At 43.8% G+C, this 72,089-nt stretch overlaps 3 protein-coding genes across 6 annotated transcripts; all 3 read right to left on the bottom strand.

The window, feature by feature from the left end:
* Window positions 1–5,519: 5,519 nt before the first annotated feature.
* coro1cb (coronin, actin binding protein, 1Cb) lies at window positions 5,520–28,967 on the bottom strand. Of its 4 annotated transcripts, XM_080848024.1 has the most exons (12): window positions 26,094–26,226; window positions 21,406–21,454; window positions 21,101–21,300; window positions 16,072–16,194; window positions 13,220–13,349; window positions 12,171–12,352; window positions 11,839–11,958; window positions 11,228–11,332; window positions 10,840–10,985; window positions 9,628–9,685; window positions 9,000–9,245; window positions 5,520–7,405 (listed from the first exon to the last, which is right to left on the bottom strand). In XM_080848024.1, the coding sequence occupies exons 3-12, from the start codon at window positions 21,296–21,298 to the stop codon at window positions 7,286–7,288; spliced, it is 1,428 nt and encodes a 475-aa protein (XP_080704150.1). In that variant the 5' UTR covers window positions 21,299–21,300; window positions 21,406–21,454; window positions 26,094–26,226; the 3' UTR covers window positions 5,520–7,285. The 4 variants fall into 4 exon arrangements, with proteins under 4 accessions (XP_080704150.1, XP_080704147.1, XP_080704149.1 ...); XM_080848021.1 differs by lacking the exons at window positions 21,406–21,454; window positions 26,094–26,226 and adding an exon at window positions 27,421–28,967; XM_080848023.1 differs by lacking the exon at window positions 21,406–21,454 and having other exon boundaries at window positions 26,094–26,232.
* Window positions 28,968–38,224: 9,257 nt separating this feature from the next.
* ssh1b (slingshot protein phosphatase 1b) lies at window positions 38,225–52,769 on the bottom strand (the record flags this gene model as incomplete). The annotated part of the gene is made up of 15 exons (XM_080848072.1): window positions 38,225–39,517; window positions 40,027–40,672; window positions 41,167–41,367; window positions 41,627–41,773; window positions 42,054–42,100; window positions 42,271–42,399; window positions 42,724–42,817; window positions 43,251–43,445; window positions 44,335–44,400; window positions 44,816–44,884; window positions 45,314–45,435; window positions 45,759–45,823; window positions 47,964–48,070; window positions 50,856–50,893; window positions 52,689–52,769. The coding sequence occupies 15 exons, from the start codon at window positions 52,767–52,769 to the stop codon at window positions 38,225–38,227; spliced, it is 3,300 nt and encodes a 1,099-aa protein (XP_080704198.1).
* Window positions 52,770–54,340: 1,571 nt separating this feature from the next.
* Window positions 54,341–71,289, bottom strand: svopb (SV2 related protein b; the record flags this gene model as incomplete). Its single annotated transcript, XM_080847510.1, has 16 exons — window positions 54,341–54,574; window positions 54,683–54,772; window positions 55,172–55,253; window positions 55,669–55,780; window positions 55,865–55,972; window positions 61,064–61,140; window positions 61,260–61,333; window positions 62,089–62,217; window positions 62,468–62,593; window positions 63,002–63,065; window positions 63,356–63,480; window positions 63,805–63,876; window positions 64,638–64,736; window positions 66,952–67,037; window positions 70,275–70,435; window positions 71,231–71,289. 16 exons carry the CDS (start codon window positions 71,287–71,289, stop codon window positions 54,341–54,343), a joined length of 1,698 nt encoding a protein of 565 aa, XP_080703636.1.
* Window positions 71,290–72,089: the final 800 nt, after the last annotated feature.

Raw genomic sequence — 72,089 nt, 5'->3', positions numbered from 1 at the left:
ATCTCCTCTGTCTGTCACCGTGACTGGAGGGGATTGGCTGGCCAGAGTGCAGGGGCAGTGAGCAGTAGCAGTCTGCTACTTTCATTCCAAGGCTTATAAATCAGAGGTGAATCCCTTTGAGAGACCTCCGAGTGCTGTCTGCACAGCGCTCACAGTGTCCTGTTGCAAAGTCAAATCACCCGAGGATCTTGTTTGAATAGAACGTTTTTTGCAGTGCAAGATTAAATAGAGGACTGTCAAGGACATTTTCATCTGAGGTTAAATTAAATACAGTTTAAAATCCCACAATTATTTACAGAAAATAAATAAAACTGCTATTTGTTCTGATAGACAGCTGGGGCACCACATCTGAGCATAACACGGGAAGTGACGTGTGAATGTGGAAATAAAATATGCAGAAACAACTATGTATCCCCAACAAGTTACAAATATTACAGACGACTTTGTACACCACATAACATATACAACACCACAATACAACCAACATGCATTTCAAAGAACAAAATAGCAAACACTGCTTCTTGACACTGACGCACAATTTGGTTCATTGGTTCCATTTTGGTTCAGCATCTTGGAGTTGTGACACTATTTCACCTAAATGAAAGAGGAAGTGTACATTTAAAGTTCCAACTGCTTCCTTTTTTGTATTATCAGGTACAAGGGTTGCATGTCACAACAAATCTCAGATCCCCTGATAGCTTACACGCATGTTTAGATGCAGTAAAGGCTGGCTGCAAAGTAGAGAGGTTGATGTAAAATGTGTAGAAAGCATCAAATACTTCTGAGGCCGGCATCAAAAGACAACAGTTGTCTCCATCATTGCCCCTTCTTTTACTGAATCACATTACACAACTAAAGCCAAAAAGCATGTAACACTCAGGCTGCAAAATGCCTTAAAGGAAATCTTTGGGATATTTAAACCTATTTTTAGATCTTTTTGGGTCCAAATATTTTCTAGGGAAAAAAAACAGCATGGCCTTACAATGGAATCCTATGGAGCAAGCATGCACGTCAAAGTCCGCTTGTTTGAGCCACTGACAGCCTCGTCAATGTAATCTTAGGGTCTGGAAAGGATCCTTACAGAGATACAAAATGTCTGTTTACCTCTCGCCTTCTTAACGGATAAGAAACTGTAAAAATTATAGACAGTCATTGTTTTCTCATCTTCCACTCTCTAACTTCACACCTCACTCAGTGCCCTAAATGTAGGGCCCAGGTTGAAAAATCCTGAAGTTTCCCTTTAAGACGGAGAGTTGTTCTTTATCTGGTAGGAAACTGCTTGGATGAGGCTACCCACATCCCACATGTGCTCACTATGTGGCCTTAAACACGGTTGTCACCATCTGGCAGGAAACTGTTGAGAGTGAGGTTGTCCCCGTAGTCGCTGTCCGTATCTGTGAATGGGATGAGGGCCCCATTGCTTTTTGGGGTCTTGGGTCTCATGGGAGGACCGTCACCATCTGGGAGCAGTGCAGAGATACACACCATCTCCGTCCCCTCCCCGCCCATTCTCACCCGGTACCGGTGCTTGGCAGCGGCGAGCTTGGTGCAGAGGATGATGGAGCACACCATAAAGAATGTTGCCAAACCCGCCAGGGACGCTATAGCTATCAGGCAGGCACCCACCAAATTCGTCTTCTTACTCGGAGACTGTGTGAACAAAGGACAGTCGCTCTTCCTCGGGGTCAGAGGTGGTGACTTGGAGGTGGTTGTTGCTGCAGCTGTTGTGACTTTGGGATGCGGCCTTGGGTGGAGGCCATTGGCTGAAGAGGTGGACGCGCCGCTGGTTGGCCTGTGCTCAGTTGTCGTCACCCTCTCAGAGTCACCGGATGCTCCAGAGACAGTGGTATGCCCTGGAACTGAACCATTAGATGAGGCTGTAGATGCATTGGTAAAGACAGTGTGGGTTGTGAGGAAAGGGTGAGACTTGTCTGGCGTTGAGTTGTTGACTGGGAGTGTTGGCTGAGTGGTTGAGGTGGGCGGTTCAACGTGGGATGACTGAGACGTATCTGTTGGAGTTGAAGTTGAGTCAGAGGAAGCTTTATCTAAATCAGAGGTGTGAAGTGTCACTGAGGGAGAGGAGGCATTGCTGGGATGTGATGTGACATTCGTCTCCAGCAAAGATGAAGCTCTGCCCACAGAGGTGGAAAGTGGTTTGATGGTAGTCTTGGAGGTGGTTTTAGGAAGCCCCCCAGAAGACTGGGTACTGTCAGTATTTGGTCTAGGATAAGTGCGGGCTGCTATGTTGGTGGTCATGTAAGAATGCGCCTCTATGTTGGCTTGTGTGGTCGGAAGGTCTTGGGTGACACTGGCAATTTTAGTAGCATTTGAGGCCTGTGTGACAAAGAGCTCTGCAGATGTCTGTGGAACCTGAGTGGTACCACTGCCTCCTGGGGTAAAGCCGTTTGTAACATTGTGAGGAACGTCCACGTCAGAAAGTGTGGCCGAGCGCCGGATTCTAGATCCTCCTTTTTTGATGTACTTGGGCGAGTGAGCACTGGAGAATTCTGGCGTCATCAAGACCAACAGCAACATGACAGACAGCATGACAGAAGATGAGTGACACAACCCTGCCATGGTGACCATTCTAAAAGGAAAACATCAGAAAAATGTTAGTCATCAGACGAAATAGATGCAGAAATATAAGAGAAATTGGCTTCTTGGTACTGTTTAGGGTATAACTCACACTGGGTGTTAATATCCTCTTGCACGCTGCATACCAAATAAGGAACCCTAAAACAGGGCCCTGTTTCAATTGTTGACCCCCAAATCTTGCAATCAATCAATCCACCACCTTGCTATGCTGATTTACATGAAGTTCTGAAGGTGTAGGTATTACAGGACAACATTATCTAACCCCAACGAACAAAAACACACCCTCAACAACACTCAACTACAACAAACCACCGGTTAGGGTGGAGAGACCTTCCCTATACCACAGAGCAACCGAAAGAGGATGTTTAGCAGACAGACGGATTGCATTTCGAGAAATACCCAGAGTGTTTCTGCCAGGAGATAGTTCACTATTTAAATAAAACCTCCACTGACTGTGTTTCTTTGCACACTAAAAAAAGAACATATCGAGCTCTCCATCATGTCATGAAAACAGGAAATGGTAAAAAGTAGTGTATTGTTCCCCCAGTATCACTCAGTTTGAAATCTGATATATAGAATTTTACATTCAAAATCTATTTTTGCGGGAGAAGTATACTATGCCACACGAATTGACAGTGTGTTGTGTTTGGTTAGGTAAAGGACTAAAATTGTTGAAAACAAGGCAATTCAAATCCAAACAGATGCAATAACCATTGTGAGTATAAAAACGATGGCTGAAACATACTTCTTGACAAATAGTTTGGCACCACACTTGACAGTCATTGTATTTAATAGATAATAGGGATATGATTTAAAACATTCAAAGCAATAAAAAGACAACACCTATTCACATTGGTAGATGATTCGAAGTCAGTTGTATGTTATGTCATCATATGAATTGCTCTAAAAGTCCTCGTCATGAACAAACAAACTTTGACAAAAACCTACAAAACGGGTTCACTAATCAGATACAACGATTTCAGAAACACTATCAAAAACAGCAAACCATATTTTTCAAAAGCATACAGTACGACACAAAACACATGGAAAGTTAAACTGTGCGCTAGATGTGACAAAAAAAAGAGGATCCACATCAAACCCAAGCAGCATCATACATATGCGAACATACAACACTTTATTCTAACAGAGCCTTACCTCAGTGCAGGTGAAAGGAGAGACATGGTCTTAACACGAGCAGCAGCAGATCACACTGGCACTTTTTGTGCAGAAACACATGTCTGAAGGTGGCACACGACTGTGTGTTGTTGGACGCAGGGCCCCACCTGAACTGAGGAAGCAGGAAGTGTTTCTGCGTCAAACGCAGAGTCAGAATGTGACTGAATACTGACAAAACTGTCATAGTCTTGGGCAAGAAGCTGCTTGATGGTTCTTGCTGGATTAAAACATTTCCGCTTGTGTTGTGTTTGTATGTGTGTGTGTGTGTGTGTGTGTGTGTGTGTGTGTGTGTGTGTGTGTATGTACTTCAGACTGAAACTGAAAGATGTGACCTTGTTTATTTTTGCTGCATTAAGCACTCACAGGTCACACTGTAGGGTTGATCATATTAACTGCCATGTAGTCCATAAAACCTCAAACCCACTTCCTTTTATCTGATATAAGTGCTATAGCTGATATAAGTGCTATATAAAGCCATCAGCTAAGGAAAGTGATTACCAATGACATTACATGAAGTTCTTGTGAGGAAGCTGACATTCAGCATTACATATCTTTATGTACGAATGTGCACCTTTCACAAGCACATATCTGAACAGCTGCAACACTGGTTAGACAGACATTGACATTGTCTCAATTGTGTGACTTTGAAGTCCTGATTTGGAGAAGAATGGTGTTGGCTGGTTGAAGGGTCTGTGTGTGTGAAATAGTGGAAATAGCAGCCTAGACAATGCATAGCCTACTTTTTTTGCAGTCATATGATTTAAAAACTCACTCTACAAGGCCTGGGAAAACCATAAGAATAATGTTATGTGCTCTTGAGAGATCTAGAGATCCTGTCTAGTGTAACAACTTCCCCTACTAGACTTAATTTCTGAGCTATGAGCAAATGGAAATGTGGCTGTGATGTGGCAAGCACAGAGGCCCATCTCCATGGAAACCACCACTTCCTGTTGCACTGAGTCACTGGTGAGCAAGCTACTTTTCTTGGGGCCACAGAGCGCATGTCTATTCTTGCCTATTCAGCGCCTTCCTGGTGAATTATAAACAGCACAACATTTCTCACAAACAAGACACAGGCCTTAAACTCAGAGCGCATTGGACAAAAACAAGAGACAAAAGAATAAGAAAACAAAAAACTAACAAAGCTGTTCTGTGAGAGCTAAATAGATCCATATAGTGAAAGATGAACGTAATGCTAAGTTTAGCCCCATTCTCTAGCCCTGGCTTAAGGTTGGATACACTGAGCTGCTTCTATTTAGTTCAGTAAAGCGGCTGGCTTCAACTTTGTGAAACGCATCAATGCCACCAGCCCAGATATCTTCACAATGAACCATGGCAATATTAAATGGCTTCTAAAAGGAGTATTGATTCAGGCTTCCTGGTGAGCTATTCTACTGTGTGGTCAGCCTGGAGAAAGGTGGACTAATAACCTCACTAACCACATCCAGTTTATGTATTTGTGGAAATAGCACAGATCTAAAATATCTTGGCAAAGAACATCCCCACACTGGTAATGACTCTTGTCCCATCAGAAAACAATAAATTGTTCGCCCAGACAGCCAAATAATTAATATTAAAGTATTTTTTTCCAGACTTACAGCAAAAATGATTGCTATGAAGTGTTGTGATGACATTATGAATATTTATGGAGGTCAGGAGTGACAAAACACTAACAACCATATCGAAAAGGTTTAAAGGGTATAAAGGAACACACACACACGGAAGATTTGTAAGAATGAGGGGGTTTATTGTGTTTCTCATTTATTTTCACCTTTTCTGCAGGATTGATAGACCTTAGAATGCATGCACAGAACAGTTTCTTCTCTTGTTTTTCTATGTTCTCAGCTCAGGGTGGAGGTATTATAGGGGGGTTGGGTTGGGGTTGGGTGGTGTTAAGTGAGGGGTAGATGCCAAGAGGACAGCAGGTCCTGCTCAGGTGCTGAGGCACTATGGGATGGTGGTGGTTATGGTGGTTGGTTGGGGGTGAGGGTTCAGGGTGGAGCGGTCGTTGCACTGATCAATCACACACACGCATACACGAGAGTCACCACTACATTTACAGAACATGTACACCGAGGCCACAGGGGTCGCCACCACCTGGCCTCTGTCGTGCCTCTCCCGACATCCCACTGGTCAAATCTAGTACATCCAGAGAGCCTACAGCCTACCAGGGTGGGGTGGGGTGGTCTCCTTCACATTCAGAGGGGGTACATTCAAAAGAGGGCAGGGAAAAAGAAAGGAAGAAAGAGAATTAAAGAAAAGAAAGAAAGAAACAAACAGAAAACCTGGCTTTGAAAGAGACCACACACAATACCATAGGATTTTGTGTTAATCAGTGTGTTAATCGGGTATTTACTGAACACGTTGCCGAAGTGGAGCCCAAAACAAAATGCACCAAAGCACTTTTCTTTTCTTTTCATTTTTTTTCCCCTCGACAGAAACGGTGTGGGAGAACAGGAGGCGCTCGTAATAAAACACAACTGGAATAGTTGTTGGGGTGAAACTCTGACTACATCTCCCCACCTTGTCACTGCATGAGTGCAATGACCGTGGCAAAATCGTCACAACGCGACCCACTCTAGAAGACAAATAACACTGAATGCCTTCCTTCAGCAAGAGGTGGCAATAGATTTGATTGATGGGCCTGATTATTGAAAAGGGGTATCTGCAATACTAGATGACCTGCTGCTCCTCTCTACTCATTAAAAAAACACCCTCCCCACCCTGTTTACTATTGTTGGGGCCAATTAATGGGTATTGAGACTGTAAAAAAACAAAAACAAAACAAACACAATCTGAGAAAACTTCAATTTAGAGTAAAACCATTCTATTGCATCACCCCTGGTTACGCCTGGAATACATAGAAAGAGAAAAAAAAATATACAAGTGGAAAGAATATAAAACGACCACAAGGTGGATTTAGCGATTCACCTTTCAAATTTGGCAACTCCAAAACAAGTTGAGGAACTATGGCAATACTGATGCTCCCGTTAACAAAAGAAATCTAAATGCATCGAAGCAATATCTTGGATACGTCTCATTCTTAGTCAACATCAGAATGTTCACAAATTTTACAGTAATGAAAAAAAGTAAGACAACTTCCAATAATTCAACAACCATAATAACAACAGAAAAAAACGTTTATTCATTAATTCATATTCATGTTCTGGAGGCAAGATTTAAATCCTGCGCCATGAATTCTTAAAAACATTGAGGGGGGATTGGCATGAAAAATAAAAGTTCATTTTGGAATGTTGTCGGGGACTGTCTCTAGAGGACTATGGAGATCAGGTGTCATTGCACGTGTGTGTGTGTACGTATATGGATATATTTGTGTATGTGTTTGTGTGTGTGTGTGTGGATAACTGGACTGAAACGGGGGAGTACTGGGGCGTATTTTTTGGCAGTGACAGGCCCCCGGGCCTGTTGGAATCTCTCTCTCCAGAGTGGATGGTGGTTCTGAGCGGTCCTGATGGCAGTCTCTCCGTACTCTCGCTCGCTCGTTGGTTCTCCGTTAGATGCCAACCTTGGCGACCTGGTCCTCAAGCTTGGCGATTCGGCGGTCCTGAAGAGTAACCATGTCCCTGAGAGACTTCACCTCCCGCAGGAGCTCCTCCAGTTTTGCCTCATTTTGCTGAGAGAGAGATTGAGAGAAAGAGAAAGAGAGAGAGTGAGAGAGAGACAGAGAGAATACATAAATTACAGAAGAATTCCTAAACCCAGCAGTAAGTTAAACGACATACATACATAGAACATTTACATTTAATCATATAGCAGACGCTTTTGCCCAAAGCGACATACTGTCTAAAAGAGGAATGTCAAGCTACAAGCAATAAAGACCTAGTGTAACAATACATACTATTTCACAGAAGAGAAAAAGAAGAAATAGAAAAAAGAAATAGAAAAAAAGAAGTGCAGGAATGTTACTGCTGTAAGTGCAAGTTAAGCACTAGTTGAAGTGCAAGTAAGGAAGGGAGGTGCTCTCTGAGGAGTTGGGTCTTCAAGAGCTTTTTAAAGGTAGAGAGGGACGCCCCTGCTCTGGTAGTGCTAGGTAGTTTGTTCCACCATAGAAACTAAAATAAAACTTAGTCAAAACTTATTCCCTTGAAACATAAGGTTTACAACGTAAACTGTCAAACTCCGAGCCGCTATGTGATTTAGTGGCCTGTGCAGTTAAGATGGCTGAACATGGTTGGTCTGGAGCCAACAGCAACACCGGTCATAAACAGACACTGAAGGGAGGCAGAAACATTCAGTCCTCATGTCCTTCTCCTCTCCTCACGTCACATCAGAGGCGGTCAAGCTGGAGAGACGTGAGAACAGGGTTGACCCAGAGTGGAACCAGATACGTTAGAAGGGAGGGGACGAACCACTGATGGCAAAATAAATGAGGAACCAGAACGTTCTGTTTATTTCCACCTTTTTCATAGCATTAGCTGTGTCGCAAAATTTGGTGCATGCACAGTGAGCAAGTCAACACAAAGAGTTAAGTATTAACCTAATTTGAGCAGTTGTGGAAAAACATTTCACACCATTTATGTCAGATTTAAACACGGATTTACATGATGTACTTTAAATGTCTGACCCCCCCATTCATCTAGATAAGAGCCTGATCTTGTTTGCACAATATAGCTGCCTGGAAGCATCGCCAAAAAGGTTTGCTTAATGGCGAAACCTGCCTACAAGGACTTTGGTGGATCTCTGGTGGAAATCCCAGGAGTTAACAGCCAGTCCAGGTGACAAACATGAGTGAGTAGCTTGGCGCATGACTGTGTTTAACAGGGTACAGCTGTGTGTTCATCATGTGTTGTGGCTGAATGCGGGGTTTCTAGGTTTGCCAGCTTTTTAGAGAACTGAAAAATGCCATGTAGGACAACTAGAAATAGTCTACTGACTCTTCGTACTTTAAGGGTTGGGGGTTGGCAATCTTAAATCAAAGTCCTTCATATCCATATTTGTTGGAAGTATAACACATATGGATCAATCTAATTGTATTTGGATATTTTTTTTCTAACAAAAATAAACTAAAAATTTACATCCAATATGTAATACAATTCAATCAAGTTAAAACCAGTAAGTCTGGCAGGGTAACGAATGATCAGCAAAACCGCAAACCACACACACACACACTTCACATTGCTGGTGCATGTTAAGAACATGTGATGCCTAAAGTCACATATATACAAACCAACCAACAAACAAACAGACCAACAAAACCCAGAACTCACTACGGTGGGTTTGGGAGATCCTGGTTTGGCGGTTTCGGTGACAGTGCCCTCAGGCTTCTTGGCCACCTTGGCCTCCAGGATGTTCCTCTTCACCACCTTCAGGTCGCGGTTCTTGCCGGGGACGTAGCCGTCCTTGAGGGAGATGAGGATGGGGTCGCCGTTTTTGCCCTCGAACCAGTCATCTGCCTCCACAGCAGGTTCCGGCCCTGCTGTGTCTGGGTAGAGGTCATCCTGGAACAGGTCCGACTGCGGAGGGGAAGGGAGCAGAAAAACATATGAAAGGAGGCCATTAGCAGTACTGGAATGACATGAGGGTTGAACTGTCAATACAAACTGAATCTCCATGCGGTTCAAGCAAGGTAACATGATGGTGGCCTACATGAATAGATTTCTATGATGTGAAGTAATTCTGAAAGAATAGAGAAAAGGACATTCCATATTGTTGCTGAGGATTCTGATCATTTATGGAATGTTGCCGATACCATAAAACAAAAACATTACAAATTGAGAAACTCTGATTTAATCATGTACAATGAGAGAAAAATCATGTCCAGAAGCATTTTTGTGACCGCAAAAGCAGAGGAATGCACATTTAAATCAGCCCTGATAGGAAAGAACTGCAAGTTACCTTTCGAGGGACTGTCATAATGATGGGCTCACATTTTCTTTCATGCAGTTTGTAAAACCTATGAGAAGTGGAAAAAAAACCATCACTTTTTTATTTAACACGCATTACTATGTACAAATCCATAAGTAACAGACATTTAATGGACTAATGTGGACACAGAACAATCAAATCAAGGCTTTACTGTAAAATAACAGAACATTTTTTTTTAAACTTCTACAAGCTCTCCTTCCTGTCAAAACTGCATAAGAAATCAGTACTGCAACATCCCACGAATTCTGGACTGGAATCTTTTCAAGTTTAGACTGGACACTTGCATCAGCCACTGCCAGTTCCCACAGTGATATAGCTCCCTCTAGTGTTTGTTAACATACCTCATATTGGTGAGTTGCCACAAACACAGTGCATTATGACTGCAACCAGATTATAGAGGGTTTAATACTCCACTCTGATTTGTGTCAGATGCTCACTCTCTGCACTGCCCATAGTTGTGTCTGTAACCCATACAGGTTATTACTGTGAAAGGAACAGCGTCTTAAAATGACACATGTTTGCGTTTAAATCACAGTCATAATCCACTGATTATGAAAAATAAAAACAAATAAACAATTCTGCCCCTGCTGACCTGCTTAAGAGAGCGGATAATAATAATGATGAGTGTGTGTGTGTGTGTGCTTGCGTGGGTGATGAAGTGTGTTGTAGAAAATGACAAATAAAACACCATCTGTTCCAGGCTACAGGCTACAGTCCACAGGCTATTGACTGAATTCGAATCCAAATCTGATCTGGGACCACATCAAAATCTCACTCAACACATCAGGATATGGTGTCCACAAAATAGGCAAAGGAAAATGCAGAACTATATGTAACATGCAAGCAAAAAACCTGACAGAAATCAGGAAAACACTGTCCCTACAACCTACAGGAGCCTGAGGTTTCTTTTCAGCACAATATATTGTCTTTCCTAGGATAAAGTCCTGTTTCACTGTTTGTTTTTCACAGAGAACACGCCATATTCTACAGCACAACTCACACCAGCATTTCTGACCTACTTGTATGTGGCCACTGGTAAGAATGCCAGCACGCACCAGCTGGCCATCACCTTTCCCAGTTAACGGCGTGACTGGCTTCACAGACAAGCCTATAGAGGAGTTGTGAGGAGCCCCTATGCACCCATCTGATGCCTATTACAGTTGGCAGAGAGTGGCCACCCACCGGGCGATCTCGCATTTGTTGACGTCCAGGCCGCGCTTGGGCATGTAGCCCATCCCCCGCTGGGGCTCTTTGCTGGAGAATGTGTTGAGGTAGTGCACGTACGGGGCCTCCTCCGTGATCTCAAAGTAGCGGATGCTACTGTCCCCCTGGTAGATGTGGCACAAACGGGAAAAAAATTGCATGCATGCATACACACACAAGCACACACACACACACAAGCACACACACACACACACACACACACACACACACACACACAAGACAGCCAGCCAGCCAGCCAGACACACAGACAAAATGTGTTGAATGAGTAAACTGCATTTCACACAAAAATCTGCATTTGTAGAGCTTGTTGTCATAGTGTAGTCAAAACTTTGAGCAGGTCATGTACCTTTCCGCACAGGTACACTACGCTAGTGTCAGCGTCATAGAAGGGGAGCAGGACCCCATTGCTAGTGTCCATCTCGTGCACTGTGATGGGCTCGTCCATGGCTTTCTGTGAAAAGAAAATGTAGGTACATCACACACAGCCAAACAACAGCCTTCCACTCCCTGTCTGATGTCTGCAGACAATATTTCATCCAGACAAAACCCAAGAGTCAACTGGTGCTAAGAGTCCTATGCAAATCTGTTCAGTCACAATTATCTGTCAACCAAGAACAGTTGAAGACGGTCCTGAACATTAACGGGCTTGGCTACTTATAAATAATACATCTGCAGAACCTTATTCTAAAGTTTGCAGCATAAGTCACAGATTCCCAAATCGTGTACTACTTTATAACTTAAGCACTTCATCACTTTTATTTACTTATAACATCGTACGTGATGAGTCTGGGACTGAGACGGTCTTGTCTGTTTTCGTTTCATCCATTTTCTACACGTCATAAAACTTCACCTTAGGGATTAATAAGGTTGTATTGTACAGAGGGGCTTGGTACGGCTCAGGTGGTGGGAAATAGTGAGCGACTGGTGGAATGCAGGCGTTTTGGCGACAGGGCTTACCGGGTTCCAGAGTGCCAGCTGCCTCTCACTCATGCGACTGAATCCCGTGGTGAAGACGTTCCCGTCCGCCAGGAAGATAGCCCTCATAGGCCGTGCCCCTTCGTGGGCCTTGTCTTTCTCCTGTAGATATCAGATATTAGACCAGCAAGTGGTTCCGATTACCTAAATCCACTTATTAGACCTCCTTAGTTACATGGATTGAACTTCTTTTATGTACTAAAATCGAAATAATTGTTTATGTGTGCATCAGCACTAATGTGAACATATTTCTTCAGATTAATCAGTGTTTCTGTGTTTATGTGTGTGTGTGTGTGTGTGTGTTGAGTACTTACCGCAACAATCTGCTCCTTGCGGGGGTCGATGACGCGCACCTTCTTGTCCTTGCAGGCGGTGCAGATGAGGGTGCCGCTGCGGCTCCAGCTCACGCTGAAGATGACGTCGGGGTGCATGTCGTCCAGCGTGATCATCGCCTCACCTGTCCCCACGTTCCAGACGATGACCACATTGTCGCCACCTGACCACGTCCACAAAACAAACAAACAATAAATAAAAGATCTGCCATTCACTCATCTCTCTATTTGTGCTGATCAGCAAAGTTCTTAAACCAAGGGGGCAACGCCACCCATTAAGATAGCCTATAAGGAGTATAATAGACACATTTAACATTGCTCCATCTTGGTTAGTGTGGTAAAATCTCTTTGTACACTACAATTTGAGGGCATGCATGGGAACTTTATATTGCACTAAACAGTGAATTACATTTACAGTGGAGAATTTAAACAGCACTACAAAATGGCTGATACACTATATAGTGGACTATAGAGTGAGGGAATGGATGTCCCGAACTGTAGAGTGAGCGCTATCAAAAACATGAGTTTTGATGTTCTAAGTCAAAATAGTCCGTTTTGTCCCTTTGCAAGGTACTTATTATATCAACGGCATGGAAATACGAAAATTGCATGGTAACACCAATGATTTTTTGCTCATTACAGCACATGCCAAGTAATATGTGGGCATTAGTACCAAATGTGCTCCAAATGAGTCGACCTTCAATAAATCAGAACCAAAGTAAGGCACACCTAATGCTATAATGAAGGCAGGGAGAGATTTCATGCTTTAAAAACTTTACACATAAAACTTTCGAAAGTGTACAAGTGCCCTGTAGAAGGCCAGCACTCCCATTCATGCACCAAACGCAATCTCTTTCCTGTACAGGGTAGAGCGAGAAACTAGAATCATGGTTTCCATATTCTGTGAGCACAAACACACGTCGTCATGTTTAAAACATTTTTTTTTAATGTATCTCAAGTTGGTAGGAGTGTCTGCTTTGCTATAAAAGGGACATGAATAAATGGGATTGTAGATGAGCTTGCTCACGTACCGGCGCTCAGTAGGACATTACGGGCGGTCGGGTGCCACGCCACGATGCCCACCCTCTTGGAGTGGCCCTCCAGCACCACCACGGGTTCCGCCATTGGAAGGGTGAGGCCGTTCTCGGGGATCTGCCACACCTGAAACACACAAACACACACTCAGTCTACGTGATGTCTGCACAGACACTGGGGGAATGTAAAAATAATTATTGTTTTACTGAAATATTTGTATCCATTATTACAAACCACATTGTGAAAGTGCACATTTTACAAACACAAAGTCCTCACCAAAGTCAAACAGCTGTGCTGCCTTCTTTGTGAGTAACAGAAACACTGCAATGTATTGAAGGTCGCAGTTTGTTCATGACTAAGGAATAAGATGCTACACAGTTTTAGAATCAAACCATAATATCCTTCAAGTTAAAGCGTCCTGAGTAAGGGGCCGAGCACACCAGACGCTTTTCTAAAAACGCGACGCTAGCAGAACCATTGTTTCCTATGGTACGGCACGCCTTTTATGTGTTTTTTAGGCGCGCAGAAAAGTTAAAATATTCTCAACTTTTCAGTGCAAGGTGCACAGCTCATCAATGTCACACTCGGCCCAGGCAGGTTGCGCACGCAGCCCGGCTCCACAGGCGCACCTGGCTGTTTAGCCTGGCGCGCTTTGACAAGCCGTTTGTGCGTCTGCGCCTGTAGGAACGTGTCTCGGTGTGTTCGCCCCCTAAGAAGTGAAGTGTCTGGAGTCATGGGAAGCCGTAGTTGCAATATTAAGCCCGTTGGTGGCAGCAAAAACCTACAGCTGCTTCTTAGCTGACTGTGGGATGACCACATTGCTTGGGTGTGAGCAGACCCACATCAGCCAATTACACAGAGGTTCAGAGAAGAGTCAGAAGGAATCTGGTTAGTCTAGTTGGTATTCCTTGTTTTTCATGTAAGTAGTGAATGGACAGAATCAATAGCCCGCGATTTTTGTGTGGATTTCAATGTTTGTAAATGTGGACACAACATGCCCTCAGTGTGATCGTGAGATCACATTATACAGTATACATTATACATGTATTTGCACGTCTTCTTAATGTGCTTACATTCTGTGTGCATATCGTTACCAAATCTGATACACACAACATGCGAGAACACATTATACAGAATGTATTCACGCTCAGAGTGATCCAGACTAGCTTTCCTACTCAGTTGGTCTGACTGATCAGGTAAAATTCTGATCACCACGTGGAACGTGTGCATTTAAACTAAACAGGTTTATTTTTACGACATTCTTTCCAAACAGCTCACTTAACCTTTCAAATGTCTGATTGTCAAAGCAAGCCTCTTGGCCAAATAAGGAGAGGAAGGGGTCGGTGAAGTCCATGATCCTGAGGCCATGAATCATTCTCAGAAGGGTCTTGCCCACTATGGCGAGCCCATGCAGCTACAAGTCTGTACAATGTCTGAGTGATGGACTGATGAGGCTAGATTATGTGACAATAGTAGTTAACTGAAAATCATTTCTTAATGAGACCTTTCACCAGGTAATGAGACCAGTAAATTGCATGTTAAAGAATGTCTTTAAGCCCAGGAAATAATTGACAGGGTACAAAATGACTACACAACCTAATCACCATCCCTGTTTGCATAGTCTATACTAATTATGGACATAAATGAATAAAGTTCTGAACAAGATTTCAGCTGGAACCTGAACATTCCAGAGATGACCCGCCCATGATTGCGAAGTCAAAGTCCTCGCCTGTGCTTTACATCAGACATGTCATTAACACATTTCCTAATAAGCACAACAGCACTCAAATCAGGAGGGAGAATGACTGTATCAAATCAGGAAAAGCAGTAGTAAAGACTTTTGTTAACTTTAATCTTTCAAAAGTAAGTTTAACACTTGTGTTTTTGTTTTGTTTTGCTACTGGCTGTGACTTGGACTTGAAATTCCTCTGTGACTATCTTTCTTACTTACAGTTAGCATCTTACATTAGCTTGCAGTATTATTCAGTAATGGAGATTATAATGTGCATGTCAAGGCTGAAAGGCACTCCAACAGGCCAGCAGAGGGCGTCAGGAATCAGTTTAGCTTAGTTTCATCCTTGACTAACAGTGTTTTGGTGATGCCAATGATGGCAGCATTTAACAACAAAGCACAAACCGGCCATGGGCGATGCCTATTGATGTTTCTATTAACAAACACACAGAATCACAGTCATATAAGTGTGTGTGTGTGTGCGTGTGTGTGTGTGTGTGTGTGCGTGCGTGTGTGTGTGTGCCCAAATATGCCACTGCATTTGTGTACAATTGTGCAAACAAAATCCAGTTTTAAAATCTGTAATAAGGGAAGCATGACATTCTCTCTGCCTAACCAGCAAATGCATTTCATTTAAGTGTTTTTGATGACTGACTGACTTCCGAACATCCTGCACACCTCACATCACGCATGAATAAAAAGCTAAAAAGTTAACGCCCCAATAAATGCCCCTGAAAATGGAAATGGGGCAAAACTAGCGCTTGATAATAAAAATAAGTTCATTTCAGACAGGTGTGCAGCCATGGGTCTGTCTCATTGAAGATGCAAACCATGACTGTCCTGTGAGGCTAGGGTACAGAATTACCACTTGATAATAATAATAAGCTCATTAGATAGGTGTGTAGTTAAGTTGCTTTCTATGCTGGAGCAGAGAGGAGTACGAGGGCAATTACTGAGATTACTGCTTGACTGCTAATTTCAGGTGCAGAGTGATGTTGCTTACCATGACAGCACAGTCCTCTAAATAGTCATCAGATTAAAGGGAGCGAGATTAGCGCTTGTTAATGAAAGGAAATTAATTTCTTTCAGGTGAGTGGTAAAGTTTAAGTTGCTTACCATGACTGTGCAGTCGTCTGAGCCGCTGGCGATGACGTGGTCATTGTGTGGGCACCAGTCGATGTCAAGCACGGGGCCTGTATGCCCGCATACGGTGGGGTAGGCCTTATCAATGCGTCCAGACTGAGGAAAGAGAGGGCACAGAGGTGTCAGGATTACACACTAAAACATGCCGCTGGAGACTCGTGAGGAGTCTGTTAAAAAAAAAATGTTTTTGTGACATGACAAAACATTTTAATAGGATCTTTCATTGGAAACAAGCCACAAGTTTGAAGCTCTAACAGATAACAGACAACTTCCCTTAACAAGAAAATGCTTTACTTTGACAGGGTAAAAAGGAATGGCAAAATTCTGAATGAACACCATGTTCTACCTGAACAGCTCAGACACGAAGCAGTATGACCTCAAGCTCTAAAAGAAATGCACAGCCAATCACGGTGCGGCTAGCTGAGAAATCTTTATCCAATCATGGTGCTTCCTGATGACATGAGCAGCCTAGAGGTTTGTGTGCTTCACTGAGCATTTTCAGACGAGCCAGCGCAGGAAACGGATGCGCAGACGCTCCATTCCATTCCCTTTTACCCACGTAATCTATTCATTACGCTCGAGATCGCCACCTGACTCAAAAAAAAACACACAATGGGCTCCAAGTGTTTTCAATTAGCCCAACGACAGTGATCTGTGGCGCTCGGAATCCGGAACATTCAGAGGCATCGGAAGCCAAAACCAACCGCATTCTTTATGCAAATGAACGTGACCTCACCCAGACAGTGCTGCCCCGAGGCTGTCACTCTGGCTGTCGTCAAGGTAACAATATGTCAAAGAGGCTGGGTTGGGGTGGGGAGAAGAGGAAAAACGTGATGCTACCAGGTACTCTGGCGGGGGCCGAGCTCCTGTCCTTCCCATGTGGAAAACGGGCAAGACACCCTGGGATGCTGCTCAAGGGGGCACGTAATGTCTTTCCTGCTGCCACACATCTGAAGGATAGAGCCCCGCACACTCAGCCCATAAAACCCCAATAGCAATCTCATGCTCATCTGGACCAATGGACTACTTTACTTCACTGGATGCAGAAAGATCAAAAAATATAAAAGGAACCATTTGACATCCGCTTTTACCTTTAAAAAAAAGGAAGAAAGAAACAAAAATTCTCAAACTTCCCCCTGGACTCGTCAGGGGCGCGTGAGTGAGTGAGCGTTAGCTGAAAGAGGAAGTAGCGGATCTGGACAGGACACAGACGTGTGGGGACGGTGCAGTGGGGTAGACCAGACAAGCACACACACAGACACACAGACTCACAGACACACTTCCTGAATCCGGGTGAAGCGTTGGCGGGGGGGGGATGGGATGGGCATAGAAAGATGAGGAATTCTGGATAAGGAATTCTGTTGTGCTGGATAAGTGGAAACAGGATGAGACTCGGAGAGTGTGGGTGGTGCTGAGTGCTGCACAGTGTGTAGAGGATGGTGGAGGAGGTGTTGGCGCTGGAGCTTAGGGGCACAGTCAAATTCATGACCACAACAGGCATAACCTGGACAAGAGCCGGCAACATGGAGGACCACGCCAAAGCTGAGAAAAAGTACAGCATACGGCTTGAAGAGATCTACTAGTAGGGCATGGCGAAGAATTATACCGAAGAAGTTTTCATCTGCTCTGCTGTGGTCTGCTTTGGAGTCCTATTACTAAATAGGGCAAGGCTCCAGATACCTGGAGCAATAATCTGCAAAAAACCTGGAGAAATAATCTGTGGAATTAGGAGGCTATAAGGTCAACCGCGTGGGAACAAAAGGGAAAACACAAGAAGTCACCGCAGCACTGAAGCAGTGACTGATCAGTCAGAGAACTGACCCCCCCACACGCACGCACACACACACAGACAGAAGCACATGATGAGGGCCAGAGGGGCTCTGATATTCACACAAAACCTAGGCATGCAGAAAGGCCACACACACACTCACTCCCTTTCTCTTTGACACACAGGCTCGATCACTCACTCTCATACACACACACACACACACACACACACACACAGACAGAACTTCCCTCTCACCACGTCACTGCTTACCACATAGCGAGCCACTCTGAAATTCCCACCCTGGCCGGAGGAGGGACACACAAACACACACACGCACAAACACACTACACACACACACACACACACACACACACAATCCTCATCAAGCCGGAGAGGTGCAGCAGGCAGAAGAGAACACTCAGGGTAACGAGTGATTTCATGCTCGACTGGACATTAGGAGGGACATAAGCGCTTATGGCACAGACCCTAATGTATATTAATGACCTTTGGAGGAGCGAGGAGGGTGGTGAGCGGCCTCAGTCTGATTAATGCTGTCAGTGATTGGTTTGGACCAGTCGAATGGTGCTATCGGATCATGAGCAGCATGACATCTGGAAATCTGAAAATGGGAATGGGACTCGGAATGGGAGTCAATTCCATAGATATGCCAGCAGGAATGTCCACATTCTTTTTGAGGAATTGCATCACAAGATCTCCACCAACTAGGTAGCTCCAGTGCATCTTCCAGCCAAAACCGGCTTTTCTGGAATGGAGAGCTTACTCATAGCCTGGCATAAACTTAGTTGAGCTCGACCCCGCCTCTGTGTACATAATACCCTCTGCGACACAGTGGAGGGTAAAGCTGAGTGTCTGGTTTGTTGCCAACACAAAAAAACAAGTTGTCACCTAACCTCACACATGCCTGCTGCTTACTGTATAACTGTCTCCAGTCAAGTCTAACAGCTTGTCTGCCAACCAGACACAAACACACAAACATAAAAGCGTTTACAGACATAAGTGACCCCAACAGCTGTGCGATCGCTTGCCAAGGAATTCACGGGGACCAGCTGAGGTCACGGAATCAACACTATTGCCCCCCACCCCCCTTTCCCCCAAAACAAAGGTCACATCCTGTCACTAATGAAACATGGCCCTATTGCTGCAGCCTACTGTCGCCACGGAGATCTTTATACCTGATAGCCAGATTATCTAAACAAACTGTTGTCATAGCGGCCGGGCTGTTGTTTTTATTATTATTGGGCGCGCTGATGGGCCGTGAGTGAAGTGGGGCTGGGTCTGGAGAAATAAGAATCCCCTGATGTGCTGACCGCTGCAGAAAGGCCTCTATGCCTCCATGGGGCCCTGGAAAGGGGAGAAGGCTTCCAACTTGTGGGGTCACAATCACAATGCTTTAAACAGACTTTTATACAGTGCACAGTCAACACAAAGACTTTATTCCACCACTTTTTAAAGGCAATGCTTCTGAAGGACTACGTGGGGGGGGGGGGGGGGGGGGGGAAACCCACATTCAAATAGATATTCTTGCAAGGCCGTAAGGTTCTTGGCTTTGTGCTTTAAAACACTTAAAACGTTATTACTGTGTTTGCAACAATGATTAACTCTTAATAGTGTTTTAGGTGGCCTGAAATGCCAGTGACTCATGTAACCGTCTTATCTTATTGATTGCCCACTGTATAGTTGTGAAGGATTTACTGCCAACTTTAAACCCCCTCAGACCCCCCCCCCCCCCCCCAAAAAAAACTAGACGTAAAACCAGCCCACAAATGCTTAAGACAACACTTTATTTAAAAGCAAAGCCAAACAGCTGGTTCAATTCCGAGATCAATTATCCTAATCTCCGCCTCAGGCTGCTGCTGCTGTGTGTATGATAACTGTCAGCTGAGGGTGTGTACTGCCACACCGTTCCAAAAACAAGACTAAACTGGACAAAACAAGACTTAACGGCTCCGGCCGAGCTTATTTTCCATTTGACTTTTCACTTAGAATACACTGAGCAAAATACCTCAGCCTTGTAGTTCAGAGGGAAAGAAAGACTATATTATTTTCCTACAGGAGAGCACACCAGGAAATAATGCAGGAAGTATGTCAGAGACAACTCTGAGTGATAAAAAAGCCACTCCTCCCTCCCACCATCCCTCTCTCTCTTTCCCTCCCTCCCTCTCTCTGTCTGTCTCCCTCTCTCCATCTCCCTATGCAATCTGGAATACCTCTCAGCAGCATTTTCAAACCCTTCCCCCTTGGTAGCTCACACCCCTATCCCACAATCCACTGGGCAAACAGACGGCCTTCTGGCCAATGGAGCGGCAGCGGGGAGGTGGCCCTGCAAGGCTGATATGCAAAAGCACTAGAGCACCAAATATGGTCAAATGTGCTGACAGCACTGGCATGCCTGAGGAGGGCCGAACACAAGGGGATGTTCACGGGACTCTGGAGCCCGCCCACTCACACTCACACACACACACACACACACACACACACACACACAGACACAGACACGCACACGCGCACACACGCACACACATACGGAGTGAGAGAGATACACCTGGCCTTACAGTCTTTTAAACGAATCTAATGTGGGTTTGGTTTGTTGTGGCTTCTTGAGTCTATATATGTGTGTGTGTGTGTGTGTGTGTGTGTGTTTCCCAACAAAACCTTGGAAACACAGAAAACAATGATCGGGAAAAGAATTTAAGGGAAGGCGTCAATCCATGTTAGAAATATCCCACCCCTAGGCCCTTTTTAAATAGAAATGATGTCAGACCTGCTCTAATGCTTGCATTTCTCTCCCTTGAAGTCAGTGTTTCTTCGCCTTCAACAGCAAGCATCATACATCAGTACAGTTGTTCAAACTTTGCTGAACTAATCCATTTGTGGTTGAGAATGACTTCAGTGACCTCAACTGTGGATGAGTACCACAACCTAGTCCCGTGTGGAGCAGAGGAAATCAGAAAAAATAAACTTCAAATAAAATAATATAAGTAAGTTCCGCAAGTAGAGCACTCTCAAAAAGCAAACACATAGACAAAACTAAAAACACAAATTAACTTCACATTCTGGAGGTTAAAAACATTTGAGCTTTTAACCCTGCATGCAGATGGCTTTGGACTGCATTTCCCAAAAGCGTTGTTGAACTACAATACGATCTCTCACTTAGTCAACACGCTTTGAGGAAACGCACCCCAAAACAGAAGAATTTAGTTCACTCTGACTCACCTTAGACAGGGGGAGAACAAGGAAGGCTCCGCCTCCACTGGCCTCTACGATGATGGCGACAAACTTGGGGTTGACAGCGCAGAAGGAGCTGTCCCAGGTGACACGCGAGACCCTGATGTCATCGTAGCACTGGTCATTCTTAAGCGCCTGGCCAAAGACGTGACGGAACTTGCTTGCCCGCACCACTCGCCTGATCATGTCTGTAATCGTTCCCAGAAAAGAGAAAGAAAAATATGTGATAAGGGGAAAGAGGAAGAAGCCATATTTAAGAACTTAAAAAAAAAAAAAAAAAAAATCAATATAACCTTCTATGTCAGCAATCTGGCCTGGTCACAGGGCTTGGTTTTTGGAAATCTGAACACGGAATGTGCAACGTTAAACCACTGGTCATAGAAACCCTGCAGCTCCTCCACAGGCCTTCATTGTATCACATTTCATCATGATTCCAGAGTTGGAGTCTGTTCATACAGATTTAATTCTGCTTATGACACGAACAAGATGATACCAAAAGGCAGCGGCGTGATCTGACATATCTGCTATAGTAGAGATTTCCACAATAGACCAGATGAGAAAAATCTGGTGCTAACACTCAGCCAGCAAACACCATTTGCGAGAGGTGGGCCATCTCTGTCAGGAGGCTTTCATTTTCACCATTCCGCCGTTTCCATAACAACCACTGAAAGACTCTACTCATGGCCACCTCATTGGTAAAGCTTGGTTTTCAGGACCCCAGAGAAAAGGGAGAGACCTTCACTGGGAGGCTGTGGAGGAGGAGAGGGGATCATCAAAGGGGGGGTTGTTTTCAGTGACACACAAATCAGAGAAGAGGAGACCTCTGGAAGGATGAAATCAGGAAGGACAAAGTTCTGGGTATGAGCCATCAGTGAGGCTCATGGAAAAAGTGGCCAAACTTTTCAAAGTCCTCCAGTCCTTCTCTGGCAGGAATGGGTGTGCCAGGCCGATATCAGTCTAGCCCTAAATGCACACAGCAACACCAACACGAATCAATAAAACGTCTCAGCATTCCTGAGGCCTTTATTGTACAATGGGCACGCCTGCAGCTACAGCAGTGGATTAGTCAATGTCTTCAGACAAGTAGAGTCATGACACTATAAATCAGGCCTGTTGCCTCACTCAAGAAGACTCGGTGACAGGACTCATCAAGAGTGATGTACCGGAGAAGGTCTGGAACTGCTCAGCCTTGTCCTGCCATCCTTAAGGCCAAAGTAGAGCAGTGAAGTATTTGAATTTATGCGAACGCCGGGCTACTTCCATGTCGTTTGTGTGGAGACCCTGAGGCATTCACATGTTGTTTCATGACCTGGGAGTTAGCAGCCGGTTATGTAACCGACACTGTGTACTATCAACTGGTTTTACGATTGGAGTGAGCCACATGGAGAGTGGTGTCATAGCCAGCCTGGTGGTTGGTCACACCTAAAGCATTTCCTGCCTTATCAGTAAAACGATTCAGTTGTGTCTTCATGTGATATAACCTCAAGGCAATATCCCAATACTAACAGTGAAAACCTTCAGAGGGGTAAAAAAAAAAAAAAAGGAGACCTTAACAATGGTGACAGTGTAGTCTCAAAGAGAAAAGGAATTAGGATCTTGCGAGATGAGGAGTTCCTGATCATCTCATAATTTGTTTCTCGCTCATCTGGATAATGCATGTCTAAACCCATTTTTTCTTTTTTGTCTACTGAAGAGCAGGAAAGCATGCCATGGCTCTCTACATACAACTCTATGCCAGACAGAAGATTCACATCGCAGTTTAGAATCCTCTTGCCAAATTTTACACCGGCTGAGCAAGGTCTCTCTCTGTGTGTGGTGGCAAAGATCCCACAGAGGCTAGCTAATCATTCCCCATGGATGCTTTTACTACAGCCTGATGTGCACAGGAGCAGGGCGGACAACCCGAGTGTCATAATACAGCCGTCTTTAACCCTACCCAAGTCTCCCTCCACATATGCAACACATGCACTTCTTCCACCCCCACTCACTGAGGTGTGAAGCTTGTGACCCAGTGAGAAATGTCTTTGACATCAAGTGGTCCTTATTCCTCAGCAGTGTGTTATATCTAAACTCACATATGCAGTCACCATTTGCAAGGCATACTTCCAGTCAAATGTCATACAAGTCACTGTAATTCGTTAGTGGATATAATTGGGTTTAAAGAAAGCAGAGTATTTGACGTCTCCTATGCAATGCGGTAAGAAACAAAACATGCAAGACAGGAGTCTGAACAGGCACGCTAAGCAGAATGCGGTTTTAGCAAGCTTCTGTCTTTATATGTAAGGAAAGGTTAACACACAATGATGACCTTACAGTATTTCTCCATTTCAGTTTCGCTTCCTTTCCGTACTGTGTTTTGACTAAAAGAAGGCAACAGTTTTCTACTGGGTTCCCAAACCCTCTCTTTAGAGTAACGGCCATGGCTCTTGTTCCAGCCTCAGAGCCCTGCTTAGTGCGTATTGTGCTTAATTTCAGTTCAAGCAGCATCCTCCTGACCTACTTCCTCAAAAAGCAGAGGGAAGGTGGACTGGCAACGGTTATGTCCCTGCTGTGCAGCATAACATTTACATTTATTCATTTAGAAGGGGTTTTATTCAAGCAAGCTCATACACATTACCGGCAGACAACATGAACACAGTTGCACTGATCTAAGAGGGCAGACACACCCAAGAGGCATATGCCATCATGGGACGATGAGTAAAAATACAACAATGGCAGCACACAGAGATAGTGGTCGAACATGGTTGATCAACCCAACAACCTTGGAGTTTATCTCTAAAAAGACATCCATAAATGCATAGTTTTTTTTAATAATCGGTCATCACGTTTTTGAATGCTTACAAAAGGTCAACGCTAGTTTAAACTCTAGAGTCTGGCTCGCCTCCCTCGGTGGCAAGGAATTCCCTCACTCACAGTTTGCTCTTCCCACACCTACCCACAAGCTTGTGCCACGCTGTGAAAATAAATCCTTTAGTCTAAATCTGTCCCAAAAAAGGGATTTTAGGCTAATACAATAGTGTTCAGGAAAGCTTTTGGGCACAATATCGAGTAAACAGTGAAACGTGCTGAAGTGAAGAGCCTTGGTCTGTTGTAATTTAGTGAGGGATACTTCCCATAGCCAATCTGACACGGAGTGGTTCCAATTAGGCCACTGACATGTCAGCGGAGTAGACAGATGAAGGATGAAGGTTCAACCAGAACCAAGACCGCAGTTTTGAGTGATCTCACCACCAACAACCACAGCACCACTAATTGGAGTCATCTCAATCTGTCCGAGACAGCTATGATCATTAAGCTGTTTACTGGGCGTTTGTTTTGATCGGGTGATCCACAGATCGGCAACTTCCTTTACCATAAACATCTAGACACACTACTGCGGGCTTCGTAATGTTAGAGAAGTAATCAGAAGGAGGGCTGGTTGAAGGTGTGTCTCTTTGCGGTTTCTGATAGCAGCCGGATGACCACACTATAACGTTTGGAGGTACAGCAAATCCATGTATCAACACAGTGCAGAGCATTAACGTGTAGGACTGCTCGAATCTGGAAAGTTTTAACCAGGCAGCCTGTCGCAATGGCTTTAAGGTTATCCTCATTCGGGACGAATCGGTGCACCTCGTTCTTCCCTTGTAACATCTTATGGACACTACTAGTTAAACAGAGTTTTAAAATGTCATTAAAGAAATGCATTCATTTTGAAGCACATAATAATGCAATATATACAAGCATCAATTCACAAAACACTAACCCATCATGAAAACAGAAAACAAAAGCACAATAAAGCAGTATCAACGCAGATATGTGAATGAACTATTTTTGCCCAGCCAGCTAGCCAATTTATCAATGGCTAGGATAATGTGAGCTAGCTGTTGAGTAATGCCTGTCCACCTCACCCGGGTCCGATATAAAATGGTGTAAGAGGACGTGCGTATGTAAACCTCAAAATAGAGCAGAATCCAAGCATTGTGCGTTTGGATAGACATCCACGCGTATACAATACATTATTTTTGAGTTAGATGTGGTGGCCATTCATTTTTGAAAATACGACCAATATTCCCACCCCAAGTCGCCGGCTCTGCATTATCATGGGCTAACTAGGTTCATTGTGTTCAGAGACAAGTGCTAACTAGACCAAGAAAGCATCAATGAACGTAGCCATTTACAAACTACATATTCAATCAAAGCTGACAGAGAAAATACGAGCACGCAAACCAGAACGATCAGGACTGGCCTTTAATTCTGGTTCAAATCAGAATATGCCTGAGTGCAACTTCATGATTTGGAAGACAACATTCCCAACCCAGCTATCCTAGCCTGACCGATTCAACGCTAGTAGGCTAATGCTACAATGGCTGAAAACCACTGGATATGGAGAAATGCACATCCATATAAGGGTGAAACAAGACTGCTGGCAACCGGAATATGAAGCCAGATTCTGCCCACTACCTATGTAGACCTAGTTTAAACGAATATGCACCTCTCTGCATAATGCCCTGTTTCGGTTAAAATGCTGCTCACTGACGTTACCGTTAGGAGCTAACCGGGCGTTTTTTCTGACGTGGGGAAATATTGAGTTATAATAGCTAGCTAGCTGCCTAGCTTACATTAAGCAACGATATTCCACCGGATACCAGGAAGTAGGAAAAATGCTAACCTATGGCGGTTTTTAAAAACGAGATGGGAATCATGAATCTTTATCAATACAACAGCTGCGATAAACTGAAACTATTCACCCAAAAGAAGATGTAACTTGAATTGTATTTCGTGACAGTGCACTGACGGTGAGAGTATATGGCTTACTGCTAGGAAATCGAAAATCTGGACTCAACCCGCACAACAGAATTAGCTAGCGCCTGGCGGATGTGTGGCTGTTCCACCACTGATGCTAGCTAGCCCGCAGATCATCCAGCTCTCATTAAAACCACCACCGCACCGAACAGTCAGGAGAAATGTTGCGTTTTTTCGTTGGGAGCGTATTCCTTACCTCCGTTGATAATATAAAATGTTCCAAGTCAACAAAAGGAATAATTTCGAAACATGAAAATGTTGGCAGTATTCAAAATAAGTCCGTATGGTGTTTGAATTGTCCTGTTGGTACCCGCCCAAGCTCTCGCTTGCTACACTGTTCCTTTCTCCAAGTCAATGAAATGGGGAGAGACGCCCTTTCTCCTCCCATTCCCCCAGCATCTGTACTGCCCCTCCCTCACTCAAAATGATATGTAGGCCCAGGGTTACTCGTAGGCTATGCTCCCAGCATCTTAAGGAGAGAAATCTCTTTTAAAATCTCCCTAGCAAGTTTAAATGGCAATTACATTATCTTTTAGTCTTCAGAGTTCAGATCACTGCACGGTAAGGACCCGAAATCCGTGCCATTTGCAGTGTTATTCTCAGGAAACTTCGAATGTTCACATCATAAAGTAGTGTAAAATATTAGTGAGCAATGCATCTGTTAAACTGATCAACAAACCCAGCTAGCAAATATCTACAATTTTATAGATAATTCCCCAATTTCTCATTCCCATTGCCTGACTGACTTATGTAACCTATTGTATTTTTAAGCCTCAGATTGTCAGCCTTCATAAACCGGACTGTGTTGCAGCTTTACTGAAACACTGCCAGATACAGGATATCAGTTTTCACATGCAAACATTTCAACCTCCACAGCTGACCCTTTGAAACGTAGAGCATCACTCTGGAAACTTTTATGTCATAGTTTAAAATGTTTATTGAAAGCCTTTTATTATATAACCGCCCTGAAATAGCTCATTTTCTCATCAGTTTATGATAAAGTGTATTTTCTTTATAGTATCTCATACAGTTGAATGAAATTGGAGAGCGAAATGAATGGATTTAACACTGTTTCTGTCCTAAAAAAAAAAAAAAAAAACAGGTGCATTTCTAATTTCAGACCAATATGTTTTCACTACTCATATTGCTCTATTTGCAACATAGGCTACTACATGTTTTTGAAAAAGACCATTTTTGCTGCCGAATGACCGCATACATATGTTGCACAACAATCACTGCTGCTGAGTAGGTTAGAGAAAGAGGGCCCTCTACTGGAAATGTGTGAGTACTACCAGTGACAACATGATGCAGGATGCCAGTCACAGAATTCAGGCAGTTCAAGTTCCGTTCAGATTGATCTAAACAAAATTCACATAAACATGCTTCAACAGGTACTTAACCAGTACAGCATCTAGCACAGTATTATAGTCCTATATGTATATACAAAACATACAATGTACACCTACACTAGGCAAATATTAAAGTATTCATACATATAGCAGTAGAAAACAAACTTCCCTTACCTTTCTTAGGTGATGGCTTCCTCTCCACACAGGGCTCTGTTGGCTTCTTGGAGACATCAAACGTCTTCTTCATCTGTGACACCTTGAGGCTCGACACCCGCTGCAAGCTCACCTCAGGCTTGGCCTCACTGTGCTGGGACTGGGAGCGATGGTGCCTGACGTTTTCATGCTTGAGGTTGGTCTCCTTAATCAGCTTATGGACGGGCTTGTATTCTGACACATCGTTGGAATCTTCAGCGCTGGGGTCAGTAGGAAGTGTGTGGCTCCTCACTCTCTCAGCAGCTCTGTGTGGTTTGGGCTCCGGGGCCCTCTCACTCAGTTCAGTCTGCATGTCAAATTCAAGATTGACTCTCTCACGGACTCCATGTCTCATCTCACTCACTTCAGCCTGCATGACAAATTCAGGGTTGACAATCTCACGGACTCTGTGTCTTGTTTCACTCTGTTCACCCTGCATGTCAAGGTCTGGTTTGACTCTCTCACGGACTCCATGTCTCATCTCACTCGACTCAGTCTGCATTTCAAAGTCTGGTTTGACCCTCTCTCTGGCTCTATGTCTCATCGCCCTCTCACTGACTCTGTGTTCTCTGGGTTCAGGTGCTGTCTTGTGCACTTCGCTGTACATGTTCATATCAGGTGTGATCTCATCACCTTGTACATGGTAATGGGTCATTTCTGCATCTCTGACGTCTAAAATGGAGGTTGGGGGTGATGAGCTCTCTCTGTCTGTCTGGGCAAATGGATTCTTTGGTTTCTTTGGCACGGGTGGTGGTGGGCCCTTTGTTGTTGCTCTTTGTTCGTACATATGGTCCATGGGGTCCACATATTCCATGTCTAAATTACGTGATCCCCCTTCAGCACAGAGACCTGCAATTTTCGCCATGACTTCGAAATCTGGTCTGATGTAGTAGATTCTGTCGTCGTTTGACTCCGCCATAATTTCATCATCCCCTGGGTCGTATTCCTCCGTCATGTGCATGTAAGGTGATGCATACTGTGCACCTGCATTGTCCATTAACAGACTGTGCATTGGATCAGTTGGACTGCAGCAGCTGTCTTCCGGATAAGTATCAAAGGAATCTTTGCGTGCCTGCTTGATGTCGTGGAGGAGATGGTCGATGTATCTGCTGTGCTCCTCAGAGGCCTTAGGGGAGGCTGTGGTGTGGGCCGCAGTGGCCTTGATAAAGGGGTTTTTGGGCTTTTTTGGAACAGGTGGAGGTGGCCCTTTGATTTTGGCTCTTCTTTCCAAAGGTGTCTCCTCCTCAGATAGGGGTGTGTGGGCTTCATGCTTAGCCTCCTCCATCACCTGTTTTGATTCTGGCATAGAGAGTAACTTCGGAGGGGCAGTGACCACAGCGGTTAAATAGAGAGGTGCCCGCTCTCTCTGCATTGTTGCAGTGAGCTGCCATCTCTCATAGTCTTCAGACGGAAACGGGACGGTTTGGGAAATGACGATGCTACCGTCCTCGGACAAGTCACGTTGGTGAGGAGAGCGAGGCGCCGAGGCCTCTGTGGTGCTGCGCTCACTCACCGCAGAAGAGCTATTGGTGTGTGTTCTTACTGCTCTGCTGCTGTGATTGGCCGGTGGATGGGCGTCTGTGTGTCTGGCATCTGTGTGCCCCCGTGTCTCCTCCGCACCGCCCCTCAGTGACACACTGGAACCTGCAGTGTGGTGCGACTCCGTAGGAGTTCCCTCCGGTGCCTGTTGGGCCTTTGGTCTGGGAATGACAGCAGCAACCCCTTGCACCGGTTTTCGACTCTGCTTAACGTGCATAGGCAGAGCACCAGACACTACCCCATCTGCCCTCTGAGCTGCAGGAGCAGCAGCAGCCATGTCTGTGGGAAGCTGCTGGGCTGCATCTATGGGTCGTCCATCAACAACAAGTGAGGACTGATCTTTCCCACTCTCCTCCATGTCAGCGCATGCTGCTGCCATTTTGGCAGAATTGTTTCTCCTCATATACGCCGCTTGTTCTCTGTCCGACTGGAATGTGCTGGAGGCTGCTGACTTAAAGTCCTCTTCAATCTCCAGATCGGGGCAATTAACATTTTTCTGATGTGGCGTGTCCTGGCTATTATCAGAGCCTTGATCACCTGCCTCAGCGGTGGTGCAGTGCACGTTGCCCGATGAAGGCCCAGCATTAGCTAACTGACTGGGGCCCCTTAAGGCATCCTTGCGCTTTGATTGGTCGCTCTGATGTGGCAGTGGTGTTATTTCACCTTTGCCATGGCTGGAGTTGAAATCCATGTCTCTGTGCTCCATTCCTAGCAGATTCTTGGCCGTCTCATTCCCCCGGTCTTTCCTTAGGCTGCCGTGAGCCCCTGAGCCTCTTTCAGCCAGACGAGCCATAGTCGTGTCACTGCCCAGCCTTAAATCCTCGTCTGGATCCGACACAGTGGAAACAGCTTGGATGTTTCTAGGTAGGCTATCCTGTTTAACCCCAGAGGGATTGACAGCGTTTTTGCACTCAGTGGAACCTGAAATATCCAGAGAACCGTCTCCGCACGGCGCAGAGGGGGGCCAGTTATGGTTTCGAGCAGACAGACAGGCGGTGGTTTTGCCCTGTGACGGCGGCAGACCCCTCAGCAGTAAATTACCAGCTTGGTTCGTCTGTTTCACAGTAGGTGGGGATGACAGGGGTCTATTATCAGTCCTTACCCTGTGACTTGCCCCGGGAGAGGTGTTTGGCTGCCCGTCATCTGTTGGCCCCTGCGCAACGCTGGAAGAGGAGGAAAGCTGCTGGGGAGCGCTGTTCTTTCTTCCTGTGGTGCCCTGTCGACCCGCATCATCTCCTATTGTTTCAGGAACCTGAGGCACACTCCCAACTCCTTCCTTTCTGCTGTCTTTCTCTCTTGAGTGGTTTGATCCAGTGTGTTTTCCTCTCCCTGAAGCAGTGGGGATTTCTCGGTGGTTCCTGCCGGTGCTCCTATTCAGACTGTCAGACTGAGATGAGGATGTGTTAGTTTCAAGCACAGCAAAGTCCTCCTCTGCAATATTGGCAAGATGGGTAGGCTCAGGAGAGTTCATGGCATCTTCACTCTTAGTAGCAGTTCTGAGAGCCATGCCCTTTGAGTCAACCAATCCACTCACCACCTCCGACCGTCCCTGATCAGAAGTCATCGAGCCGTCCGCTTGAGCTCTCGTTCTCTCCGTCTGGCCTGGGCTTTCAGTGGCAAACACGACACGTGCTTCAGACTCGGTGCTATGTGCCGCTCCCTCGAGCAGAGTGTCTGGTTTCGAAGTGCTCGGTGGAACAGCTCTGCTCTCGTCAACCCTGTCCAGCTCCCCCCCTCCTCCTCCTCCAACTCCTCTCTCAGGGGAGGGATTGTCGCTAGTGTTGAGGTCAGGTCTTACCAGCAGATCCCTGACCAGCTCTGCCATTGGGTCAGCCCCATAACGATGTCCGTCGCTCACAGGTTCGGGGGTAGGGGACACTGTCTCGCTGTCGCTGCTGTCCCACTCGGTGCTGTACTCTGACTGAGTGTCGTCTGCCCTCTGCTGTGTTTGGCCCTGTCCGTCGGGGGCGCTGATGCTGTCGCTGGCAGAGTCTCCCTCTGGGCCGGGCACCTTGTCCTGCTTCTGCCCCATATCTCCTGTGGAAAACAGACATCAGTGCATGCTCCTGGTCAACCCGTGCTGGCCTGTAGTACCTCCTGACAGTGACATGAGACTGACATGCCATTAGAGTTTATCTACATCCCCCCCCCACCCCACTCTCTTTCTCTGCCTCTCTCTCTCCCTCTCTCATTCTGCATTTCAGGAATGTAGTGGTGTCTATAATTAAAAAAGGCTCTCACTGTAGTGAGTCAGAGGGCCAAAATGGAAGCAGGACAACTGGAAGAGAAGATCTGTCACTGGGTGCGAAGGTCACATACAACCAGAAAGGGGAAAGAGAGAGAGAGAGAGAGAGAGAGAGAGAGAGAGAGAGAGAGAGAGAGAGAGAGAGAGAGAGAGAGAGAGAGAGAGAGAGAGAGAGAGAGAGAGAGAGAGAGAGAGAGAGAGAGAGAGAGAGAGAGAGTGCCAAATATACACAATTGTGGCTTACAAAGAAATGTCTAACCTTAGTATGAACCCAAAGTCTGGGCAATCTAGGAAATTACTCCACTAATGGATAACTGCATATTAGGACTGCCACTGAAATTTGTAATGAGTCTGGTTGAGCAGAAGATCATTATATAAAATAACGCTCATCTGACCTGCTGCTAAGACTCCCCCAGAAACAAGCTGGTTAGCAATTGATAACAAGGAAGCATTGAAGGCATTATGGACTAAAAAAAAAAAAATCCAGATTAAATAGTGTCTGTTTTGGAAGGCCAGCCATTGGCTATTTTTATCAGAGCATTTGATGGATTGCCCTGTCTAAGGTCAGTGAAAGATAGAACTCCACAGACCCACATATGGAGTGTCTGTGGGAAAGCCACACAGAATTCAGAGTGACACAGCATCAAAACATTAAAAAAAGTTTACTTTAATTTCTTATCTAATTTTCTCACAACTAAACAAATCTGTTAACAATCTATTTGCCCATTCATAGTCAAATGCCCCAGGATCCTGTGATACATCAGATATTCTACGAGACCAAAACCACCAGGCAGGCTGGTCAATTGAGTTTTTGTGCACTGAAAATCATTCACTGAAGTGTTGCCAAGACATAGGCGCCGGCATGTGATACAAGTGCCTGAGGACAGAGAGAGTCGCTGGGGTCCTTGACCCCGGTGGTCTAATCTAACTCATGGCCTCGTGTTCTATTCTAGATGTAAATGGTGTTGAAAGGCTGCTATGACCCATTCTGCATTTACTATTTGAACCCATGTACAAGAATTACATTTGAGACAAGGGTGAAAAAATGGGTGATACTAAACAATTTTTTTTCTGCCTGCCAAAGAAGTGATAGTAAAAGCTCTAAGTACACAATGTTAGACCATAAATCTAAGTGGTTATTTTAGGATGTGGGCCTACTGTTACCCTTAATGGCAGCAGCTGACGAAAACATCCATAACAACAATCTGATGTTATGTTCCCCACCCCACCACCCTCTCACTTCTCTCTTTTGGAATAGGGATGGTAAAAAATATTTTCCATTGGAACAGCAGATTAGATGGACTTTCACAAATGTGAAAGCCTCAAATGAAACCGTGTTTAACTTTTTGATCACATCCTGTCCCTGACTTGGGAGGACATGGTGACTCTTCATGCAGGCTGTCTTGCTGTCTTGCTGTCCCCCCCCCCCCCCCCCCCTGACACACAAACCCTGTCTTGCTCTCGTCTTTCTCATCGCCCCCCCCCCCCCCCCCCCCACACACACACACAAACACACACACACATGGCCACTCATCCTTCTTTTCTACATCATGTGAGGACAGCAATATCTATTACGCAAAGTCACGACAGGCTAAACAATCCAGGCAAACAAACGAGAAAGACTCGCCTCACAGTAATACACATGATCCCTTTCAGTGGAAAAAAGTCTAAGGTGCTCATGTATGCACTATTCTTGTAGACACATAAAACAGGCCGTAAAACAGATCCAAATATCCAAATGCCACTTTTTCTCAGCTGCTTCTTAAATAGCCCTGGGGGAGTGAAAGAGTGGGTCAGATATAGCACTGAATCACCGGTTAAATAGACAGGCAGAAAGGCTATGAGCTGAATGCCCGTCCAACTGGTTTGTTTCACCGTGTGGTTTTATGATGGTGATACAAGCAGGCAGCAATCCTGCGCATGTCATGTCAATCGCCCTGACATTTGACACAATTAGTGGTCATTTGTCTGCGCTAAAAAATCCATTACTATCACAAATTTCTTGACCTCCCTTTCATACTCATGCTATTTGACAACAACGGTAGCCGACAAAAGGGCTCTTGAAGGGTGCATGACTGACATTACATACAACTTCAACCACAGTCATTCACATGAAACTAATGTTACAATGCTACACATACATACAACACTGTTTCAACCAGCCTATACTTGAAATCTATTGTATTCCTGACTGGCAGTGTTGAGTTTTCATCCTATAAACTATGGTTTTATCCAAATTACCTCACAACAATAAAATCAAGGACACCAAAGTGTTGAAGCAAAGTTTCAGTACCTGTCTGCTGTCCTTGCAAGGTCAATTATCCCAAATAATTGCGGCCTTAGGAGTTTGTCAATGCGTGACTGACATTACATCCAACTTCAACCGCAGTCATTCACATGAAACTAATGTTACAATGCTACACATACATACAACACTGTTTCAAGCAGCCTACACTTGAAATCTATTGTATTCCTCATTGTCAGTGTTGAGTTTTCATACTTGTATAAACTATGGATTGATCCAAATTACCTCACAATACAATCAAGAACACCAAAGTGTTGAAGCAAAGTTTCAGTACCTGTCTGCTGTCCTTGCAAGGTCAATTCTCCCAAATAATTGCACTATATGATGAGGCTGTAGCAATGTCCTGTATTAGAAAGCACACTCACCCTGGCTTAGTGGATACTCCTTCCTTAGCCTCTAGCGCTTTCTGGACCACAGAGACTTCAGTGTGAGCCAAGGCTGAGCCTGATAAGCTACCAGTCTCTTCCACCCATCCCCGTGATGTGAATGACCACATTTCCCTAATTCAATAACTGTTGCCCGGTACACGCAGTGTTTAGTTCACCCAACACACACAGGCAAAGACTCAGCAACAACAGTGGACATAGAGCATGATCGTGTCTTTCCCTATCTTCTCCTATTTTATTTCCCACGCAGTATTTTATTTCAGCAAAAAATGGTGCTAATATTTTAGAGAAACTGAATGGTGAAATTAAGTTGAATGGTTTAGTCCACCATCAGCAGGTTATAAAGAGACGGATGAACAGCTGATGCATAAAGGATACTGTTTATTTCAGTCATACACAGTATAGTACATAATGTCAACAAAATGTAAAAAAAGAAATCCAACTTCAACATAGTCAATGTACAGTGTGGTAATACAAAAAAAGTCACAGCTTAAATAAAAAAGTTAATGTTAACAAAAACTGAAGTCACTTAAAGCAAGCTTATTTTGCTTTTGGATTTCTTTCACACTTGCATCCCATTTAAGAAAAAAAACAATTACTCATTTAAGCTGCGATTGCCATATGTCAACACCAAAGTGTGTCACAAACCTGCGGGGTATTCCACAAAGCAGGCCCTCAGAGTTATCCCGATATCTGCACAGATTAAAACCTAAAATGGCACTTTTCACCTCATATTTCAGGTGTGGGTGGTTTCCAGGCGTTTAAGTGGAAGATCATCAGCTAGCTCATGAAAGAAACCTCCCTTTGTGAAATACCCCCTGCACTTTTGGCATGAATGATTTGTCAGTCTCTCACCCTTCCATCTCTCTCTTTTTCGTCATATTACTCTCTCTCTCTCTCTCTCTCCCTCTCTTTCCAGCTAAGGTGCGGTTACTTGGTGTTGGATTGTCAGACCAGATGGGCCAATGACCCAGCTGTCTGGAATTTGAATCTCCAAACAATCAAACAATGATGCACACATGCGCTCCAAAATACTTAACAAAAGAAGACTTTGGTCTTAACAATGTCAAAATATAAGCAACAGTCTGTCCTGTATGTGTGTGTGCGTGCACAAGTGTGAGGGAAGAGGGGTGTCATAAATTATCTCAATTGTTGGCAGCCATGCTAAATGCTTGTTTGGGTGGGTTTACAAATCTTGTGACTTTTTTTTGTTTGTGTTTTTCCTTTTTTACTTAAAGAGAGAGAGAGAACACTGTAAGCAGGAGAACGGATAGAAGCAAATGCATAAGTAAAGGAGCATGGAGTGCTTTGGAGTGCGCAAAGCTACCACACACACAACGCAATGGCTTGATGGTCAGACATAAGGCACTTATGTAGAAATGCGACATAAGCCGTAATGGAGATAGCGACAATCCTTCAGCACATTGACAGCAATCATGGAGCAGACTCAAGAGAGGCCACACAAATGGTATAGATTCAAAAGCGGATATGCTCAAAAGCTGGCATGGCATGTGATTAGAGATTGGGTTGTGCATCATGTGATCATATGACTGCTCAGTCCCATCATATGAAAGTTGATCTTGTTCACATGGTTACGGTTTGGAGGTTGCACCAGAATTTTCTGATAAATGGCTAAAGGACTACATCATTGGAAAACAAATATCCTGATCCGAACACTACATGCAGAGAATGGCTTGGTGCATGGCCTTGTGGGAAATCCATCAATCAAAGCTTTTAGTATTAGGCGCAAAGAACGTTGACAAATGATAATTATGCAGTCATCTTCTGCTTTTTGATTTTGGCCTGTAACAAAAAGTGATCCATCCCCACATGAAAAAAGGAAGAAAAAAAATGAAATAGGGTCACGCAAAATCACCTAGACCCTCATGTCATGGATTTTCCTTTTAAAAAGCTGTTAAAATTGTCTTGTTTATTACTGTAGCTGTGAAAAACCTTGAAAATGTAGACTCAATAGTTTTTGTTTTTAAAATGTTTAAAGTTGCCTTTCTAATAAATGTTTTTAGTATTTCTTTGATCATACTGTATGTAGTACCTGCCTAAGTCCAATCGATCGTATAAATCTGGTTGTCCTTCAGTTAAAAGTTCAAGCTCCACTGTGAGACTGAAGTGCCCTCAAAGTGAAAGGTCTTATTTTCAGCGATTATTCTTTTTCAAAAGGGATTAATCCTATTTTCTTCTTTCTATTTATGCATTGTATCTATTGTATGCTTTGACAACCTACGCTATCAAACTAAAGTTGACTCTGTAGTCTGTCAAAACCAGAATTCTAGAATCCCATCAAGATTATGTCAAAGAAGATACCAAAAGTAGCTGCTTCTAAAAACATACCTCAAAAAGGGCTAAATTGTTGCATAGCGCTGCTTTACTGTGAACGCTAATGTCAAACGATGTCGCTCTGAGGATGACCTATGCAGAGAAAGCTAGTGACCTTACATGAAGGTCAAAGTTGGTGTGCCTCCTGCATGCAGAAGACTTCTGACCAACTGTGAGATCTTACCAACATCAGCTGCAAACCAAAATAAATTATATAGATGTCATCATTACATGCTTCCAAGATTGACAGTACTTACTTGTCCTTGATGTGAGGTCACTAGCTTTCAAAAATGACTCAATTTTCAACCTACTTAAAAAACTAAATATTTTTTGCACAAAACCTATTGGGTGGACAGTTTTAAGTTTTACCACTGCACCATTAATAAAATGGACAAATGTAACTGAACGTTTCATGAAAATCCATGACATGACCTGTGAGGCTCTAGGTGATTTGGTGAGGAATGACCCAATAATAAATAAAAGTAATGCTACTTTAACATGCAAAAAATATAACCAGCAACCAGTCCAACAGATCTGATTTGAAGACAATAAGTGATTCGATTTCCATCTCACAGGTATGGTCAAGGTGCATTCCTTGAGCGTCACATGTACAACGCATTGTAGCACACATTCATACGCACGCAAACACTCACACAAACTCTCCTTCTCTCACACACACACACACACAAACACACACACTATCTCTCTCTCTCTCTCTCTCTCTCACATACCCACACACACAATCACAACACCTTTCAGTCTTTAGTTTTCCATGGCTTTCCCATTTCACCTCTGCATTCACAGTACCAGTGGCATCACCCTCCTAGGCTTCTTTAAACAAACAACGAGCGTACGACTAGGTACCATACGTAAACAGGGTTAAGTTGCATACAGGTGTTCTGATACATATATTAAATAATACAATCTGTTTATCTAATAAATAAACACAAAAATAAATACAAAGCAGAAAAAATCTGGAGTAAAAAGGGATACGATAAACTTAAATCTGTGCTTTTGGAAACTTCTCAGAACTCAACATTTTCAGCCAAGACCAATGTTGCACTGACTGCAATTTTTTCACGACTAAGGTCAAAGCGCGAGTATATGGCAAGATGGACATTCATACTTTAAACAGAAACGTTTCATTTGTTCTCTAGCTTCAGTCCTTGCCACTAAAGTTTCCTTGCTTGGGTCACTCACATGCCTTGATCCTCTTGTTCTTTTTAAATGTGTGGCTTTTGCACAACACAGGCAGTATTTTGTGCCGTAAACGGCCTCAGGTAAATTACATTAAGGGTTTTTGCGGGCTCTGAGGAGACACTGTTGGAAGCCCCGGCTTGTTGTGCGGTCTGACGCATGAACTTAGGAGGAAGTACAGGGAGAATTACGTGACACACTGCACTTCCTCCCGATGCTTGACCGCATGGTAAGCATTGCTCTGGCCAATGGCGTTCGACTGTGATGCACGCAAATGGTACCACAGACCTAAAAAAAAGAGAAGAATTAGAAAAGACAAACACACGCGGAGCTTAGTGCTTCTCTGTGGGACTAGTTGAAGAGTGATCAATCAAGTGTCAATCAATCTTTTGCTAGAGTCCTCAGCTCCTGACCGCATGGGTGTCAGGAGTCACACAAAGCCAGTCAGTTTCCATGGTGTACGCTAGTGCCACACTCATCCCTGTGGTGAAGTGTAAAGGTAATTGAAGGCTGACAGCTGGATTGTCTTGGTGTGTTGTGAGAAGTGGAAGCAGGTGGCCAGGCTCTGTGTTGTGTCAGGGTCATAATATGGGGCACCAATATGGCCAAAGGGCAACATTATATACCAGTATAGTGTCAGAAGTTGGGGGTCAGTCTGCTCAGTTAAAGACGACTGAAGCCCAGAGAGGTTATCTTGATCTAGTTTATGATTGTGTCGATGAATGTTTTCAAACAGTAACTGGGACCTACTGTTTCAAAATGAGGAAGAGAGAGAGAGAGTCAGCTTTGAGGTACCCCAGACTGGGTTTTGGCCAGAATGGAGGGGAGAGCGTGATACAGGGGCATTTGTTCCCCTGCGCTGGAGTCGGACAGTTGGGAGGGTGAGAGGTCCTGGCTGGAAAAGGTGAGGTCGCCCAGCTTGGCCAAGGAGTTGGAGCGTTTGAGGGGGGAGGGGATGGTGAGCCCTGCTAGCCGCATGCGTGTCTCAATTTCCTGTGCCCGCTGCCGTACCAGACCCGGCTGCCCCCCCCGGACACTGGCCAGGCTGGCCAGGCTGTCACTGCTGGAGCTACGGGTCAGGGAGCACCCGAGCGGAGAAGAGGGAAGGAGGGCTTCGCCTGGCGAAAGAACAGTAGTCTCCAAAGCTTGAACGCTACTAATGCCACTGCCGCTCTCTATTTCCATATCCTCCATGGGGCCATGTGGCGCCTTCTCCTCCCCAGCCCTGCCTAGGTCCATCAGCTCTGGCTGGGATCCTTTGGGGAGAGTGGCCTCTAGAGGCAGGCTGGAGAGTTGCTCCAGACGCTGCCGCACCAGGCCAGTGGTCAGCGTGTTTCCTAACAAGTCTTTCTGATGCGTCTCCGCTTCTGGCCTCAATGGGATAGCCTCCTGGTGTAGCTCCACGATGGGTCTCACAGACAGGGGCTCCTGTGGTAACTCCACAACTGGCCTCATAGACAAGGGCTCCTGGTGCGGCTCTGTGACAGGCCTCTCTCCACCATCCAGACTCAGTTGGAGCAGTGTGAGCTCGCTAATGGCCCCTGTGCTAACTGCCCCTTGCCTTCCTCTTCGCTTCTCTTCCTCATCCTTTTCTTCTTCTTCTTCTTCCTCCTCCTGCAGCTCCTCCAGGTCCTCTGTCTCCAGTGGGCACTGCAGATCCCGCTGGAGCTCCTCACAATTCATGGGGGACACCAGCTGCTGACGGTAAGCCTCCAGGCTTGCCATTGGGGGAGGGGCCGGTCCGGGCAGGGCACGGTTGGCACAGCGGGGGCATCGGCCACAGCGGCAGAGGTGGCTGCAGGGGGGCTGGGCGGGATGGGGGCGGGTGCTAGCCCCTGGAATCTGGAGCATGTGGGAGGAGGAGGTGAGGCGCGTGGGGACGAAGGGGATACCTGCCCCTCGCGGGGGCTCTATGGAGATGGTGGGAAGCGTGGAGTGGCGTGGGGGATTAAGGCGGTGGGTGCGCCCTCCGGCCGAGCGCTCGCAGCGCCGACTCGATGGCAGACGCAGGCAGTCCCGGCACGACTGGTAAGAGGGCTTCACCTTGTAAGGGTTTCTGATGCTAGCACTGTCCTAAACAGAGGAAGACACACAAAGGCAAATGTATGGTCAGAGTTGTGTTTGTTCCAGTGCAGAAGACAAGTTCATGACATATGACGTACTGCAAATGACATAACAAACTTCAGTATGACTGAAATTTAATACATATAGAAACAAATAAATAAATATTTTGCATGTGAGGATCTTGCATTTTGTTCCAATGTCTGAGGTATGATCAAGTTGATCATATTTCCCCAAAATATGTTTAGCTATTGTTTGTATCGATGGGTTCCATGCATCTTCAGAAAGAGCCAATATTACTGCGCACAGAATAGCCAACGCCCAATTCCATAGTATTTCAGGCATTTAAAAAAAAGGAAAATCGAAAAAAATCTTCACCTTTAAGCTCTTCATTACTTGCCGTATGTTATTCAACAGTAAAAAGTTCAGAGGCTTTTGGTGTGTTGTTCAAGGCGATTTGTAACACAGACACACATCATTAAATAATAATGGGCTGGAATCAATCATGAGGTCACACTCACGTCAAAGGTAGGTGGGCAGCTGCGCTTGTTGGCAAGACGATTACTGTTGTTGGCATTCTCGTTGTTAAAGCGGTTCAGGTTGGCCAGCGAGGACCCGGATGACGACCGTGACACAGCGCCCCCGTCCTGGCCACCCTCTGCCCCCGCCGCTCCGCTGGCGAGCGCCGCCATCTCAGCCTCCTCCTTCTGTGCCTCCTCCTCGTCCTCTTCCTCCACTGTACTGAACTCTAGCCGCAGGCGCATGTCTTCCAGGGGCTCCAGCCTGCCGCAGGTCTGCGCCGCCGTCCCCTCTCCGAGCGGCGGGCCCAGCGTCGGCGTGGGGAAGCCGTCGTCGTCCAACAGCGCATCGCGCTCCACGTCATCGATCTCGATGAAAACGCGCTCGAGGCCGAGCAGCGGAGGGCCCCGCACCGGTGTCGAGGGCTCGCTGTCCAGTGCTGTGTCCGACAGGCGGCGGAAGTAGTAGTTGTAGTTCAGCTGGTCCAGGGGCGCCATCTCCACTACACCTCCGCAGCAGTGAGGAGACGCAGATGCACCTCCTTCCCGCATCCACTCCGGCGCGCCCTCCTCCCCTTCCCCACGCTCCCCCTCAGGCATCTCATCGCCCCCTCCCTCAGGATGCCACAGCTTATTGTGCCTTTGTTTGCTGAGGAGCAAAAAAAAGAGGAACAGGGATAAACAGACAGATGCATATAAATCTACTTTTACAATTGTTACGTGATTACCTGCTGCACAGTCCAAATTTCTAGGCCTATTTTGATACATGCCCCGTATTCATAGAAGTTTTATAGGGTTTGTGAAAATGTTTTCTAAAAGCACCTTCTTACTTATAATAACTGTCCACTACAAACATTCAACATGTGTTGGTGGATAAAATCATTCAAGCCTAGGCTGTTTGTGAAGTCATGAAACCCACTATCACCTAAAAGTGTAAAAAATATTCTGCAAATCACTTGTCTACAGCCAAAAACTCTGCAAAGATCCTGCTTGGCTAAGTAAGTCTTTATTGGGCAGATTCTTTTAAAAGTAATCCTTTGTGCAATTAAGTATGAGATACTGGAACTCGTATAGTAAGATATTGTAACTCATATGTTAAAGTACTAGAATTCTGATTCTGAATTCCTGGAACTCTGCCCTTACCTGGCGTCCAGGATGCCCTCATACTCAGCCAGTTGCCTCATGAAGCCAGAGTTGGGGCATGCGATGCTCCTCTTCTGTTTCACCAAGTTTAAGGCCTTCTCAAGGGACCAGCCATACTCCTTCATGGCATAAGCGATCACTGTGGAGGCTGATCGACTCACACCCATCTTACAGTGTACCAGACACTTGGACTGATTTTTCCTGCAAACAATACACACACACACACACACACACACACACACACACACACACACACACACACACACACACACACACACACACACACACACACACACACACACACACACACACACACACACACACACACACACACACACACACACACACACACACACACACTTTAGCAGAAGCATAACATTCTGTGCTTGTAACTTAAATCTATTTATTAAGTCTATTAAGTCTATTCTAAAATGTATAACTTGGAAGCTTGTGAACTAACTTGGCTCTGACGATGAAGTTGTAGGTGTCATTCCAATGAGCCAGCAAATCAGTGGCCTCCTCGTCGTAAACTCGTATATTATGATATGCAAATGTGCCTGGGAAGAAGTTGTCAATCTCCCTGGTGACATTAAGGATGTAACCCACCCTAAACCAACACAAGAAAAAATGCATTGAATAATAAATAAGAAAACAACAACAAAACAAAAACAGAATAACTTGAAGGCAATGTATTGTTATACATCTGTTGCCAAAACCCCAAATGTAAAACAAATAAAAAGTTTTTTATAGTTAAGTTGCATCAGGTTTTTAATGCAATATTCTTTATTATCACTCTTTTAGTGTCAGAACCCATTTTGAAAGTTTCTGAAAGTTTTAATTGTGACTCCAGAGTGTGTTTGGATTTGTAATCTGGATTTGTAATTTACCCCAAGTCTCGCAGCTCTTCAAGATTAGAGGCATTCCACTCCGAGCCCTAGAGGAAGGATATTAAAACATATGAGCACAGATAAAAACTGACCAGGCGTGCTAATAGACCACAAGAACAACTGTTTAGCTGGTAACTTGTGTCGTTTATAATGGCGAATATAGTCCAGAGTTGTAGTCTAACAGGTATCAGCTTGAAGGTCACATGAGACAACTCACCAAGTAGAGGTGGTCAAATATGAGCGTGGCTTTGTCCATCTGGCCGAGGATGAGCAACATCTCGTTGTCGATGAACTCCTTGTACTCCTTGAGGTTGCAGCTCATATGTTGTTCGAGCTCGGTGCGAATCTGAGGGGAGAATAGGCGCAAGATCACCTCACCATGTTTTGATTTTACGAGGCCTGACAGCTTTTATGGACAGTTTCACATAAATGTACTGGCAATTTGGCTTATTTGTAATTCACACAAAATACAAAGCATACACTGCAATGTAAACTTAATTATTTCTGTAGGGGATAACACAAAAAATTCACATTTTCATAACTTTAGAAAAGATTACCTCTGGTACTATTTTATAGCATTTTACACACACACACACACACACACACACACACACACACACACACACACACACACACTTTAGCATTTTATAGATCTGAAATGATCACTCACCTCCTTTGAGGTGACATTCTCCAGATCCTGGAACATCATGACACTGCGTAGTTTGGACTTGATAAGACATTCTGTTCGCTCTCTCTCTGTCGGCCTGACCAAATAACACACACACAAACACACACACACACAAACACACACACACACACGGTCATAACAAGGCCAGCATATCTTGACTGTATTTCTATTTTTACAATGCTTCTCTGTTCATCATTGTGCATGTAGGCCACTGAGGGGACACTTAGTCGAGTTTACAGAGACTTTTTCAGAGAGGATACACAAACCTTTCCACTATGTGATATAACCTTGAAGAAAGTAATTCAAGGCCTAATGGATGCTACAACACATTTAAGCCTCAAGCCCCCTTTTTTATTTTAGGCAGAGGCATCAATGGGTTCAGTCGTTTAATAGAGAGGACACTGCTGCCTACAAAACTAGGACTTTCTTGAATGAAACTTCGTTAAATAATGCTAAAATATCAGTAAACAGGTGAAGCCCACTAGGGATAAGGGGTGACGTGAGGATACCCGTCAGTGAACATAGTGGGTGAGTCAGGCCGAGAGGTCTCCAGGTCGGTCATGGCGTTCCATTCATTGATGCAGCTCTGCTCCGAGGAGATGCAGCTCTCGTAGTAGCCCGTCCAGGTGAGAGCCATCCCGCCGGGGAAGTAGTTGTACCTGCGCGACACCTCGCAGGCTTTGTGTAGGACCTGCAGGGCGGACCTGGACACACAAACAGAACAGTGGTGCTTTATAGTGAGGCCTCAATCTAAAAAAGGAACTGACGGATTTATGCATGTATCTTTAAGATAAAAAAAATGTGCACAGGTGTCCTCCTGGAGTTCAACTCTTCTGTGGAATAAAATGGCAGCCCGAATACAAAACTGCTGATTCAGCTATAATCGTGCTCTTAAAGAGTATCTGAACATTAATGCCAGGTGTGTGAGATTAGGACTACACATTAACACTGCGGAGAGGCAAAGCAGGAGGAGGATTTGGCCACTCTTTAGGCATCTGTTGTCCTCGTAAGCACACACTGATGGCAGGTTATTTATCATTCCTGCTAATTATTTGAATTAAATACATGTTTATTATCTGAATTATATTCATATATCTAATTTAAGACATTTTAGTCTACATTTTTTTCTTTCGTCAGCGATTAACACTGATTAAATACAATCAAATATGATCCAATATTTCCAACAAGGGACATTCATTTACTGAAATAACTGCTTGAACATTCCATCAACAGTCTATACAATCCTGCTGCAAAAAGTAGCCAAATATGGCCACACCCGCTCCAACAGCTTATCTTACAGCAGCATCCCCCCAGCCCTCCCCTTCCCTCCCTCCGTGGTGACAATGGACAGATCTGACTTCCTTCCTGTCACAGCATCTTTGCCTAGCAACCAGCAGAGGGTGCATTATCACAAATTTCTACTGTCTCCACTCCGGCAAACCAATCAAGTCCTGGAGTGAAATCATTCGGCATTTTTGCCTCTCCTGATTGGCCGAGGTGTTTGATATTTAAAGATTTCGGTTATTTCTGGGTCATTTCAAAATAGAACAAAGCGTACTGAAAACAAGAGCCTGGGAAAAGTGCTCTACCCACCACATGGCCTGGACTGACACCGGCTTGAATACGTGTGAGCGTCCAGCTGTGTTCACACTGAAGCCTCTGTGGGTGAGAAAAAATAAAACAGCATGACATCTAGGGTGGATCATGAATTAGCAGATAAATGGTGTCTGTCTCTAGTGTACAGATGGACAGAACATGAGCCTATATAACACACCTCTGTCCGTAAAGCGTTTTGCAGTATTAGCAGATTATTAGTCTCCCTTTTTGATTTTTACTGGCACATTAATTATCCTTTCAACAGTGCAAAGGACCAAATGTACTGCTTCCCTTTCAAACTCCTCATATTTGTGTGTATTTAGCTACATTTGACTATATTTACTTAAAATTCTGTTGTATTTCAATAATCAATACTCTCAATAATAAATGCAATATAATCAAACATGCATAACATCATACAATACGAATTTATATTCAATTCATATTGGTAAGGCAGGGTAACAGATATGACACTCACCCATCACCGTCTAAGTGTATACTGGTGTCACTCCACAAAGGCAAAACCATCCCAATGGAACAACTTTTGCTGCACAAAACAAAATATTAAATGAATAATACATGAACATCAATGCAGTGCAGATGATGGTTCAACCATAATAACTGAATCATGAAACAGAACTGGGCCTATGCACCAGCTATCATAACTCTCGTAACTTTTCACTTAGTGAATAGCTGTACAATACAGAGTATGCCTTTTTTGACCTCTGACACCAATAATAACCTTTCTTTCAATAATGTGTCTCACAGAAAGTTATTAACAGACTTTTCGGTCCTTAACAGTTTGGAGTTACCATGCCCCCCCCCCCCACACACACACACACACATGTCCTCTGGCCTTAAAATGTGTGCATATTTTGGCTACATGATCAAAGGGGAAGGTTGTCTGAATTTTGATAGTGTGTTCTTAAACAAGTGATGAGAAATAGAGATTTGGTTGAGTGGCCCCCTCCCATACCTGTCCTTGTTAGTAAAATCCATTCCCAGAAGGATGTTTTCTTCCGTATCTTGTCTCCCATTTGTGTAAACAACGACCATGTATCGCACACGATCAGACCAGACACTCTCCAATCTGACAGCCTGGGAAGAGAGAGAGAGAGACAGGCAGACAGAGAGAGAGAGAGACAGAGACAGAGAAATATTACTCAAGAGATTTCTCTCACAAGTAATTAGACACCGCTGTCCACTTTAGTACCGCAGTGTCTTCCTTAGAGTACAATAGTGATGCTTGTCATATCATAACCCAGCATTTCATTACTTACTAATTTACAACCACCGCTGTTGATGTCAGGCATCACACAGTCTACAGACTGTGGTGGACTATGTACTTATAGTTACACTTACTGTGTACTAAAAGCTATTTGTCTGGTGAGATGGGATTTGTAGTACACATAAATATTTACCAGCGTAATGCGGTCCTCAGAGCGAAGAGTGTTGATCATTACCTGCAGGTGTTGGGGTAAATCACCTGCAAATGAAAACCACATGAGTACACACTGACTGTAACATTTTATTTTTTCACTGATAGTGACATTTTATCCAAATTGACTAAACGTTACAGCTGATCAAGATGTGTATTGCCTGGGAACTGAACATATGGCCTTGTTGTCATCACCTTACTCACAAACTTGTTGAAATCATTTTAAGTAAGCTGACCAGGAGGCCACAAGTCCGTGATTCGCATGCAATGGCAGAGGTGGTGTAGACACACACACTCTGAAAACCACCTCTGCATTTAAACCAGGAGCAGTGAGCTGCTTTTGGCGGCGCCCAGGGAGTGATCGGGGTTAGGTGCCTTGATAGAGCCGGCCACCCTACGGTTTCCGGCCTGAAACCCTAACCAGTAGGCCACGGCTGCCCAAGACTCACTAAGCATCACCTTGCATCACTAAGTTTAATTCAACAATTTAAGGAATTCACTAACCTGATGGTGCCGCGATATGCAATTAGTGATCTGCTCGTTACACATTCAAAATTGCATTCTACACTATAAAACCTATTACATAACCTATTAAGTGCATGCTTTATCTATCTGCTCACAGCCTTAATAGACAGTCAGTGTGTCGTGAGCATACTGGCACATATCGATGGTGGTGTGATGAGTCCTTGGTGATACATGCACTCTGAGCTACATCTGAATTCACCAACTAGAATGCTACTCTCCAGTATGGTTCACCAAAGCTGAGAAACAGCAAGAATGTATGTTGGTGGTACAGTGATTAGCGTAACGCATTCTAAGCGCCTAACCTGGGTTTTGCATGATGCTTATGTAAGTCGTTTTAGACGAAAGCTTTTGCTACCTGCCGGAACTTTACCTTTATAAGTGAAGTGATATCTACAAAAGTGCTATGTAAGTGCTATTTGTGATTCAACTTGTCTTTTCATTCGTCTGTATATGATAAGCTTTGCACATACTAAAATAAAATAGTATGCATATGGTCTCACTAACATGGGCATTGTATCTAGGGCTGATTTTGTGGCTGATTTTGGACTAGACTAACTAGCTAACCTACCCCTACCTATCCCTGGTGAACCTGTTGCTCCAATACTTCAGTTTCATATACAGTCCCTACCATATATACCACATATATATCTATATGTCTATGGTCCCTACAGCTGTGGTGCTTTTGAAAGAGGCAGTCAAGTTGCAGCAGCCATTTCCCCTGTTTGGACAGACTCCGCCTAACACAGTTGTTTATGACCAAAGGGAGACTGGACGGTCGGACCAGTTCATTACATAATATTGTAATGGAAAAAACATACACAGTGCCTTTTGTGTCCTTTTTTTTGTTGTTCAGCCTGGTCATTTATCTCAGTGACGTATTCTTTTCTAAACTCACCAAGGAACATGACGCACTTTTTGACTGTGTTTGACTGATAAAATCATCAGCTAAAGTATGTCAACATTAACTCTAGGTAAAGATTTGAATTTCAGGAAGAGTTGTGGAATAAAGTAACGACAAAGAGAAGCAAAATCAGAATTGCAAATCAAGGACTCAAACACTTTATAGTTGTAGTGGTAAACCTGCATGCTCTGTAGAGTCTTGTACTTTGAGCTACTTTATATGAACTCACCAACTAGAATACTATTCTGCAGTCTGGTTAACCAAGATGTGTGTTAACATTGAGAATGTGGTCAAAGAACAGACTCCTCACACAGCGGCTGACACTAAAAACATGATGTATTCAACTTAAAAAACATTTACCAAAAAAGTGTAAGGACCTTATATGAAAAAAAAAAAAAAACAAGGGGACAAACGTTTTGGGCTTAGCCAATCCTCGTTATTCCCTGTTTGTCCCTTCTTTCACCACATCTACTGTGTTGGATTTTACGCACCAGGTAAAACGTCTATCTGTACCGAGAGACCTACACCACCCTCTATCTCATTTAAAACGACTGAAAATGTGCCATGTGGAATGAAGCGGCAAATACTGTGTTCAGCAAGTTTGTTCCACTAGTATAAAAATGTTCCTATAAATTCAAATATGAAACTATAATAATATATAACTATAGCAGTACAGTTTTTCAGCAACCAGCAGTAAGTAGATGCTTTGCCCTGTAGTGAGTAATAGGTTAGCTAAAACAGACACAGGCTGAGTTGACGTACCTGCGTGTTTGTGGTGAGTTGGGGTCCTGGGATCTTGTGTATTACTGTTGCCGCCCTGCTGGAGAAACAGAGCTGCCCCTTTGACCATAAAGAAGCTCTCACTGAGGCTGAAACACAATAGACAGCGAGAACAACACTCTTCAGAGACCATTACACCATTTGGGCAGTCCCCCCCACCCCCCACGAACCGAGGGACAAGGACAAATTACCCTCATTTGTAAAAAAACGTACATGAGGCCAGAATGAGGGTGAAATGGTCTGTATCGCCTGCCCTTGTGTTTAATTTGCCTCACTAATTAGAATAGCTGCATCCTCAACTGATATGTTTGTCATTGACATCAAAGTTTTTGCACCCAATCGCCACCATGCCAGATGAATCAAACAGGAACAAATCTACAGAAAAAAATATCAAATGAGATTCTGGTACCAACCAGGCAGAATCTTTGACATTGTATGTAAAGCTTCCATGTATCCAGCAAGTGTCTTTGCAAAAATCATAGCCTTATTAGACCACAAGGCAAATGACAAATTGTAAGAAAGTTAGGGATAAAACCTCTTACAGTTGATTATTTTCATTTTCTTTGGATATCATTTTAACAGATAACAAGATAGCTTAGGCTAACCTCTTTAAATGAAATGGCATGGCCCCAGGAAGATATAGCATCATGTCTTTTCATGTTTCACAGTCACGGGAAATGTACTGGGAGTTTTAACAGCACAGAGGAAATAACCACCGTCCTGTGATCTGCCAAAGGTCAAAGTGGATGGATACCGTGGCCCCCGCAGCACAAAGATGGCCCTTCCTACAAGGGTACCAGCTCTGAAGGCAGAACGCCTCACCAGAACATCGAACAGAGACTAGCTTTGTTTCCTGAGCTGATGACCGGCTGCAACCTCTGACACACACTAGCAAAGAGCATGACAAAGTGCCTTGTGTTGGCACGGAGCACATGTTCATTTTTTAATCTCTTTACATTTCTAATGCAGCTACAATGGTGGAACATTAGATGATATTTACCCATGTGCATTTTGAGAAAGGGTGATGGGTAAATAATAACGCACTGGGAAACTTTGAACAATTCTTGGAATGCCGTGTCTGATGCATGTTACGCAACAACCCCAGAGAAATGCTGACAGGACATCTGTTTAGCATATGGACACGGGGCTCAAAGAGAAATGCCTCGGCCATAATGACTGAATGCACGAAACATTTACAATGTACTGTTGAGAACTGTCCAAGGGTGCTTGCACTCCACCACAGACTACTAGCCTACTTCCCACAGCAGGTTTAATACTGAATTTTCCATATGTTATATGACAAACCTGAAGTGTTGGATGTGGCAAATCACAATGAAAATCCTGAGAGACAGACGAAAGCATTGAGAGCACCAATTGTCCATACATAACAGAGAGTGATATCTGAGATACACTGAAATTGTTTATGCTCGGAGTACGAAAACACAACATCTGCGTAAGTGGTTGGCTTGAGGAGGCCTAGTTAAAATAAGTAGCTTCCTGTTAAAATGATATTTCATTTTGTAGCTATTTTTGCATTAAGTTTGAGCATCACAGACCAAACACCACCGCTAAACCCAACAATCAATTTGCCGTTTCGGCAAACCAAGAGCAATGCACATCAATGAAACTTACAGTCTGCAGATCTCAGTCTGAGAGTGGCCAAAGTAGGGCAGCACCTTCAGCATAGCTTCATTCGGAGACTCCAGCACAAGATGCATCCTGCGTTTCTTATTTCGCCACTCTCCTACCTCTACTCAGGATCACAGAACCGCTGCTCGCTCGCTCGCTCTCTCTCTCTTTGTTTGTCTGAGTGTCTGACTGTCCGCCTGTCGGTGTGTCTATCGGTCTGTCTGTCTGTCTCTGCTTCTCTTGCTCTGTCTCTCTAATCTCCAGTGATGAAGATGAATGATTCTCTATGTTCGTTCAGCTGCTGTTCTGCCTGCTGTTCTGTGCTGTGCTGTGCTGCACCTCAGCCCACACGCAGTGTCAGTTTTATCTCTGCCTGGCATCTAAGCCACGGACAGAGCAACGATGCAGCGCACTCAATGCAACAACCGTTAGCCACCAGCCCAGATTCACACACACTGACAACTGACTGGGTTGTGTGTGTGTGTGTGTGTGTGTGTGTGTGTGTGTGTGTGTGTGTGTGTGTGTGTGTGTGTGTGTGTGTGTGTGTGTGAGTGTGCACATGCGCCTGTGTGAATATGGGTATTGGGTCAGGGTCATCTTGAATGCAATATGCGTGTGCAAGCGAGTCGGACCCGTGCAAGACCTCCCGCTGTGAGAGAACACTGATGCGGAGGGGTCATATCTCCGCACCGCATCCTGACACAGCAAACAGCAGCAGCAGCTGCCAGCCCGTTCTGATGATACTTCAAAATGAATAAAGTCTGCACACTCAGTGTTTCGTGAGAAATGGGCTAATGCACGGCATAATGCCATTTAGATCACGCTCTACACTCATCTTCATCAGTGCGTCCTGTTACACCTCACAGAAGTGCTTTCATGCTGGAAGAACCACTGCAGATTTGTTCCCCTATGTACTCTATGATCAGTTAAAGAAATGGCTTCTTCTCTTTTCAGACAAATAGCTTTTCTTTGCAAGGAAAAAGATGAAATGTACAGAGGGGCATGGCATTCTGAAGCTTCCCAGTAATATTCATGTGCTTTCAATAGCCATCAGCCACCTTTTGACCCTCGCTAAATGCAAATATTACAGAAAGGCTGAAGGAAAACCCCTTCTTGTGCTACATACACATCACACCAATCAACAAACCCACAACAACAACTACAACAAAATGTTTTGTGACAAGTCAGATATCGCATCATAACAAGGATGGGAATCCAATAATGAAAAACAAGCCTTCCATTCACCTCTGGTTGGCCTTTCGGTCGTCATCGCTCCCCAAATCCTGCAGGAGGAGGCAATACAAGATAGTCAGAAAAAAATGATGCTGTGCACTACATTCCAAGGGCAACAGTCAGGTGAGTAGGCTAACATTACGCTTACCAATGGATCTTACTTTCACATAAATAATTCTTGATACACTCATAATCAAATGTGAAGATCATCTCCAGTCTTACACAGTCACAGTTATCTTGTTCATACTAAGTTGTTGCACAGCACAGTGTTATGACAAATAATTCATAGTGACTTTACACATAGTCTGTGAGGTGATCTATGACATAACATTGAAAGTATTATTTATTTCTAATGGCAACAGGTATCATAAAGCTACATAAGACATTCTGTAACAGCTGTCACAAGGTGTACTAACATACGACCATGACAATAAAGGAAAGTGTTTCACAAAACAGCTAAGTGATTAATTTTACAAGAACGGTTTTGAAGAGGGAAATATATATATATCTGTTGTTTCTTGCATTTGTTTTGCATAGTAAAGTAAAAACAGTGCGTCACGGCTCTCTTCAGGAAAAACGAAAGAGGTTAAGCGGCCCAATTCTTGCCAAAGTCACAGAAGGAATATGAGCTCGAGTTTTGGCTAACAGCGAGGTCCCTGTAAGTATGACATCATTGCTGCAGCGAAGTCCCCTGGGTCTGATAACATGGCAGCATGCACGGTGGGCAGTAACTATTGCACTTACTGACTGTGCCGGAGTATGACCGTTTGCCTGCGTGTATGAGTTCGTCATGCTATATTTGATTTTACCATTACATGGGACATCATAAAGTAAACTATCGTTCAGCTGCCTTTTGATAATTAAGCGTCGTGTTTTTGATTTACTGAATTGATTCTCAGATAGAGATCCAGATAGCCAGTTACAACTCGTGACTTCGTTCCCAATGTAATGCCATATCACTACTCAGTTAAATCAGATATGATGTTGCCTACTTGATTGAAAACATCACAAGCAACGTTCTCGTGGCGCACCCTGTTGAACGTCTGTCGTTATTGCATGTGTGGCCACCCCCTGTATCATCATAAATAATGTAAGACAGTGATTACTGAATATTTAGCCTATTTCAGTAGCATTAAAGCAGATGCAGCCAATTTAAGGCTCAAATATGTCAGATGAGCTAAACATATACTAGTCTCAATTCATTCATCGTGAGTGCTATGGAAACAACACATATGCTATAGCCTACTTCTAAAGCTGTGTAGAACTGTGATTATAATACGACTGTCACTTTGTTTCGTTGAAATGGAAGAGATGTTTTGGATAATCCCAGCTAGTTCATGCTAAACGCAGGCTGGTTATACAAATGCAACGTCCCCAAACTGTACTCTAAGTCATTACTCTTACGTTGTTACATTGTATAGCCTATTATATTTATCAGAACACTAAAGCTGTGCAGATATGAAACATCAGTGTACCTTCACTAGGATAAGTTTAAACTACACCAGTAATGCATTGTTCTAGCTAGCTGGCATTGTGCGATTTAATCCCTGAAATCAGATTCTGCTCTAAATGCCGACAGCAGCTAGCGCTAGCCCTCTAAAAGTGCTTGTCACGGTTTTTGTTAAAGCAGGTGCTGTCATATCAATACTCTTGCTGATTTATTCTAGTTAATTTGACATGGATGTCAAACACCGCATAGGTTGGTAAAACAATCTATATCCATCAAGTCTACATCAATGTCAGGGCCTGCCGCTTGATACCGGGTCCCTACACGCATCCCCGGCGTTTCCTCCCCGGCTCTGCCCCTGTAGTTGAGTCCCTGCACGGCCCTCCGCCTCCGCTTACCTCCCCCGCGGTGCTGGCGCCGGTGCTGGCAGTGGATGCTGCACTCGGGGTGGGGGAGCGCTGCAGCGTTACCAGGGCCATGGTTGAAGTGACCTGGGGACGTGAGTCCTCGGCCAAAGGAAACCTATGTGCCCTGTGTCAAGTCAATGTCCAGTCTGTCCAGTGGAAATGATCAAGACAGCATTAAATATTTTTAGCGCCCGATTTTACCATCCCGGTAACGGTAAACCCATCATCGGCTTTGGCACTTCGTGTCGTTGTTTTTCTTAAATCCCCGTGGGCATTCGCTTGATGACGCTAAAACGGTAATATCCATTATAGGCTACTCGGGTTGAGTCGTAGCCTACACGTTTGCACTGTAACGGCTCGGCTGAGGTAAACAGCTCGTATCGTCCATCACGAACCACAGAGACTAGACTGCAGCAGCGTGTGGATGTTGGATACTGGTGTGATGCCAGTGCCATGATACATTACGTCAGTCACTTAGCAAGCTATCAGAGGCGAGTGGCCAAGCCAACGCGAGTGAAGGTGACTTTAGCCAGAGCCTTCCTATCGGTCTCTCCCCGCAATCGATTGGCTGGTGTTGGTTTTTAAGCCACCTGCAACTTCTTAAATGTCTAGCCGCGGCATCGACATAACCTTTCTGCTCAAAGTGTATCTGCGCATCATGTGGAGCGGAATAAACGCTGTCCATGAGAAAAAGCGGTTATGGTCGTTTTGTTTTACAAATAATATGAAGAAAGCACTAAGCCTTTCACGTGGTAATACCTGATGAAAACTAAAATCCTATTGATCTTAACCATGAGTTTCACAGTTTCAGCATACAGTCCCAACAATCTGTCGTGATTAGGAAAATAAAAGATAATTTATTGTTGATGATCAATATTGGTTAGAATGGCAGTAGCCTATGTTGTTTTTAGGATTTGTTGGAAAACTACTGAAGCACAAATTGTTCTTGTTCATATAGCGTTTTGGCAATTGGCCAAAGTGCCGCATGGCTAAGAAAGCAATGTCAGTTTAGAAACACATCAAAAATGTGTTTTTGGTTTTTGTTGTTGCATTACATTCATATAGATTTATTGAGCAGACACTCTCAAAGTTACTCATAGGTAGCCTACGGCATGTTCTATCAGAATGTGTAGGCCTACTCCCTGGGGATTGAGCATGGCTGTAACAGGAACAGGAACAACAACATTACTGAAAGCTGAATGCACATCCGAGTGTCAATGTTTCTAAGTTTGACTTAATTTAATACCATAACAGAACACAAATAAATAAACAGAATATTAAGAATAAGAATAACACTGAATTTTCTGCATGTTCAGTGAGTCAAGTGAAGAGTCATCGGTTAGACCAGGTAAATCAGAGGCATACCACAGTATGCTGTGCAATGTATGTGTGTCAAGTACAATATCACAGTCCAGATTCAAACTCATTCTAGAATAGATACAGCTTCAGTCTGGCAAAGATCCACACCAGTCTCTGATCACCATATGTTCGTCCTCTGATCATCTGCCTGTGACTAGCACAGCAGCAGTGTCACTAATGTTTCTAGAATTGTGTGTTCTCCAGTCCATACTGTCATCACCAACTACTTCTCCAATGCTTAACTGGACCGGGACGTAGAGGAGAGGAATAACGAGAGAGAGGAATTATAAACATGATGGCCCTTGTGATTGGCCGTTCTGGGAGCCATAGTTGGCCTGAGAGGCTTTTTGCGGACTGGATGTGTTTGTGTCCTGGTTGTTGCTGTTATTAAGCTGACTGGACTCCTGTAGGGCTCGGCCTGCTGTCTCTATGGGCAGGGCCCAAGCTGCCACTGCGGCCAGTAAAGAGCAAGCGCAGTACACGGACAGTGTCAGGTAAACAGATGACCTCAACAGCACCTGAAAAAAAGGAAAACAATAACATGAAGACAGTTAAGTAATGGGTTGTGCCTCCTCTGATAAGTTGACATTAGTTTAGTTTAGTAATTATTTTCTAGAGTCGTGTACCTGTGCCACAAACGGGGTAAGCAGAGCACCAACTCTGGCAAAGCCACTGCTGGTTCCAATGCCAACAGCTCTTATTACAGTTGGGTAAACCTGCAAAGGGGAGAACATGATTACTGTTGATTATCTTCTCGGCATGAAGTTTCAATGTTGAAAGAACAGACTCTGTAAATCTGACTTCTTTTTCATGTGCCACTGAAGCAAATATTCTCCTACAAAGAGCCACAGCTATCAACATCTATCTTGAGATGTAGAACGCAAGGAGAGAAGATTTAATTGGCTGGTGTTTTCTGTAACACGTTGAGATAGTGGATCTACAACAGTGTACGTCTCACTGTGAGATTGAATACTGCCTGAACACTAGATTACCTCAGGTGTGTAGACGTATGCTGCCTGAACACTAGATTAACTCAGGTGTGTAGACGTATGCTGCCTGAACACTAGATTACCTCAGGTGTGTAGTAGACGTATGCTGCCTGAACACTAGATTACCTCAGGTGTGTAGACGTACGCTGCCTGCCATCCGCCCGTGATAAAAGCTCTCGCAATGAAGATGAAAACTGTCAGAGCCGTCCTGTGGTTGCAGAGAGCAGGAGAAACAATTATGCATGTACTACTACTCAGCTAATGTACAAAATAAACTCAACATCCTGTATTTCAACCATCTGTAGCAGCTTGAACTGAGAAAACGAGTAAGAATAGTTGCTTGAAATGGAGATATCCTATACATACGTGCATCTGTGCAGAATTAAAGTATGTACCATAACTAAGCACTAGGTAAACACGGTTCTTATAGGCTTAGTAGGAATTACTGGCTGATAAGACAGACTTAACCGAAACCTCAGCCACCACCTGGTTATTTGAATCAATACCTTTCCTGAATGACATACTTTGTAGATGTGTGATAATATCCCTTAGTCTACATGCCCTTTACATGCAATAGTAAACATAAATTGGGGTATCTTATGTGGGCAAATGTTTGTACTGACCTCCCAATGCAGGCGTAGAGGGGCAGGACACTCAGAGAGAATGCCACGAAACACATTATCATGCTTTTCTTTCGACCAATACGGTCCATCAGCCAGAGGGTTACCAACAGGCCTGCACAGATTGATTACTTTTAATTAAGAGGGTACTTCAAATCAGGTTTAGTTTAGTTATATATGTGTGTGTAATTGGGCATACCTGGAAATTCAGCCAGGGTCGTCAACAGGAGGTCCTTATAGTCATCTAATGTGAGGGAGGAGCACTCTAAACTGCAACTTGGTTCTACTTTGGCTCTGCCTGTGGTCACTAAAAACAACAAAATATAAATTAGTCGCGGCTCCAGGTGTCCATTGACCAAACATAGACTCTGCATGAGTTTAAAAAATAAGTAAATGTACAATCGCTTCCATATACAGATATAAACCTGATGTAATGGGTGTTTACAGAACACTACGGCTGATTGATTTAGGGAAAATATCTAATTGAGATTTTTCTGAAAGATTTTGCAATTGCGATTGCAATTTGATTTGCAATATCAAGTAATGACATTTTGAGCAACTTGGCATTCTATGTAAACACTTAAAAACTGCCAATCAATGTAATCAAATACAATAGCTTAAATTGCATATGTTCCATTTCCAGCTTCACTCTTGCTTTGTCTGGGACAGTGATTTCTGCGCTTATGTAGTTAATCTTGAATCTTGGATCATGGAACGAAGTATTACCCAGAAGCTCTTGTGTGGCTGTACTTATCTTCCATGTAGCCGAGGACTCTTGACTTTATTGTCTTGGTAAGGTCTATCGTCATTTTCACGCCATTTTCAGCCACGGTTGATGCTCTCAGGAGATGCAGGACTGGCTTCAGAAATGACACATACGCTTCACCAGAAAGGGCATCTGGAAACTCCTTGATAAGATGCAGGGCGTTGATGATTGATTCACTTGGGGACCAGGTGACGTGAATCCCTGTCTTTGGACAGAACCTGACACAAGGCCTTGCTCTGCTTCAACATCTTCCCAATCATCCTTTACCTCGAGCCCCATCTTGTTGGTCCCTGTAATCAATGAGTGCTCCGGCAGATCTTCTCCACGGTGTGGTCTTCTTTTTTCAACTGTGTGAGAAAGTCCCGTTACCCTATTTACTCTTGTGTCATCTTTCATAACATTGTCTGAAAGAGAGTGAGATAGGCCTAAACTTACCAATCACAAAATGCAGCCTGTGGCCAAACCCCTGTAACCTGATCCATTTATTTAGTTCCATAGCTTTGATAACGTTTGATACCTTATCAGTGGTGATGCACATCTGGTCCTCTTCCACAGATACCAGGTGAACAACCGAGCTCTAAGTACATGGGCAATATTCCCTCCCATGTGGCCAACAGGGGAGTATGACGTTTGCATGCAGCGACTCTTCAACTGGAAGTCATCATTTATAAAGTGTACGTGAGACTTAAGGTATGGCTCGGTTGTCCTGCTTGACCACAAATTGGCAAGAACAAACAGTATGTGCAAGAACAAAATGCATATCTTTCAGCGTTTGGAGGAGTTTGTTCAAATCCATCTTTCGTCATGTTGTTAAGACACCATGGGCCCTAATTTCATTTGATGGGCAATGCGACTGGCTAAAAAGCAAAGTTTGACGCGCATGACCAAAAGCTTATTTAATCAAAATAATTTAGCTAATTGCATAATTAAGCAAGATTCTAAACGCAAACATGATTGGCCCAGCACAAGTGAGCCCTACGTCTTCACCATGTAACTTTGTGAGCTTTTTTCATATAAAGTTACAATCGCAAACGACTCTGAAGTAGTTGTTGGTTTAACAGGCTGCGCTAGAGCATCACTACTTTCACCTGACTGGCTACACTCACAGGTATCAAGCTATCCTTCACTTTATTTTTGCCCCCCAGCTATTCTTAAGTTCACGGTGCCGATTGACTTTAATTCACTCCATTTGAAGTTATCCACGCCTTTGGTACAATTCACAAACCTTTGCACTTTTACAATAAATGACCACACCTGAAAGATGTATAACAAAGAGTGAACAAAATCCACTGACGCAATTTAGAGAAATCTTTGTTTAAAACACAAGCGTGACGTTTTGCGCCCTCTCTAGAAGGGAAAGCATAATGCATACACCATTGCACTTTTATAATACACTACAACACCTGAAAGAAGAACACTGAGGACATCTCTGCATGTCTGGCTGCATTTTTTTTAAACACCACCTTTACCACCTGTAAAACGCAGACATCAACCTGGCGGAGCAACAGTCTATTTTTGCCCTCTGCCTAGGTTATCATTGCTGAGAGTTGAAATTATTGTGCCTTACTACTTAGACTATCTAAGACAGTGGTTCCCAAACTTTTCTGGCTCACGGCACCTCTAAACATATCTCTCTCCATCCACGGCACCCCTATTTTTTATGTCATATTTGTACTTTAGGCCATTTGATTTAACCTTGTGATGTGTTGAATAGGCTATAACTGCTTTTATTAAAGGCATTACATTAAGAAGGTGAGGTTTATCTCAGTTTTGTTATATTCAAATTAACCACTCTCTTTACAGTTTTTCACTATTGTTAAGAAGTAAAAAGCGAAAATTCGGCACAATCTGCACAACCTTCGCGTCATGTATCAATCGCTCGCCCCAAGTGGGAAATACTTAAGACTCCCTTATCTGCATTAGACTCTGATTTTCCTTGTGAACACACTGATGTCAATTACACATCACGTTGTTGTCAAAACATTGTACACAAAGTTCTGTTGTTGCACACAATTTTCAAGTAAAATCTCAAAGCATCAACCTGCAAGACACAAATAGTCAAATCTCGAAACTTTCAGGTCTTTTGACCAATTTGCAGTGAGGACGGCACCATAAAAGTGTCTTGAGCCTCTGTTTTGTTTGGTAAACTATTGAAACGATCGACAACCAGAGAAAGAGAGGGGTAAGAGTGAGAGGAGGAGGAAGAGGAGGACAAGAAGGAGGAGGACTTGGAGGTTGAGGAGTAGGAGGACAGAGAGAAGGAAGAGGAGGACAAGGAGGAGGAAGAGAATGAGGACAAGGTGAAGAAGGAGGAGGAGGAGAAAGAAGAAGGAGAATGGTCATCTCTAATGAGATTTGGGCCGCTGTGGTAGACCATGTTTTCATGGTTTTTCATTAGAACCTTCAGGATGGAGAACAAGTACGAAATCTGTTTGCCTTGTACTGTAATCTGCATATCAATAGAATATAGTGTGCTCACAGTATTTGTATTTTGTAGGACTGAAAGAGAACCACACTGTGGAGGAAGAAAACAAACCCGTTATATTTTTTGAAAGCAAAGTAGCATTTTCCAGGAGATATAAAGGGTTTTGCATTTTTTTGTAAGTTGTTTTGGGATTTGTGTTTAGAGTTTTGAGAAAACGAGGCATGCTTTCAAAAAATGTGTGTATGCAATTGAGAAAAACTATAAGCATTTTGTATACAATTTTATGTCAATACAATCTAGTGTTTGGTTGAACAGGAGACTGAAATTGTAAATATGGTTTGTTAGAACAACGGTATTGCTGTTTTATGTTTGACTATGAAAAATGTAGGCCTACACTGATATATTTTACAAAAGGAGAAATGGCTCAATGAGTCATTGTCATTCATATGGTGTGTTTCGATGATTGTGTTTTCAATTTTGCACTTCTGTGTGCTGTAAATGCTTGGTAGTGTGCAGCAAATGCTTAGATGTGTGTACTAAATGAATGTATGTGTGTGTGAAAATATGGCTGTGTGTACCAAATGAAAACATGAGTTCCATTTTGTGAACAGTTAAGAGATTTGATAGCAAAGAGTCATCTTGCAAAGGGATTGTCAGGTTTAGCATTTTGTGTGTGAGGTTTTCAGTTTTCTGTGTGCAGTTTTGAGAAAGCCGTTATTGTTTTGAAAAACGGGTTTTAGCAATAGTGAAAAACTGTAATTCAACTAATGTAATAGAACTTTTGAATAAATAGTGAACAGAATATGAACAGACAACGTCTGTCCCTCTCACAACTATATCACAGCCAAAACGTATGGGTAATAATCGAGAAATTAGCTGGCAGTAACAAAACATAGCAGGATGGAACAAATCTTCAGACAACTTATCAACTTAGTGGGACACATGTGCCTGTCTCTGACTGCATAGTTTATTAGTGCAAGGAGGGATTGTTGACAGTGCAACACGGAGGTCCTGTTCAACTGACAGCCTTTGCCTCAGGTGTGGCACTGTCCACAATCCCTCCTCCCATTAACAAACTCTGCCGTCAAAGACGAGCACATGTGTCCCATTAAGTTTAGCATGGTTGTCCAGTTCTTTGCAAAATAAAGTTCTCTGTAAATTTGTCCTCATCCACATACTGTATCTCACGTTAACGATCATCTGGCAAAGGCCACTAACATCAGTGGACTCGTCTATTTTAAGCGCAAATGTCCCCCTTAGCCATAGTTTCTCACTCAGTACAGATTCCATGTTCTCCGACATATCATCAATGCGACGTTTGATCGTGTTATCAGAGAGGGGGATTTTTTTTCTGAAGTGTGTGCATTTTAGATTTGGCAAGCAACTCGGCAACTAAAAAACTAGTCTTTTGTGCCTTCTCAGACACACGCACGGTAGAAAGCGTTCGCTCTGTGTGGTATTCTGCGTTTTAAGTCTTTCAAAATATTCTAGTCTTTGTTGTGGTGTGTCGGGTGCTTGGTCTCCAGGTGCCTTGCCAACTTGCTAGGCACCATGGCTGCATTAGCCAACGTCTCCCTGCAGAACTCGCAACATACTGGAGGTACGGGTCGTTATAATGGCTCACTTTTCTATTTGCTAAATTCGATTCCGATGTTTGTTACTGTGGAGATGGATGCACTCTCTTTAAAAGTGTATCCATTGCGCCTACCTTCACTGCTGTCAATACGGAATAACAAACAAAGTCAACGAGAGAGCTGTTGTTGATGTTACGCCCTGAATCAACTGTAAACTGTAGCCTATTGTTGTTTGTGCTGCAAATACATTTTTTTATTTATATAATTACAATAAAATTAATTTTGAAATTGATATATATTAAATGATCAAGCCTTGGGCCATTCCACGGCACCCCTGAGCATGTGTCACGTCACCCCAGGGTGCCGCGGCACCCACTTTGAAAACCCCTGATCTAAGACATAGTGCTTAATTATAAATAAAAGTAGGATACTCTTGCCCAGGACCAGTTGTTAGTGAAGGTGAGTCTTTATTTCAACAATACTGTGTTCTGTGGACACACAGGAAGTGCGCAAGCACTTTGCTACAAAAGTCTATGAACCACCCAGTAAAACTCCATTTAGGGGATTAATGGCAATATGTATTTTGGGAGAACCTAATTACTTACAGCAGAGACCACAGCATACTAAACTTACCTCCACATATGTCACCTGCCTGGAAGAGCTCTGTCGTTAGTAGGACCAGACCATAATAAGCAAAAGCATTGGAGAACCTGCAGGAGGCACATCATAAAACGATCAGTCTTGAATGTTGATTTATTTTGGGATACAGTTTATGCACGGAGAAACACCATGGATGGAAAATACAATGATGTAGACCAGACAAACTTACCAGATAAGCCAAAGCAGTATAGTAGTCTTGCGGTACTCAGGAGTCAGGAGGTCCTTTATCTTACCACGTTCATCCTGAATGAGTTCAACATGAAAATCAAGCACACGCAATAAGAGCCTTAATACGCAATCATAATAATCCTGTATATAGCCATTCCTCCCTGTATATATTTCTTAGAATTCTCAAATTTCTTGGGCAAACTTACTTGGCCAATAAACGTGATTCTGATAACCGTTTTACTTTGTCAGCTGATTTCATCCATAATAATATTACAGTACCCTATCCCTACAGTAGCTTAACCTTACAGTACCTTAAACCCTACAGTCCCTAACCCTCCAGTACCCTAACCTTACAGTACCCTAACCCTCCAGTCCCCTAACCCTACACAAACCCTAACCTTACAGTACCCTATCCCTCCAGTACCCTAACCTTACAGTACCCTAACCCTACAGTACCCTAACCTTACAGTACCTTAAACCCTACAGTCCCTAACCCTACAGTACCCTAACCTTACAGTACCCTAACCCTACAGTACCCTAACCTTACAGTACCCTAACCTTACAGTACCTTAAACCCTACAGTCCCTAACCCTCCAGTACCTAACCCTCCAGTACCCTAACCTTACAGTACCCTATCCTTACAGTACCCTAACCCTACAGTACTCTAACCCTTAAGTACCCTAACCCTACAGTACCCTAACCTTACAGTACCCTAACCTTACAGTACCTTAAACCCTACAGTACCCTAACCCTACACAAACCCTAATCCCTACAGTATTCTAACCCTATAGTGCCCTAACCCTGCACCCCAGTGTCAAGGTGACCCTTACCTGTCTGTCCGCTATGAGTCTCCCCTTCGGCATCTCTGTGCCGTTGTTTGCTGCTATCCTCTTTAGAGTGGCCAGAGCCTTGTCACTGTTGCCAGCCAGTACATCATACCGGGCACTCTCAGGAAGCCACTGTGACACAGACAGGCATACTTTTACATGTTGTAAGGTTAAATGCCTTTTTTCCTCCGAGACAATAAACAGCAGACTGAATGAAGACTAAAAACTACTGGACAAAAACACAGGACAAAGCACATTTTGTCAAGGCATTCACATTTATGAAGCACTTACAGAATAAACTGTTGAGGTCTTGGCTCACAATTATCTATATGATAAGGTGAGCAGTCATAAAACAACACTGATAATGGGCTCTGATACTTACAAAACACAGTGCTGTAAATAACACAACAGGTGCTGTGGAGAAAGCCAGCAGCCAGCGCCACCCTAGGGTGGGCATCACAAACATGGCCAACAGCACCTCAATCACCGCACCCAGTGCCCAGAACACCTGCAAGCAGAGAGAGAGATGAGATCACTGGGTTTTTATAAGATGTATAAATGCCTCACAAGTTTTCCCACATACATACATATAGTATATTGTTTGATAAATCTTATGAATCAGACGTTAACATGGACACAATACTCTCCAACATGCTTAATTATTCATTCATTCATCTTTTAAACTCTTTAGAAATGGAGTGGGCTTGGACGGCACTGAATGTTTTGGATTAAGTGAAAAATATACTCTTAAAGATACATTCTGTTTTTTCATTGTCTCTCATAATATTGCCACTGCGTAAAGAGTATTCCTGCTAACAGAGTAGAAATGTGTGACATTGGTGAATAGTAATAGGTGGCCTAAAGCATTTGATGACAGAGGCAGTGGAAAAGGACAGAGGCTGTTGACTTGCAATACCTCGAGCAGCATTATAGAGATGCCTCGGGACTTGGATGGAAGGAATTCTGAGTATAGGGTTACCCTTGAAGAAAGAGAATATCCTAAATTGGTAACTGCAATTATATTTCATTATGATTAACTTCAGACTCTGTGTTTACAAGATGGATTATGATTCTATTTAAAGTTAGCCCTTCAAATATCATTTTAGTAGCTGGCGAGAAGGATAAAAAAGTATGTTGTATAGAATACCCATCAGTCATGTTGAAATAGGAAAACAAATGTCAAACTATGTTTATAAACCTAAAACAGACTGGAATAAAATTACAGATAGAATTTGAATTAAAAGAGTGTCAGAGTATGAGGCAGACTCACGACTGTGGAGCTCCACCTAAACCAAAGCCCACCAAGCCTCTCAGGATCAGAATCCAGCCGTACACTGGAGCGAAGGCGCTCAGTAAACCATAGTACAGCGTCCACACCATACACATTATCAGACCCTACAGCAACGACAGCAGAAACACAAGTACCTTTAAGAAAATCCAAACACATACACATACACTCAAACACAAAACACACAAATGAAAGCATAGACACACACATTCATTCACACACACACGCATGCACGATTTCACCCACACACACACGCACACGCACACACACGCATGCGCGCACACGCACACACACACGCGCACACGCACACGCACACGCACACGCACACACACATGCACACACACACAGACCCTGCATAGTTTTTTAGATTTTGAACATTCCCTTCACATAATACTGTTCCATTTACGTCAAACATAACCAGATGAGCTCACCACTCTCCTCCCGTACTTGTCAGAGATGTTCCCCCATAAGGTTGAGCTGAGCATCATTCCTATGAAGACAACCTAAAGAAATACAGCAAAAGGAAGATCCACCTATCACCACCTATTATTTTTTACAGTAGACACATCTGTCATCTGGGACATACAGTATTAGTAAGTTTAGGTTTATTCCGTTTATCTGGCATGCTCCTTGGAAAGGATACCCATAGCTTTAAGTTACACTTTGCTCTGTCAGTTAAAACTACAGGATCGAAATAATATTCAAACTCTGATCAGAGCCATAACTGGACTTGTAGTGAGTGAACGCAGCATTTAAGCTTCAGCCCGATTAAAAACAATGTGTATTTGGGCAGAGTGATACGTTTTAATCAGAATCCAAGACACACATTCTTTTTCCAGATAGAGCTAAATATAACCCTGTTTTTAAGTCACTGCGACAAACAGACAGTGTTATGATGTTCATAGGTTTCTGGGTCCCCTGATGCATGATACGGTGTCTCATTAACACCTATTCAAACACCTGGGATACATTTTAACAACAATAACAAAAATTATTTACATTCTCAATAACAACTACAGCAACTATTTTTATGAATATTAATAATATGTTAGATATATTAGTTCATATGATGTCAAACACTTATCCAAACAGCCTAATCCAAACCCTAGGTGTGTGTGTGTGTGTGTGTGTGTGTGTGTGTGTGTGTGTGTGTGTGTGTGTGTGTGTGTGTGTGTGTGTGTGTGTGTGTGTGTGTGTGTGTGTGTGTGTGTGTGTGTGTGGGCGGGGGGATCATTATAATAATAAACAACCACACGTTACTTACGGATGTAATGAAGGCCACCTCCCAGCTGGGCAGCCTCCACTCACAGTGGAGCTGAGGAGCCAGGATACTCAGGATCATCATTTCCATGGAGTCAGCCATCTGACCGCATCATAAAAACACATCTCAGAAAATGGACACATGTTCTCTTATAAGTGTATACAAATTGTGCCACATATGAGGTCACACATTTACCATCAGGTGTGAAAGAGTATGCTGTTCTTGGCAAATTCCTTGATGAAAACGCTAAAGTTCCTTGGTTCAAGTAAGCTTGTTCAGAGTAAGAGACTTGTGGAAGTAGGCTTAACGAAAGACTACGTTTATTCCGACGGGTAGCACAGTTAACCTCGGATAACAGGGTTGTGACTAGGGTGTGACATGGGTGTGTTAGGCAGGGGGGGGGGGGGGTATTTCTGGCTTGACCAAAGGCTATCTAAATGCTCGATATGCCTGGCTCCAAACATCACATAGACAAAGGCCAAGAATCACTTCTAATGGCTCAGGATAAAGGCCAGGAACCAAGCTGGTCTGGTGTTACTCAAACTGAGAGTGGGGGTCCATTTGAGATATGGTCTGGTGTGTGGAGTTATGGTCTGATATATGATATTCACCTAAATCTAACAGGTGTTACTGAATACATAGGACTCTGTTAACTGTTAACTGTTTACTGTGTGTGTGTGTGTGTGTGTGTGTGTGTGTGTGTCATGAAACTGGAGGCCATCAGAGAAGTGGCCCTGGCAAAGATACAACACCTCTTTGCCAATGTCCACATCCCACAAAATGTCCTACAAGACATGAACAATAAAACAGTCGAAGCTGTCAGGAGATGGCTGGGTCTGAACACTCACTCCACTCGGGATATACTCTTCCTTTCACACAGAGAGGGGGGGCTCGGTGTCCCTAATGTGGAGTGGACCTACACCACTACAAGGCTGACACACTTAATCAGGATGCTTAACAATGACGATGCTGCCGTTCGAGAGCTAGCCAGAGCCTCCCTCCTACTGGACCTCAGGAGGAGAAAGGTCCCCTTGGCAGATGTTGGCCAGGATAACTTCCTGGGCTTCAGGAGGAAAGGTAATGGCAAGCTGGACACCCAAGCTGCAGGCTATGGTGTTCGGTCAGACTGGCCGGACCTCAATGACCTGTGCAACAGAGCGGCAGTTCAACTGAGATGGGAGAAAGAAAAAGTACACCCTGCACCAGACGCATCTGATGCAGTTGTCACAGACCCGGCTGTTAATGTGGAGGCTACTGTCTACCACAATGGGACACAACAAACACTCAACAACAAAACTGCAAGAAAGTCCCTCCTGAACATTAAACAGGCAGAGGCAAAACAACATTGGACTGGACTGAGAATGCAGGGGAAGTTGGCATGCCTTGACTTTGCTGACCACTCCGTCTCACATACAGTTTACAGGAATGCTGCTGTAGGAGAGGACATCCTCTGCTTTACTGTGAAAGCCAGACTACAGGTGCTGCCAACCAAGTACAACCTGGCATTGTGGTACCCGCACAACCATCATCCACACTGCATAATGCACTCCAATCCCACCCAACACTTAGAATCCATTGCTCATATTGTCAATGGATGTAATAAATACAAAGGACTTTATACTGCACGCCACGACCGCATTGTCGACCTCATTGCTAGTACTGTAAAGGGAGTATTCCCCCCAAATGTGTCACTATACAAACACTCCCGTATAATACCGGATTGGTTTGGCAGCTCTGATGATGTGTTCTGCAACATCCCTAACACCCCTGATGTCTTTTTCTTGGACAAGGTTAAAAGGGAGGTAATAATCCTGGAAGTAGCCTGTGTCTATGACCTCTACATGGACATAGCCGTCCTTGACAAACTGACCAAATACCAGCCCATTGTTGCTAAAATAAGAGACCTAGGCTATACATGCAAGCTGGTAGTTTTGATATTTGGAAGTCTGGGGCATGTCCATAAGCTTTCGGTCAGTGGGCTACGACTGGCAGGACTTAGTAAGAGGCAATCCAAACAACTAGTCAAGTTCTGCTCTGTATCAGCTGTTATAGGTAGTCTTGCTGTTTGGCGTAGGAGATGTTTCTTGTACCCATGAATCACTAAGCTGTATTTAACCTCTGAGAAATGTTTGAATCCTTTCTGTAAAGAATATGATTGGTGGATTCAAATAAATAATTTAAATGTGTGTGTGTGTGTGTGTGTGTGTGTGTGTGTGTGTGTGTGTGTGTGTGTGTGTGTGTGTGTGTGTGTGTGTGTGTGTGTGTTGTGTGTGTATGTTGTGTGTGTGATGTGTGTTTGTGTATGTGTGTGTCTTACCCACGATATTCCAGTGAGCATAGAAAGCTTCCACTGAAACCTTCCAAACCCAATGGCCTCCACAGCTTCCTCCACAGTGAATGAGTCTGTGGGGACAGATTAAGATTTAAGGAAGTGTTTTGGGATTCATTGAAACTAAGTCTCTGAACTGAAAGCCCTTTATATCTCCTTGTAAGTTTATAGATGACATTTCCAACACAAGGGGGCAGGCCATCCTTACCAAGAAGTTAAAATAAATCAAAGTTTGTAAGGCAAATATCTCTCACAGTTATATGGTAATTCAACTGAAACAGACTTAACACGTCATACGTGGGTCAAACTAAACAACTATTTGAAACTATGTAGATACATCGACTTATTTCACTAATTTAAAAGAGCCCTTTTCCAGGTGGTGAAATCTCAATACATGCCATCAACTGAATTTGATTCTATTCTATTCTATGAATTTAATATCATTATTGGCAGAGCAGAGAATAAATCATCCACTTACCCATTTCAAAATATCTGACCAAACCAACCCAAGATTAAGGGCTAATGACTAGCAGCTGTGTGAAATGCCTGATCCCATTGTCCCAGTATCTCCTTAGTGGTAGCTGGATTTTACTCATTTTAATGCACATTTCAAATGCAGGTCTAAATATTCTTAATTTTAATACAATATAAACCTGATGTTTTGAAGCGCTGGTGTCTCGGAACCATTGAGACTGCCATCTGAGGAAGTGAAATGGCCAATTTGATTGTTGACATAGGGACCTCTTCATTTTAAAAGAACATTTGTAAAGGTAAATTATTGAGGCCTTGACGGCTCCCCTGCCAGTATCAGTCTACTATGACCAACCATATAATAAATTATGAAACAAAATTTGTTAAAAAAGGTAGGCCATGACTGTCAGATAAATACGGCTGCCACCTACTGGATATTACAAAAAATGTCACCCCCTGCTTTTGTAATGTTTAACCATCACTAACAAACTATTTTATGCACTTCACCTGGGTTGCAGATTTATCGGATCCCGGAAAAGTAGAATACTGTTTTTCTAAGTGTCAGAATCAACTTGTTCTTAGGATTTTTTAGGGTTAGGGTTAGGGTTAGAGTATAAGGCTAAAAAATAGGTCTCGGTACCCCTAAAGATGCCTGAAAGTATGTTACACTTCCTGTATGACATTATATGACGCGGATATTGTACTTTTCCGAGATCCGAATAATCTGCAACCCTTGACCTGGTCTGCACAGCCGGCATTTCCATCAGCAATCTAACCAGCATCAACCTCACCATCTCTGACCACCTGACTATCACCTTGGACATTGACACCCCCACCCCCCATGTTAAGCAGAATCACACCATAACATTCCGGAACATCAAGTCCATTAACCTCCCCTCACTCTACTCCACCTTGGCTACCACCGTCTCTGCCCCTATTCTTACTGTCTCCCCTACTGCCCTGGTCAACTACTATAATGATGCACTTTCCTCCTGTTTTGACATCGTCGCCCCAATAAAGTAAAAACTCACCTCTCTCACATGCTCCGGCCCCTGGTACACTGACCAACTTCACCACCTCAAACGGCATGGCCGTCAACTTGATTGTCTGGCCAAAAAAACTGGACTCACTGTTCACCTGGACGCCTTTAAACTCCATCATCCAATCTGGCTCCCACAACCCCAGAACCCTTTTCTCGACCCATCTCCAACCTCCCCTACCTGTTCAAAGTCCTTGAGAGAGCTGTTGGCTCACAACTCATGTCCCACTTCAATCTCCATAACCTCTACGAACCCTTCCAATCTGGCTTCCGTTCCAAACACAACACAAAAACTGCCCTACTGAAAGTCACAAATGACATACTCCTCCAGCACTCCCTTGGCATAACTGGCACTGCCCTCTCCTGGTTCACCTCATATCTCTCAGACCGACATCAATTCATTTCCATAAACAACTGCAAATCCTCCACCTCCCCAGTCACCCACGGTGTCCCCCAAGGTTCCATGCTCTGTCCCCTCCTCGTCATCATTCACATCCTTCCCCTTAGCCAAATCATCCGTCGCCACGGTTTCGACTTCCACAGCTACGCTGATGACACCCAACTCTACCTCTCTTCTAAGGCCATCAACTCAGTCACTCACTCCACTCTCACCACCTGTCTTGCTGATACAAAATCATGGATGTATGTAACCGAATTTTCTCAAACTCAACTGCAATTAATCTGAAAAACTCATAATCGGCCCTTAACATCTCACCCGCTCAGCCCAGACTTTTTCTCTCAACATTGACGGCTCCACCATCACCCCCTCCACCAAGGTCCGTAACCTTGGTATCATCTTAACTCCCACCGTCTCTTTCTTACCCAACGCCAAAACCGCCTTCTTCCACCTCAAGAACATTGCGCTCCTCTGGCCCTCCCTGTCCTTTGCCACCACCCAAACTCTAATTCATGCCTTCATTACCTCCAGACATGATTACTGCAATAGCATCCTGTATGGCTCTCTAAACACGGTCCTTAACAAACTACGAAATGTTCAGAACTCTGTCGCTCGTCTGCTCACCTCCACCCGCCGCTATGAACATATCACCCCGGTCCTCCGCAACCTCCACTGGCTCCCGGTCAAACACGGGATTAACTCCAAAATATTACTCACCACATACAAATCCGTAAACAACCTAGTCCCTCCCTACCTCTCTGACCTCCTCCCCCTCCATGCCCCTACCTGTTGCCTCAGGTCCGCCGGCGCAAACACTCTTGAGACCATCAGGAGTAGCCAGGGCCTGACAGGGCCTTCTCTCTGTTGCTGCACCCTCCCTCTGGAATGCCCTCCCTCCCCCATCCGTCAGGCTCCCAACATAGCACTATTTAAACACACCCTCAAAACTCACCTTTTCAACCTTGCCTTCACCTCCTAATCCCCTGCTCCCTCCACTCCACCATAAGACTCATATGTTCAGCTTTTCTTTTTAAAATGTTCTGTCTGTTTGTTTTGTTTGATCGTTTGTCTTAAATATTTTATTGTTGTCTTGTTTGGCACTACACATGTAAAGCGACTTTGAGAATTTAGAAAAGCGCTATAGAAAAATGAATTATTATTATTATTATTATTATTATTATTATTCTGTGTGCAGTCAGCTTGTGATTAGGTTGATTATCAGTAGCAGCAGACATTTTATGTTACCTGTGTGCTAACGACAGACCATACCTAAAGTTCAAAATTAATTCTTTACCTTCTTTGTCACATAGCCCTGAGATGAGCTCTCAAATAACGCTGCTGGGTGGTTTGGAGGTAGTTCTTGTTTTTGCTCACATTATTTTGACCTAATTGGTTGCTGCTTACCAATTGTCTCATTGTCTTGTCTCCTGGTCACAGGTTGTCGTCCATCCCCAAGTTCTACCTGCCCCAGGACTGTTGGCACACCTTGAACATAGAGCTCGTCATCTCCACAATATTCCTCTGTGGTGGAGGACAGCCTTCTTCTTCCATGCCTAAATAGCACACTGAAAACATACCATAGAAAACCTGTGACAACTGGATTCTTTTGGTTCTGAGAGCTTTCAGATCTTCTCACTGACACAAGCACAGATGTGCACACACACAAACACAAAACACACACACACAAAAATATATCCTATCTATCTATCTATCTATCTATCTATCTATCTATCTATCTATCTATCTATCTATCTATCTATCTATCTTTCTATCTATCTATCTGTATATCTATATAGTATATACTGTATACACACACACACACACACAAACAGACCATCACATTGTTCTATATCTCCAGTTTCCTCACACCTGTGGTAGTGTGTAATAATGTCACACAGTGAACACAGTGCCTCGCAGAAGTTGGTAGTGTTCTGCACTTCAGTGTTGTGTATGACACACTTTTATGCTGACAAAGCCTGACTTTAAATGTCATTAAAGGCTCTTAAGTTAAAATGTGCATGTAAATTTTACTTAACTAGAGTACAAACTCTCAAAAAAAATCATCCCTTAAGTGCTATAACAACTATTGAATCATAGAAAACATGTAGCATTAATGCTTAGGAATGCATGAAGTGGTGACTTGACTCCAACCCTTGTATCCACTATTAAAACAATGGCAGCCAGATAGTCTTTATGTATCTATCTGTCGTGGCAGCCTTCCTCACATTACCACCATCAGCCGCAAGAAAAACCACAAGAAAAATCTCTAGGCATGCTGTGACACGTTCCCCATTTTCAAGAAGAGGGTGGTCAACCACTGTTTTACCCATGTCACCAGAAGCAAAACATTATCAACGTACCTGTCTGTGTCTCTCCATCGCTGGTAGCCAATGTTTGAAGGGGTACCCCAGTCTGTCATTTCACTGCAGGCATGAGTGACCAGAAGTCCTAAAATAGTAGTATCAGTAAGAAGACTAGGGTAAGACTGATTTGGACGCAGCAACAGGTTAGACCAGTTTGTCATATGCTCTCCTTTTACAATAAGGAGGAAGTACGTAACACAGTTGGTAAGGAGAAGGAGGGTTCTCTAAACCTGACACACCTCTACCTGTATCCTGGTGATTATTTAAGTCTCTTGAGGGCGACACCCCTAAGACACACATAAGCGGGGATAGCTGTCGGTAGAGCACATGCTCATGCTGTGCATATATCAAATATAAAATGTAATATTTGGTGCCTTGAAAAAGTCCCTGTGTTGGTTTTCAAACTGCTTACAGGTCTAACAGGCTTATCACAGGCTGATGTGAAAAATTAAGTGATAGAAATGCTTGTTCTTTTGTACCAAAGCAAAAAGAACACTTCTGCAAAGCTGTGAAGCCTGTCATCATTTGGTTCATCAGGCTGCCTATTTTGCGTACAGCTGTTCATGCATCCTGCGTGTTTGCATCAAAGTGTCGATTCTAGTTTCAATTTCACTCATCCAAGGCAGAAGCCCCACTTTACCCGCACCATCCTCATGACATCTTATTTGTAATCACATTCAACGACATTATTTTAGGTATACTACATCTCTTGGAGGAGTCAGAACCGTTACTCGTTATTTGTTCATACCAGGTAAGATTTGTGGGTGGAGCGAACCTGCAGTTTCTTAAGAGTGTACATTCGAAATACAGCCCGTAGGAACATAAGGTTGTTATTCAAAGTGTGGAGGGAAGGTAG

The sequence above is a fragment of the Sprattus sprattus genome (genome assembly GCF_963457725.1).
Source record: "Sprattus sprattus genome assembly, chromosome: 11".
NCBI classification, from domain to species: domain Eukaryota; kingdom Metazoa; phylum Chordata; class Actinopteri; order Clupeiformes; family Clupeidae; genus Sprattus; species Sprattus sprattus.
Note: the sequence above shows the minus strand (reverse complement) of the source record. Positions and strands in the feature narration are given on the sequence as shown.

What these genes read in the sequence shown, in the direction of transcription:
- coro1cb (XM_080848021.1), bottom strand. Translation starts at nt 28,810, where the DNA reads ATGCAGAGAGAGCGGGCACCTCTCTATTTAACCGCTGTGGTCACTGCC. An exon ending in TTGTTCTCCCCCTGTCTAAG is followed by an intron (nt 16,195 to 21,100) that starts GTGAGTCAGAGT and finishes CTCTTTCCTCAG; the next exon opens with TCTGGACGCATTGATAAGGC. An exon ending in TTATGACAGTCCCTCGAAAG is followed by an intron (nt 9,246 to 9,627) that starts GTAACTTGCAGT and finishes TCCCCTCCGCAG; the next exon opens with TCGGACCTGTTCCAGGATGA.